Source organism: Brassica napus, chromosome C2, assembly GCF_020379485.1.
Source record: "Brassica napus cultivar Da-Ae chromosome C2, Da-Ae, whole genome shotgun sequence".
Lineage (NCBI taxonomy): Eukaryota > Viridiplantae > Streptophyta > Magnoliopsida > Brassicales > Brassicaceae > Brassica > Brassica napus.
This window is the reverse complement of record NC_063445.1, coordinates 8,061,848-8,133,936: the sequence shown is the minus strand read 5'-3', so window position 1 is coordinate 8,133,936 and position 72,089 is coordinate 8,061,848. Positions and strand designations below refer to the sequence as shown.

Sequence of the window (72,089 nt, the reverse complement as noted above, 5' to 3'; positions counted from 1 at the left end):
TTAAATTAAGCTAGTTTTTAAAACATCCATTAAAACTAATGATGTTTTATGTAATTTTTGAGTTTCCTACCCAAAAACATCACTAAGATGAATTACCATACTCTATTCTAAATATTTGATCAAGTTTTAAAATCAGCGGACATCTTTTCTGATTTATATATGAACCTCCATCACTTCACTGGAGTTATGCTACAAACAAATTATATATATTTACATATCAAATTATGTTTCCATTATTACCAACTATTTTGTTCAATAACAATTTGAAATATATATATATATATTAAACCTATAACCAATTCATAGGTAGTTTTTAATTCCTTGTCTTCTTACTCCCAAAGTATTAAAAAACTATTTAAAGAGATTATTATTGTTAGACATGTGTCTTCCAGTGATATAATAATCAGCCAATGGTTTTTGTATCAAAGATTAACATGAAAACTAATTCGTGGTGGTTTTTTCATTGAGTGTAAATAATACGACAACAACACGTTAAAAGTGGATGATCGTCTTCAACCAAAGTGAAGCTCTGCCGTGAGGGGAACTCCTAAACGGGGGAAATCGTTGCAGCTTCGAATTCATCTATTGGAATGTACACAAACGTTCTGATCAAAAACAAAGGTTCCAGCTCTTTCGCCGATTCCATTGATCGTTTTTTTAAACTTGTCTTACACCCGAATGTGCACCTTATTCAAGAAACAATTGGTTGAGAATAATTTGACAGCTAGCTAATCTGATTCAAGCGAAAAGGGAAAGCAAATTGACATACATCCTAGGTGTTAATGGAGAGTCCAATATCATTATGACTGAGTGGATAGAGATTCTAACATTTTGTATCCATGATTGTTGGCTTGGATCACTTCCAAAAGAAACTCTCATATGCACGCTCTCGCCGACCTTGATGCCAAGTGAAGACATTTACAATGATTCATTCACAAAGAAACTAAAACAACAATACAACAAATCTTATTATTTGGCACTATTCAGTAGCAAAAAGAAGAAGAAATTTCAATCAGGTCATTAGCACCTCGAGACTAAAAACAACACTGAGAAGGATACAAACTCAAGACAGAAATCGAGAATCTTAATAAGATGATAAGCCAAAAAGAGTGTGATAACTATCAGAGAGAGGAAGAGAGATTACGATCTTACAGAGTGAGAGAGCTGTGAAAGATATATTCTTTAGTTTTAGTTGCAGAAACATAGCTCCATAGCCAAATGTTTTTCTTGTGGTACCCAACAGACACAAAATGCAACACCCCACTGTCAAGAAAGTATTGGATTGTTAGAAATATGTTAGTAACTAAGCAGGCCTCATGAACAGCCTATAATATCCTTGAATCATATAGACCCTTTAGAATGTCTACTTACGCATATGGCTTCATCTTTCTTGAGTGTGAAAGTTCTAATACGATGTTCTGGTGTACCTCTGTGATTAATGCAATGTAGCAAATCACATCAAACACAAAGAATCAATAGATCAAAATTAACCAAAAAGCAAAAAGAGCAATGACTTACCAATATCAAAGACACATTCATATCCCTGGATGAAACCCAAAACTTTATCATCATAGTGATGAGTTCAATGAAGATTACATCCTTATTTATAGGAGAAGATTTCTACTGTAACCATGGAGAAGGGGAGGGGTATTGAATGTGTTGTAGTGGGAGCCAATCGTTCCTCTTGGTTTAAGTGATGTAAAGGGGTCCTCAGTTGCATCGACTGAATAATGGCAGAGACATTACGGAACCGATTTGCAACGTATTAAGCACATAACATAATGTTCAAATGATTAATCCCATCGTTACTTATAAATCTCAAAGGAAAAGGAAAGTGTTTGTTTTTCAAATCACCGAAGATACCTTCGAGTCAAGAGGAATCATATCGACACAGATATGCTCGCCGCCTCTCTGCACATTCTTCGCCTCCCAGAATTGAGGAAACAGACTTCGTCGATGGCCTATAGCGACCTGAGTTTAAATCAGTGAGAAGGATAGATGAGATCGCCATTCTGCAGAATTGTTTTTTGGATTGTAAAGAATGAAAGGATGCTGTTCAGGGCATGACGGCTGACCTTTTTATAAATGAGATCCACCGACTGAAGAGAGGAGATGTGCATTGAATGAGGATCATGATATGAATGGGATAAAGGAGTTAAGATGGTAGTTAATGACAACGATTGAATGCATCCATAACGTTTCAATTTCCCTTACCCAACATTAAAACACGTATGGCAAATTGCTCCTGAGATTCTCCGTAAATAGTCTTCTATCATCACCGTCAAAAACTCCATGGAAAGTTTACCAAAGCAGAGGATGAAGAACACTATAAACCCTAGGAATCAAATATGAAAATGTTGAAGTCGGAGAGGATGTCTGTTTATGTTATGGGTTTGATCAGTAAACACAACAAATTTAGAAAGCCTATTTAATTTAATCTGTCAGGCCCAAAATCATAGTCTATCGTAGAGAAGAAAAAACAAAGTACACATATCACGCTACCGATTTGAAAAAGCGTTGCAAAAAGCCCAGCAGATTTCCAATTAAATGAAGTGCAACGTTTTAAATGGCCGGGACACGTGGCGCATTTTAGGAGTTCGAATTAGTGACGTGGAATCTCATGTAGATGGCCTATGAGTGAAGCAAACTGTATTTTATATATAAAGATTCGAGAGTGTTCAGCGGATCAAAATTTAACCGATTAAATCTTCTAGGCTCTATTTACCAATGCTAGAAAGACTCGATTGCTCGTAGTGAGAATTTTATATATATCATCTGGCCATACAAAAGAATATATCTGAAATGGTAAATTTTGAATTCGGAATGCTCAGCACCTTTCTAAATTCTTTGTTAGCAAAAAAAAAAAAAAACTTTCTAAATTCCCCTTACTATTCAATCACGCTCGTGTGATTTATATTATTATTTGTTACAAGAAAGATATGTAAAAGAGAGAGTCTCCCCTATAAATATTACGGCGGATGAACGTATTTTTAATCTAAATTTAACGGCGGGTGTTCCTCTCCTTTCTCTAAGATAAAAAGTGTAGTTTAGATACATTTTATAAGTGTTTTAAAAAAAAGGAAAACATTTTTATAGATAATTTGTCCGATGAGTTCTTCTTATTTATTTTTTTTTGACTAAATGAGTTCATATTAACTCATATACATTATATGTCATGATCAAAATACAGTAAGTTTGATTTCCAACTTGACAATTTATATAATATTTTCCGTTATTAGATAGCTATTAATTAAAATTTTCAATTCATGGCTTAATTATTTTAATTAAGTTTCTCTATATTCTAATTCATAAAACAAATAATTTACAAGTTGAACATTAGCAAAATATCTACAGTAAGTGTTACATTGTCATCTTATTAAATACATTGTACTTTTTTTTTTTGGTAAACTTAAATACATTGTACTCTTACCAATTACGTCTTCGAGTTTACGATCTACAGCGATGTTTACTTTTATTAATTTTGAAGAATGTTTACTTTTATTAATTTTGAGAATTGACCTCACAAAGATGTTAGATAAGAACGCCAGTACATGGAACGATAGAGAGAGAGAGAGGCGAGAGAAAGTAGATCTGGTTCCTGTGAGCGGCCGGCGCGTAGGCGCGCGTGCCGTTGCCGGAACTTCTTGGTTTTCCCTTCCGTTAAAGCAGTCCGTATCCTTGTTGTTCTCTCGTCATCCTCCCCCTGATTCGCTTTGCCCGAGCTCTGATTGACTCTCACCCGGAGACAATAGCTCGAGGAGCGAACCGTCATCAACGGTGGCTGGGCTATTGGAGTGAAGGCGCGGTCGTGTGGAGGTGAAGCGTGGTGAAGTTCTTCTCCGGGAGGTGGAGGCTACTAAAGCTCCGTCGTCGCCGGCTCAAGTCTCCGGGAGGTGGTTGGCTTCTTCAGCAACTTCTCCTCGGTTTTGTCTCCGGGGGGTGAAGGCTTACACAGCCTTGCGTCGCCGGCTCGAGTGGTGAGAAGTGGTGGTCGGGTATAGCGTGTGATGTATGTGTTGCTGTGGGTCGCGGCTCTCGTAAGACGGATGAGATCTCGATGAGATCGAGGATGCTCTCCGCAGAGAGTTCTGAAAGCTGAAGAAAAGTGGTTACGTTGGAGGCTCACCGGTTTCGAGCTCTGGCGTAACGAGGATGTCGGTGGCGGTGCTCAGGCGGTTTCTCGCATAGGTGACGGTCAGGCTGAGGCATCGGTTGACGCGTGGCGTGCTGATGATGAGATTTCAACATGCGTCCCGGCTCCTTGACGAGTCGGCCAAAAGGGGAAGTCTGGGCCGCCGATTTCGAGTTGACTGTTGTGGGCTGCAGGCCTGTTTTCTGTTTGAATGGATGTCCGACTGTTTGTGGGCTTTGGTTTGTAAAATATTGCTGGGCCCGGATCCAGTTCTGTTGGGTTCGGGCTTTTGTTTCTTCGTTATGCAATATTAAAGAAAAAACCTTGACGGAAAAAAAAAAAAAAAAAAAAAGAACGCCAGTACATGAGTAGACTTTTTTTTGGTTCAACGGAAACTTCATTAAATACTAAATAAGAGAGTTTAGCCCATAGGCCGGACCATTACAAGGTTTGGATTTCTGAAAATTAGTTTTGCTAAGGCATCAGCTTGCTCATTCTCAGCCCTAGGAAAAAAACAGAAAGATAGATGGACAAACAAAGAGGAAGACTCATCGATCCTTGAGATACCGTAACTCTCCTTCTCGAACAGCTTGTCGTTGATGGCCCTGATAAGGGTTTGGTTATCGGAGGTCATCTGCAGGTGAGTAATATCCAAGGAGATCACCGCTTGGAGAGCAGCTCTCATCACTAATGCTTCAGCCACTAGGGGGAACTCACATTGTGCTCGATCTGGGAGCTTTGAAAGAGTGTATAGGATCTGATATGACCCATGCAATGCCAGCTTTGTGGGAGTCTTTGTCCCATGTTGCATCGGATTTACATACTGTGATCGGCATTGGGTGGTTTTGATTGCACGCTCCATGAGGTATCAAAACTCCTTCCTTCGACATGTTTCTTGACTTGATTTGATGATCTATTTGAGCTAAATCCAACTCTCTTGCCAATTTACCTTTGATTGTTGTTTCCTCTTGATGTGCCCCAGTCCACGGACCAGTCCAAGGAATCAGACCAGCATGAAGTTCAGGACGTTCTGAACATTTTATCTGAGGTTCATATTTTTCACTATATTGGCCAGACTGACCGTACTGGACCGTCCCACATGCATTCGGAACCATGGCCAGATGACCGATTTTACCATACTGGACTTTGTCTTCCCCCTCCTGTTTTGCATTTTAAGATCAACGGTCAAGCCAGATTCGGATTCGAACGAGTGGATTTCGAGTTGGTTTGTGCCACTTCATTTCTGGCTAGTTTGGACTGTACTGGCCGCGTACTGACCATGTCCGCAGGACATGCTGAAGATTCTTTGAACCTGGACAGTGAAATTTGAAGGGTTCAACTGCAGTCAATGTTATTTTTCGTGCCTTGACCAGATCTGGTCAAGTTTGCATTTTCTATGTCTCTTTTGCCCACATTTTCATTAAGTCTTTTGACTAGAAAACTCTATATAATGTAATCACATTTATGAATAATGATAATCTTGTTTTTCCTTTATCTTTTGAGTGTATTCTCTCTGTTCTTTGTCAAAAACATTTCTAATTTTCTTTGGTGTGGTTAGCTCCAAATAAACGCTTTTTCTTGTTGGACCGGTGCGTCATAACCGGCAACAGATTGAGTTTGCTTCCTTATCGGACCTGTGAGTCATATCAGGCGACAATCAAGCACCCTGATAGTATCATTGGGCCATCCGCAACCTTTTGTGTCACCATTCATTCCATCAGTTCTCCTTCCTCACGGATCGAGTCCATATCTTGCCTTACCGGTCGAGTGTTCGTTCCTTAGGGCGCATCAAGTGGTATCAGAGCCACTCTTCCGGTATCTCTTTTCATTCCATCTTTCTCATCTACCATTTTCTTCCTAAAAAAAAAAAATTCTTCTATCTTTCTTGAATCTGGGCCCCTCTTTACCATCCATATAAAAAAAAATCAAAAGTTTTCGATTGTGGATTGGTGGTGGAAGAGTAAGCCTGCTGGTTGAGGAGAAATCCAGCCTTAGAGGTGGTTAAAGCGGATTCCAAAAGCTAAATCTCTTATCTTCCTCTCTTTACAAAAAAAAAAACCCTTTGTTTGCTTGGATCTACCCATTGGGATTCCTTGATCTGTTCTCTTAGAACATTGAGAAGAAGCTTGTGTGATTACCATAAAATCTGAGAGAAACACTTGAGTGAGTGAGATTAAACACTTGAGAGTGTGAGGTTTTATTTCCTAACTTTTGTGTTGAGATTTTCAGGTTAAGATGTTTGGTCTTCAAAGGAAAAGTGGCAAAGAGAAATCCCCACGACAAACTGTCTCTCAATTTCCATTTAAATATTCTTTGAATAATTTTGATGAGTTTGTTAGTGTGTAGGAACGGCTAGACATAAGGTGCAAGGAAAACGACCAGAGATGTGGCTGCTCCAAAAAGGCGATTACTTCAGTTTGATGTCCAGGAAATCTGTGACAACTTTGAGAAGGGAATGATGAAAGCCCTAAAAGACATCAGCAAGAGCCATAAGAAGAGCACATCTACAAGTGCACTTGTAGCTGAGCCATCCTTTTTCATCAGCAAGAAATCCAAAGGTAAATCTGAAACCCATGTTGAGGAGTTGAAATTTTTTTAAGATTCTTTACCTACCTTTGATGAATATGATGAAGAACCAATTGAAAGCTTGATGATTTGTGAGAAAAACTGTGATTTTCCTTCTCTTGAATCTGAGTTTATGAATGATAATGAACAGACTATTGTAGAACTAACCATTTTGCAATCGGAGCATCCGAGTAGTCTTGTTTTGTCTAAACATGTTTTTGAGGAAGAGCCACTGGACTATCCACATCAAGGACCACGTCTTGACACTAGAAACCCCATGGATGAGGATCTAGGTCCTATCTTTGATGAGAAGGACAAACCTGGTCCAGTCTTTGATGAAGAAGCAACAAGCATCACCTCCATCGTTATGGAGAGCCATCTATGTTTTGATCCCGGCACAACTCCTGCCCCTTTGACTCCTGATCTTCAAGAGCACTGTGAGAAATCTGATTTGATTAGTTCTCTGCCTAATTTGTTTGTAAAGATCAGCTCTCATGATTTGATTCGTTTTGGTCTTGACAAGATGAAAGATTTTTGTGTTTCAAAATCTGTTTTTGAAAACATGATTAATTCTTTTAAATTGTTTAAACCTGAGAAAATTCTTGATCAAAAATGTTTTCAAAAAGGCAATGGCATCAAGTCTGAATTTATTTTGAGTTTTGATCAGTTCTTAAAGCATAGCAAAGGCTTTGATCGTTTTGAAAAATCTCTTGAGCTTGATTTGAAACAAACTGATTTTTGTGCTAGAAAATCTTTTGATTCGTTTGTTTTCAAAGAGAATGGCTTTGATCTGAGTTCTTCTAAACATGCAATGATCACTGATAATTTGATTGCATCCTCTTGTGCCTTGGACGATTTCTTGATTAAAAAGATGCTGGAACAGAAATCACTTGAAACTGAAACTGATTTTTGTGATTCTGTTTTGCAGTCTGATCTCTTGAGTTCTGAAACTGATAAAACATGGCATTTTCTGAGATCAATTCTTGATAATTGTGTTGTTTTGAGTCTTGATGATATTGTGGTTTACAACACTTTCTTTGAAAAACATATTGCGTCTTTGATAGTTGATTCTCAATCTGAACTTAAGCTTTTAGATGTTGAGCAGGATATGCACGACTTGAAAATGAATACTATTGTTGCATATCTTGATAAAATTCTGGCCTGTAATGTCTACTTTGATGTGCATCTTGACAAGCTGAAATGTGTGCTACTTGTTCTTGTAAAAGATATCTTGATTTTTGATTTGAACAAGTATTTGTCTTGCACATTTGATCCTGGTCTTTTAGTGTTTGTTTTGAGTATCCATGAAAGACATGTTCAGCCTCTGAAAAATGAAAGCATTGACTCTGCCCAACAGTGATATCTTGCATATTTACATTGTTTTATCCATTCATCCATGAGCATTTTCATCATATAGATTAGGATTTAGCCATGTCTAGGTTGCATTTTGCATTCATTGTCCTTATTAGGTGTTGGAGTGTGCCATGGAGTGATTTGAGATGTTTGGGAGCATTGTGATCCAAAAGGAGGTGAAAGATGAGCATGGATGGAGCCTTTAGAGAAATCTACTGTTGGTAAGATTTTTTGGAGACACATAAAATTGAGTTAGCTTTCTAATGGAAGTGGTTTCAAGTCATTTGGAGATGTAATGAAGGAGTTATGATCAATTTACTAGAGGCATATCCATCCTGGTCGAGCATCGCAGAGTGACCTCTCAGAGCGACCTACCGAGGTCGCTCCCAGCCAGAGCGACTAGCTCAAGTCACTCCCAGCCAGAGCGACCAGCCAGAGAGACCAGCTCAAGTCACTCGCGTTTTGACGGGTCGAGACACAAAGAAACGCGTCGGGAGTGACCTCCTGGAGCGACTATGCTAGGTCACTCCGCGTGTTTTGCTTGGACGATTTTTATGTTATTTCAGGGGCCTTTTGGTCATTTGTTTTGATGTTTTTACACTTTCTTAACCTAAGTTAAGTACTTTTTTGTAAGATTGGAGGCAGATAATCTCTTTTGGAGAGAAGAATTAGTAAAAAACCTCTTTTGATTCAGATTTCATTGCTTTCATTTTGTGTTCTTGTTGATTTCTTATCTATTTCTCTACATTGTTAATCTGAAATCCAATATGGGTTTAAAAGGAATCATAGAGATTAGTGAGTAATCACCTTTTGAATTCATGGGTCAGGGAGATTAAGGGTAATTAGGTTAGTTCTAGGATGTTTTAGTGTAAATCATTCTTGTTCCTTGCTAGTAGAGTATTCCTAATGCATCTTCTGAGTTGGCCACTCAAAAGTTGATCAATAGGCATTTTCCACCCGAAAGGTGTTTGATGAAATGCCTGAGACAATTCTCTTAGGCTTTTAGTATACTTTGCCAAAGACATTTGTTATTAAATGTGCTAAGATAGCTAATAGACTTGTTAGTAATGATTGCTTTCATATTATTCAACCAAAGACATTTGATGTTTGAGATATGTTAGCAAATGAGCATTTATCTAGACATAGAGCTTGCTTAGAATTGTGTCTAGGCTTAAGGTTGATAGTTTGATTGATCATTTGCCATCCTTAGTTCGATACTTGATCACCCAAGGTCTAATCCCTATGCCTATGAGTTCTCTTTTCCCTTAGTCAAGAAAGTATCATTTTGTTATTGTTTTCTAGTATTAGTAGTAGTTTAAAACCCATCTAAATCATTGGTTGCACTTAGATTAAGTGAGTACTTGCATTCTCAGTGCTTTGATATCCCTCAGAACTGGTTCGACAATCACTATACTACAACATTTGTCTTATGAGCCTTGAAAACTCCTAACATCAAATTGGCAGCCTGAGATTTGGAGTAGCTTTGTTGTCCAAACCGGCTAACTTAGAGATTCCAGCGACAGGGGTTCAGTCCAAAATGGATATCTCAACATTCAGAAGGTCTTTTGTCATGAATTATATTTTCCTGGAAAGCCAACTCACCAAGGATTCACGGAGGCTTGGAATCACTTGAAAATCTTAACGGAGGAAGGAGTTATGAATTTTCCAAACCGGAGGTTCTCCAGCCCGTCTATCCGCGAGTACCAAACTTCTAAAGGAGATTTAGGCCCAAGAAAGAAGCGGCCTGAGCCAAAACCGATCCTCCATTAACCAAAGGATAAGCATGATCATTTCCCAAGGAGAGCAAGCAATGATGGACGCCAAAGGACTTCGAATTACTTGATGAAAACGACTTCAAAACTCTAAGGAAGTTTATGTCCAATCTTTTTATTCACTGAATTTACCTTGAATTTTAATTCTTTTGTATCTGATTTCTTTACTTTTGATATATGTACAATGGATTTGAGGACAAATCCTTTTAAAGAGGGAGAGTATAATGTGCTCCAGTCCACGGACCAGTCCAAGGAATCAGACCAGCATGAAGTTCAAGACGTTCTGAACATTTTATCTGAGGTTCATATTTTTCACCATACTGGCCAGACTGACCGGACAGTGTACTGGACCGTCCCACATGCATCTGGAATGGAGCTTTGGCTGGAACCATGGCCAGATGACCGATTTTACCGTACTAGACTTTGTCTTCCCCGTCCTGTTTTTGCATTTTAAGATCAACGGTCAGCCAGATTCAATTCGAACGAGTGATTTCGATAGTTCGTGCCACTTCATTTCTGGCTAGTTTTGACTGTACTGGCCGCGTACTGACCCTGTCCCAGGGCCCTGCTGAAGATTCATTGACCTGGACGTGAAATTTGAAGGGTTCAACTGCAGTCAATTATTTTTCGTTTTTTGACCATATCTGGTCAAGTTTTCATTTTATATTGTCTCTTTTGTCCCCACATTTTCATTAAGTCTTTTGACTAGAACTCTATATAATGTAATCACATTTATGAAAAATGATAATCTCGTTTTTTTTCCTTTCTCTTGAGTGAAATTCTCTCTGTTCTTGTCAAACATTTATTAGTTTATTTGTGTGGTTAGCTCCAAACAAAAACTCCTTTCTTGTTGGACCGGTGCGTCATACCGACAAAGATTTAGTTTGCCTCCTTGTCGAACCTGAAAGTCATATCAGGCGACAATCAAGCACCCTGATAGTATCATTGGGCCATCCACAACCCTTTGGTCACCTTTTCATTCCATCAGTTATCCTTCCTCACGGATCGAGTTTGCATATCATTGCCTTAACCGATCGAGTGTTCGTTCCCTTAGGGCGCATCACCATGGACCTCTTCTGTGAAGTGTTTTTGTTCAAAGATCAGCGTGTTCCTAGACACTAAATAGACTTAGACAATCCACATGAGTATGGGTTGTAACCTAAAGGAGGAAAGACAGGAATAATCTTCCTGAGGCGACCATGCAGCTCGAGAAACCTTAAAACGACTACGCCTCCCATTTCTTTACCCATTCTCCTCAAGTCACTGAGAAATCAAATTACTAAAGAGCCAGCTTTAAGTCACTTGGATTACTATCCAGAACAAACCTAGAGTCAAATGAGCCCGTGTAGGACTCTTGGTTACTTTGTGTTTTTGTTTTTTTTTTTTTTTTTTTTTTTTTTGTTTTTTTGATTTGTTTTTGTTTTTTTTTTGTGTTTTTTTTTGTCTTTTTTATTTTTTTTTTTTTTTTTTTTTTGGAGTTGAATTGTTTTTTTGTTTTTTTTTTTGTTCTTTGGTTTTTTTTTTTTTTTTTCTTGCTTTTTTTTTTTTTTTTGGTTTTTTGTTTTTTGTTTTTTTTTGGAATTTTTTTGTTTTTTTTGGTTTTTTTGGTGTTTTTTTGTTTGTTTGTTTTTTGTTGTGTTGGGTATTTGGTGGTTCTTGTTTGTTTTTTTTTTTTTTTTCTTTGTTTTTTTTTTTTTGTGTTTTTTTTTTGTTATTGTTTGTTTGATTTTTTTTGATGTTTTGTTGGTTTTTTGTGTGTTTAAAAAACCCCACCTAGACTGTTAGCCAGCTTTTACCCATACCTTTCATTTTTTTTTTTTTTTTTTTTTTGTTTTTTTTTTTTTTGAGTTTTGGTTTGTTTAGGTTTTTTTTTTAGTTTTTTTTGTTTTTTGTTTTTTTTTTCATTTTGTTTTTTTTTTTTTTTGTTTTTTTTTTTGTTTCTTTTTTTTTTTTTTGTTTTTTTTTTTGTTTTTTTTTTGTTTTTTTTTTCTTTCTTTTGTTTTTTGTTTTTTCTTGTTGTTTGCTGTTGTTTGTTTTTTCTTATTTTCATTTTTTGTTTGATTTTTTTGAACTTTTTTCGTTTTTTTTGGTTTTTTTTTTGTTGTGTTTTTTTTTTTTTCCTTTTTTTTTGTTGGTTTTTCGTTTTGTTTTATTTTTTTTGTGTTTTCTTTTTTTTTGAATTTTTTTTTTATTTTTTAATTTTTTGCGTCTGAAGGTTTTTTGTTTCTTTTATTTTTCCCCCCCCAGCCCCCCCCCCCCCCCCACCCCCCCCCCCCCCCCAACCGAACCACCACCCCTTTATGAATTTTCCAACCGTGTTTTTTGCAAGATGTTTTTTTTTTTTTTGGATTCTTTGGAATTTTTCCAAGAAACTTGCATTGATTCCCAACTTAGTTGATTTTGAAGAGCAAGTTTGATGGACTTTTATTGAGTTTTTAAGGAATTTTTGTTCTTTTTTGTTTTGTTTTTTCTTGTGTTTGTTTTGGATTTGTCAATGCTTTGAGGACAAATCCTTTTAAAGAGGGAGAGTATAATGTTCTCCAGTCCACGGACCCCATCCAAGGATCCCCCGATGAAGTTCAAGACGTTCTTTTCATCCCAGGTTCATATTTTTTTTTACCATGCCCCCCCCACTGGCACCGTACACCGTCCCACCCCATCTGGAACAGGCTTGGCTGGAACCATGGCCAGATGACCGATTTTACCTTACTAGACTTGTCTTTCCCCGTCCTGTTTGCATTTTCAGATTCGAATCCAACCCAGATTCCCATAGAGGTTGTTTCCCATTCCCCCTTTTTTTCCCCCTGCTCTTTCCGTTCTACTAGTTTGTACTGACCCCCCCCCTGACCCCCCCCCCCCCCATCTCCCTGACCCTTGGACAGTGACTTTGAAATTTTAAGGGTTTCTTTTTTTTTTTTGTTTTGTTTTTTTTTTTTTTTTTCTTTTTTTGTTTGTATTTGTCTTTTTTTTTTTTTTTCTTTTTTTTTTCTTTTTTTTATTTTTTCTGTTTAGAAAATGATAATGTTTTTTTTTTTTCTTTTGAGTGTATTCTCTTGTTTTTTTTGTCATTTTTTTTTTTTTTCTTTGTTTTGTGTGTTTTTGCTGTGGTTTTCCATGTTTTTTTTTTTTTTTTTCCTGTCTTCATGATTGAGTTTTTTGTTGTTTTTGTTTTTTTTTTTCAGGCGACAATCAAGCACCTTTTTTTTGGGCCATCCACAACCCTTTGTGTCACCATTCATTCCATCAGTTCTCCTTCCTCACGGATCGAGTTCATATCTTGCCTTACCGATCGAGTGTTCGTTCCTTAGGGCGCATCACCTCTGCTGTGAAGTGTTTTTGTTCAAAGATCAGCGTGTTCCTAGACGTCTAAATAGACCGACAGATCCACAGGAGTATGAGGATTGTAACGCCTAAAGGAGGAAGACAGAATACCTTCCTGAAGGCGACCAATGCAGCTGAGAAACTTTAAAACTACGCCTCCCATTTTCTGTACCCATTCTCCAAGTTTCTGAGAAATCAAATTACTAAAACGCCTTCGTTTTAAGTAATTGGATTACTATCCCAGAACTTAGCCTAGATCAAATGAGCCCGTGTAAGGCCTCTTGTTTACTTATGGGTATGAGGTAATCCTCTTCAGATAATTCGTCTGACCTTGCGATGGTCGGACACGAGGTGGTACTTGTGATATTTCGGAATGATTTTTTCTTGGGTTCACCCCCTAGGGTGGACCTTTAGGTTCACCAAAGGTTCACCAACCAATAGAAAGTTATCATTTTAGATCTAGTATCATTTAATTAAGGAAACAAAATAACTTGCCAAATTATATTATGCTTTTAAAATAAAAAATAAAAAATTAAATAAATAAAAATAACAATAGTTCTAAAAAAAGATTATTTAAAAAAAATATTTATTTTTAAGATTTAGAGTTTAGTGTTTAAGATTTATAATTTAGAATTTATCCAAATGTTTAGTGTTTTTCCAAGGGTTTAGGGTTTACCTAAGGGTTTAGGGTTTACCCAAGGGTTTAGGGTTTACCCAAGGGTTTAAGGTTTTACCAAGGGTTTAGGGTTTAGGATTAGAGTTTAGGGTTTTTGACAACATGTTTAGTGTTTTTCCAAGGGTTTAGGGGTTTACCCAAGAATTTAGGGTTTACCCAAGGATTTAGGGTTTATGATTTGAGTTTAGGGTTTAGTATTAGAGTTTAGGGTTTAGTGTTTTGTTGACAACATTTTTTTTTTGAATTCGTTTTTCATATATTATTTTTATTTAGTTTTAAATTTTATTTTGAAAAAATAATATAATTTGCCAAGTTATTTGGTTTCCTTAATTAAAAGATACTAGATTTAAAATGACAATTTTCTATTGGTTAGTGAACCTAAAGGTTCACCCTAGAGGGTGAACCCAAGAATAACTCTTTCGGAATTCATGTTTTCTATGCACATGAACATTTTTTTTTTTGTATATGCTGGAATGTAAAAAGAAAAACATGCCGTTCGAGTAACAATAGATTTATGGTATATTTATTATCATCTTTCCAAACTGTTTTTATAGTTTTTAATTCCTCTATAGTAGTATGTCATAATAACTAGCTACTAGGTTAAGAACCGCGCCTTGCGCGGAATAAACATTATATAGATAAATTATTTTATGTATTATATGTTTTTACATATTATGAAATAATAAATATATATTAATTAATTAAAAATCAGTAACTATTATATATACAATTAAATTGGTGCGGACATATAAATACATTTTATTAATCAAAACAATATTTTTTTTCTATTTGATAGGATATGTAATTAAATTTAAATGATATTAAACATGTTTTTTGATCATTTGTATATTTTATAGCAAAAACGTTAAATTACTGATAAAAAATTTTTCATTGTGGGTTTAATAGTTTTAGTAATTTATAATTTAAAAAAGAAATTAAGTTACCAATGTTCGTTAAAGCTTTTATCACAAAAATTTGTTCAAAGTAAATTTCAAAATTAAAATTATTTATGTATTTTATATGATATATAGCTTAATTTAAAATGATATATATTTATATATATATAATCTTAATAATTAATTAAATTATACTTTTTACTTATATGATTTTTTAATTATTTGTATATTGTCACAACAAAAACTTTAAACCATGGATTACAAAATATGAATGTGAGACTTTTAACAGTTTTATTAATTTATAGTCGTTTAAAAAAAATCAAAATATAACATATACAAAAAAATATAAAATTTTAATATATAGTTAATGTGATTTTCTAATTTATTTTAATAGTTTAAAATTAAACAAATATGATAAAAGATACATTAATTTTTATCAAATATTTATTATTCAAAATCATTAATTGTCATATATATCATAGCCGAATTAGGCAATTCCCTAACTTTTATTTAAGGAAATAATAAAGAACATTAATAATGAATTTAGGATTAATTTAATAAAAAGCTTATTATATAATTAGATGGAGCAGCATATTTCTCTAATGATTCTAAGAATCATCTTAGTGATGACACATGGCTACAAAAAAAAGTTGTAATGTTTCTCAATTAATATATAGAGGATCTGTTAGGAAATATACTATCTTTTTGAAAAGAGATAAATGTTACACTTATATAAACCGTCGGTACTAGTTTTTTTTTTGAAACACAGTCGGTACTTGTTAAAATATAATTTTAATGAATAAGTATTTTAAGGGTTTTTGCAAAATTGACTCAAAACATGAAGTCAACCATAAAACTAACCTATGTTTTTTTTTCTTTTGTCATATTCACCCCACAAGTTCACATTATTTACGCAAATGTCATTAGCTTTTTTTTCTTTTCGAAATGACATCAATACATCAACCACCATGAACAACCAATTTGAAGCTCTTAATGCACCTCAAATCGATTTACACTTCTTCTTTCTCAATTCTTATCAACTAAAAACAACATTTTTTTTCACTTTCTCTCCATATTTATTCAAAAAAATCTCAAGATTTTGATTCTAAATTTTTTATGGTTCATAGAGTTATTGAAGCTTGTGATTCTTAGTGGATCACTTTTGTTTGAAATTCTGAGTGCTTGGAAAAGACTTATGTGTGCTAAACAAGTTATCTCACTGGTTGAAACTATGAAATTGAGATTTTTTTTTTCCAGATCTGTTTGTCCAGACGACTTTCAGGTAAGTCTTCTGGTTGTAGTCGACTTTTCTAGAAGTCGTTTGGTCAATGCAGATGTTAGTTTTGCAATTGACTTTTAATTTATTTTTTCAAGACGACTTACATGTTAGTTAACTTTTTAAGTCGTCTCGGGAAAACATGTTAGTTTTTCATTTGACCGGAATGTGTCAGAAATTTGACTTTTCCTGAACGACTTACAAGTTAGTCGTCCAGTAGAAAATTTAAAAATTAATAATTTTTTTTCTAGATGACTTACACGGAAGTCGTCCGTCCGACGACTTACATGTAAGTCGTACAAGATTTTATTCCGAGATTCTAGTTAAACCTTGCTTTTCTTGGACGACTTATAGGTTATTCGTCTAGGAAAAAAACTCGAGACGACTAACGTGTAAGTCGTCTAGAAAAAAACAATTTTTTGTTCAATAATTCAATTGCAAAACTAAACTGAGACGACTTACAAGTTTGTCGACTAGAAAAAACAAAATATTAATTTTTTAATTTTTTACTGGATGACTAACTTGTAAGTCGTCCAGGAAAAGTCAAATTTCTGACACATTCCAGTCAAATGCAAAACTAACCTGTTTTCCCTAGACGACTTACATGTAAGTCGTCTCGATTTTTTTTTATCAAAAAAAGTTGGACGACTAACCTGTAAGTCGTCTAGATTAAAAATCAATTGCAAAACTAACCAAAATGGACTACTTCGGTAGAAGTCGTCTGTGTCAACGTTTAATAAACTTTCATTTTCTCTAAACCTATAAAGACTTTTTTAATATTTTGTTGTTAATTAATGTATATTAGTCAATGTTAGGGCTAATGAATGAAATTTATAACTTAATTGGTGATATTTATGAGGTTACTAACATTCACGTTAATTAAAGTTTCTAACTGATCCGAGAAGACTTTCGTGGAAGTCTTCTACGCTAGTTTTTAAGTCTTCTACGCTAGTTTTTGAATAACTTGTATATTTAAGAGTGATAAGTAACTTCAAGATATGTAAAACTTATATTTTCAAAATATGGTTTTACTAAATTTGACTAAGTTTTTCAACACAAACTTGTAAAAAATGTGATATGATTTGACTAGTTATTATTGTTTGTTTCCATCTCTTAAGTATTATTGTTATAACACCAATGATGATTATTGTTATGAGTTGGAAAAAGGACTAAAATGCTTCTTAAAATGTTGTATCAATATGAGGCTACCAACATTCTTATTTATTAAGATGAGAAGAAGGTCATTGAAGTTTATTATTGCATATGAGAGATCCAAAGATAAGAAAAAAGACTATTGAAGTATATTATTTCGTTGATTTGTAAATGTGTAAACACATTGTTAGCACATATATTACATCTTGGGAAACATTATTACAGATTTTACAAAAAATTCACAACTAAAAGAGTAGACATGCAAATAAAAAAACAGACCACAAACAAAATTATTATAGATCATTCATCTACAAAGACAAGTTTGGACTCCATTTGATATGGAAGAAGACTTCGTCAGAAGACTTCCTGGAAGTCGTCTGGAAGTCATATGGAAGACTTCCGGGAAGTTGTCTAGCGCATTATATTTTAGACAACTAACAGGTAAGTCGTCCCAGAAGTCTTCCAGATCTGAAAAACCTGCATATCAAATCCAGATTTAAAAAACCTGCATATCAAAAAACGTTCAAATGGCTTAAAAACAGAGAAAATGAGTGGAAGATTAGATAAATTTACCTTTATAGAACACACAAAAATACATATCTAAAATTAATAGATCTACCTTTAAATGTGTGGAATATGAGAACCATCTGATTAAAAACCTACAAAAAAAGATAGATTAGTGAGAAAGACATGAGACAAAACTGAAAAATTCATATAAAGCTTAGTGTTTTCAAGTCAGAGAGATTAGAGTGGGTTTGGAAAGTTTTAGTTTGGGAAAAAAGTAAGAACTTTATACAACAGAAAGTTACCAAATGAAGAAAAATCAGACATACAAACTTACCAAAATGCTCAGATATGTTATGAGAGGGAGAGACATGGGAGAAAACTCCTGGAAGTCGTCTGGAAGACTTCCTGGAAGTCGTCTAGCGCATTATATTTTATACGACTAACAGGTAAGTCGTCCCAAACGTCTTCCAGATCTGAAAAACCTGCATATCCAAATCTAGATCTGAAAAACCTGCATATCCAAAAATGTTCAAATGCTTAAAAAAAGAGAAAATGGGTGGAAGATTAGATAAATCTACTTTTATAGAACACACAAAAATACATATCTAAAATTGATAGATCTACCTTTAAATGAGTGGAAGATGAGAACCATGTGATGAAAAACCTGCAAAAACAAGATAAATTCGTGAGAAAAACATGAGACAAAAGCAATAAATTGATGTAAAGCTTAGTGTTTATAAGTTTAAAGAGATTATAGAGAGGTTGAAGAGTTTTAGAATGATGAACATTACATTTTTGTTGCAGCCATTTGAGAGAAGGGGAGAGAATGTGTAAATTTTTCTTTATATACGGAGACAAAAAATCCAGTTAGGTTAAATATTTTTGATTCAGACGACTTCATAGACGACTTACTTGTAAGTCACCCGGAAGACTTTAATATTTTTAGCGGGAAACTAAAATAGAAGACTTCCTAGAGGACTTACAAGTAAGTCGTCTGGTTTAAATTATTTAAGCGGGAAAATAATTTTCTTAAAAATATTAGACGGGAATATTTGGACTACTTACATGTAAGTCGTCTGGTTTAAATTATTCACCAGACGACTTACAAGTTAGTCGTCTAGACCCTAAACATAATCCCTAAATTTAATTAACTAACTAAACACTTCATAAAATCAAATTAAATTTCAAAAGTGTTTACTATACACAAAAATAAACACTTATAGGTAAAAATTTAATTTTTCAAAAAAAACATTCAAGCTTTCCAAAATCTAACCCTAAGAATACATACAATACTACAGCATATGTTGTCAAACCATAAAACCAAAGAATATCATGATTAAATACTTTCACTCATCTATGCTGAAAACTATTCAATTTTATTATATCTTAATTTACATTACTTAAAACTGTTTATAATTACATGATTTTAATTTTTCATTTGTCAAAATATTTTCTTAAAAATTTATAAATTATTTTTAAGATCAACTACACTAGACGACTTACTTGTAAGTTGTCCAGATGACTTACTTGTAAGTTGTCCAGACGACTTCCAGCATCTCAGACGACTCAGGCGACTTACTGGGGCTATATTTGTAAAAGTGGCTTATGTTTTTTTGTTTGGTCATAAGGGGCTGACTGTAATTTTACAAGTCTTTTAGGATAGTTTTGCATTTGATTCAAATTTTTGGTATACTTTTGCAATCAAAATCAAGCTTTAAGTCATATTTGGTAAATCCTACAGTATTTTCAAGTATTCTGGGGTAGAATTCTATATTAATTCATATATAAATATATGTGTGTTCAATATATACTCACTTTGGTAACCTCCTAATTAATAAGGTGAATAAAGAAAATGATAACCGCCTAATTAAAGTGTTTTAAGTAGCAAAATGCAAAACAAAAAAAAAAGCTGAGATTTGTTATAAATCAATTAGTGGATGTCCATAACCGGCTCATACATCTAGAGAGAGAGTCGGCTTGGAGAAAAAGAAACCATCTTTCCTTTTCTTTTTAATTGTTATCTTTCCATTATTATGTATTTGTAGTTTTCCTAATCCTAGTGGGTTTAGGTTTTGGATACTTTCCTTTTTACTTATCTTGTAATCCCCTATATAAGGGAACACTTATTCATTAATGATAGATAGAAACATTCAGTTCTCAAACCTTCGTTTTACAACACGTTATCAGCACGATAGCCTCTAACACCCTGAGCCTAAAACCAAAATCACTAAAACCCTAAAATCCCTAAACGAAGAGGAATCTGCCCCGGAACTTCAAAGAGGTCATTCTCCCAAACCGTACGGACCCAGAAAACGATCAAGATATCAAATCGAAGCTCTTGCCGAGACGAATCAGTCAGTGCAAACCGTTTGTCGATCTGACCACTGACGCGCCCTCACGCACCGATACAGTGCGCCCCGATTTGCTTTGGAACCCTAATCTGTTCTTGCAAGCGTTCCAGCTCGTGTTCATCCGATCAGCCCCAACCCTAAGGCGTTCCTGATACTAGACGAACTCAGCCTCAGCTCCATCTGTTCTCAGCTTGCATCCCGGACAGCTACAACTCGTGTTCCCGATCAGACGCGTTCCGTTCCAGCTCACGTTCCAGCTTTTTCCAGCTCGCGTCCGATCGTCCAGCTCGAGGTTCTCTTGGTGGTCTGGTTCTACAATCTTCAAAACCCTAAAGGTAATTCAAAATCTGAAAACCTGAATCGAATCTGGTTGTTTTGTAAAGATTGAAACCCTAAAATATAATCTCTAAAAAGATGAAAGCCATAGGATAATATATCAATACCCTATGAGTAAATCGAAGCTCTATAAGTTCGATCCAAACCCTAAAATCGAGATTTGATCCATTGATCAATTAAAATCAGAACCTTGAAGGTTTTTGAATCTCAAAATTAAACTCCATTGATCTAAGATCAAATCGAATTCCCAAAACCCTAATTTGAAAAATCGATTTTAATTGTTTGGAATTTGAAACTTTATTTGATTGATTGATCACCTAGAACTATGATTATGATTGTTTAAACTTGAATCTTGAAATCTGAATTGATTGGCATGTTTAAACTAAAACCCTAATGATCTAGTTTAGATTGTTTAAAATTGAAATCTGAAAGTATAGGATTAGGTTAAACTATTCTAGACATAATCATATTTGTGGCTGTGTGGCCTTGTTGTATTCATACCTAAACCTAATCACATTGATTGATTGCAATTGCACTTAGAATCTCATGTTAGAATGGTATTGAAATTGAAATTGAAATCAAGTATGATTGTTCTTTGCTTGGCCGATTAGCTTGCTTGTGTTGAGTACATTGTATAAACTAATAGAATGCATCTATGCTAGGATTGCAATTACACAACAAACTATATGCATTGATCTTGAATTGAATCATTAGCCGTGCGGCTTGTTTTCCTGTTTTGGCCGTGTGGCTTCCTCATGGTCTTGTGGCTTCTTCTTGGCCGTGAGGCATAAACCTTAGCCATAAGGCTTGCTTGCTTGATTGATTTTATTGATTGTGAGTTAAGTCAGCTAGATTGATTGCATATTGAATCTGAAACCATAAATCTCAAATTTGAATCCCTAAGGGCCTTGAAACCTTAAATCGCATGATATTGATCCAAATTGAGTTTAGGTTTGATTCTTGTTATTTTGACTGATCTAATTGATGTCTTGAAAGCTAAGGTGCTAGATTATTTTGATTATCATAAAATCTGAAACCCTAGCCACATTTTGTATTGCTAAGTTGATAAAACCCTAATTGGATCAACATAGATTGTTTGCATCATAGCTTCACCGTGTGGCCTTTATTGCACCTTACTATCATAGCCGTGTGGCTTGCATACATCATATCACCTTGATCACATATAGAATCTGAAAGCTAGGATCGTATGCATCATATATCTATCTAGCCGTGTGGCCTCTTTGCTTGCATCATGACTGTATGGTCGTGTGGCCTTGATTGTATTGCATTAAACCCGCATAGTCGTGTGGCTTACTTACTGATGCATTGATCATTACTTGATTGCTTGCTTGGCCGCATCATACATCACCTAGGCCGTGTGACCTCATTGCATATCACCCCTATAGCCGTGTGGCTTGTTTATTAGAAATGCATTAACTCGATTGTTTACTTGGTCACACGATTTATTTTCTTATAAAGATTGAGTGATATATGATTACATATGTCGAAAATCAGCAATCTAGATTATGCTGCCCGAAATCTTTTTGGAGATAATTACTTACAATGGGCATTAGACACAGAGATTGTCCTGAAATCAAAGGACCTCGGTGAATGTATCATCGAGGACAATAATGCAAGTGAAAGTAATAGATACAGGGCAATAATGATTACTCGCCAACCCCATTACCTGAAGCCAATGAGGCTGCAGAGGAAAAGAAAAAAAATCTAAAGAAAGCAGCCACGTCCATCAGGATAAACCATACGGCTGTAACCGTGATGGATGGAAAGGACGTGGGCATAGCCAAACTACCTTATACGACCATGGACATATGAATCACTATAACCGTGGTTGTGGACCCAGTTTTGGCCATGGTTAAGGGAGAGGAGGCCGTGGCATTTCTAAGCCACCACACTCGACCAAGTCAGTGTGCCATAAGATATGTAATGGGGAATCATTAGGCTAACACATCTGATTGTCTAAAAAGAATAATGTTGATTTCGATTTCTGTGTTTGCTTTGCTTTATGTTTGTGATTTTCTTGAATTAAGAACTTATATTATAAGATGAATGAATGATTTTAGATATGACTAAGAAAACGCCAATATATAAGGCAATGTTGCGGGTATAGTCAGTCAGATAAGGGCCTGCGACCAGTATAGAATTGCCTAAAGGGCTACAGCTAGACTTAGTACATTGGCGCCTAAAGAGGCTAAGTACATTGGTGCCTAAAAAGAGCACGCATAAAAGACCTAATGCTCTATATCCACCCATAGAAGCCCATTGAGTTTATAAGATATATGATAATGGTTTCCATATAGAAACAATGGTCAAAGGAAACAAAGAGCGATCGAAACTATACCTGCATTCTCTACTGATCTAGACTATGCAAAGATCAGTATGATAAAGGCAAAAGCCATGGTAACCAGATTGGTATACCCCACGAAAATTATACACTATATGACATGATCGGATTAGCCATCATGGTCTAAACTTGATGCAAAGATTGATATTGAATAGGCACACAGAGTTATCCCATAAGATCTCACGTTGTGTAACATGTACACAAGGGAAAATCATGAGGCTTTATTGTCCTAAGCATCACGAAATTATAGTATGTTCATGAGGGGGAGAGAGGATAAACCCGTGATCCATGATCACACATGATCAATACTACAAATTCGTGTACTACTATGGTCTATGACCATGCTATAAACGGCTCGGCCGCAAAGGCCATTACCTACAAAGGTTCGGCCGTATAAGCCATTATCTAAAAGGCTCAGACTCTAAAGTCTATAAAGCTTAGGCACATCACGAGTTTTACATGTATATAAGGTTAATATACATCAGGCCATATAAGTGAGCATAGATATTCCCATATCAGATTGAATACGGGTCATGAGACAGACATATACCATCTTAAGAGACTATTGAATAAACCACCACATACATATGTGCCGTCTAAGATGGAACCTCAGAAGAGGATTGAGAATATATGTTGGATAAAAGTATGTCTTTCTCCCACGAGTTTTAAGAGACCTTGAGCCAAATATGTGTGATCAGATTGAGGCCAGGTGCACGGATTGCATGACTAATGAATCCGACTATCCAACATTAGAAAGAGAAAGTTATAAGCTGGTAAAGATTAAAAGAATGATAAGAGAAATAGAATGGTATCAACCATCATTGTCTTGGCAAGATCCTCGGACTAAAAGTATGATTTAAGACGTCCAAAGAAAGATTATACAAAGCTAGCTAATCTAGATGCCAGACACTGACCCGAAAAGAAAAGAAAAGAAAAGAATGACTAAGTCATAAGCTGGTAAAGATTAAAAGAATGATAAGAGAAATAAAATGGTATCAACCATCATTGTCTTGGCAAGATCCTCAGACTAAAAGTCTGATTTAAGACGTCCAAAGAAAGATTATACAAAGCTAGCTAATCTAGATGCCAGACACTGACCCAAAAAGAAGAGAAAAGAATGACTAACTCATAACCAGCTTAGCACCAAACGAAATCTGATGTCCTAGAGACACAGTCAAGTTGCTACAGAGTCTATACAAGATAGACCAAAGTGTACCATAAGACAAGGAACCTCGGAAAGAAAAGGTGCATAGAATACAGATCCGAGGTCAAAATAGAAACCATACCAGACATTGAGAAAAGGCTGCGCAGCTAAACATCTAAGGTACCAAACCATGTAGCTTGGGACGCCAAGCTACTAGGTAACAAAGGTCCTGGATAATGAAATCTCAAATCGATTATATCATGTCTGGAACACAATGGAACCACACATATATATAAGTGTCGACACACGAGAGTTATATTTGTATAAGGATACATAAAGTAGTAGCACTTGAGTTTAAAGATATAAACGAGGATCATGAACCCACGAAAGAGTACTCATAAAGATTAAAGATTAGATTGAAAAGATAAACGTGGGGTTTAAAGTATCTAAAGAAGAGATAGGCGTATTGGCCATACACATATACAGAAACGCCATCTGATAAACAAGTGAAATAGATGGGTCTTGTGAGGGAAAAGAAACCGTGAGATATGGTACATGATCACGTGGTCTAAAGGTGTTCATGTTTCCTACTAACAGCATTCGATCATAGCTTGTTACACAAGGATACTCACATAGACCAAAGGAACATATTATAAGGAGATAAACTCCTATGTGGTGGATGCTGCTACATATTTTCGAAATTGACAAAGGTCTGGTCATAAGAAAGAAATTAGATACAAAGATGTAGTAAGCAGCATATGGATCACTGGATAAAGAACAACATTGTTCCTAAGCTGTTCATGGATAAAGAACAACATTGTTCCTAAGTTGTTCATGGACTGAAACAAAGCAGCTGCATATATTATATAAATGAATTGTATAAGGACAATCCAAATCCAGTCCATACATATACTTATAAAAGAGATTTGATTCCTTGTGTTTACTTTATACTAAACCAGCCTAAAAAGAGGTTAATTGGTTGATACCGATTATTTATTAAATCTGTCTGGCTAGAGGTGTCCGGCCCTTCTTCTTTGATCATGGCTAGTGGAAAAGAAAGATCAGCCATCATGATTGCCGTCCATAAGCTCGTGTAGTCGAGGTCCATGACCTAATAGATCTTCCGGTGCGTGGTATGATCCATGGCAACAAAGGTCGTGGGACACCATCAAGGTATGGATAAAAGACTGCAATAGCATTACCAAATGCCAGAGAGATTACTGATCGAGATCCATGAGTGTGTTCGGCCGAAGAGCCATAGCTTGATAAGATTATAAAACTCATTACAGCAATAATCATTGATCACATCTTGATCTAGAACACTCATGAGACAAGTTATAAACATGTATAGAAGAAGTCTATAACTCAATATGGATCGATCAGATTAGTGCATAGTCGATGATAATAAAGAAAGATCTATGGACAGAGACATTTGTACACATCCGTGTAGTAGATACACCGAAACATCGGTTTACGACCTGAGACTATAAGTTCATAAGTACCATGCTCAGTATATATTGTCCACAGTGTGTTTAGTCTGTCTGGCCTAATTAAGAGTAGTCGACAGCCAAAGGTCCACTTCTTGACCATGCACACACGATGTCAGAAGACATGAGAAGAGACCGGAAAGGTCAAAGTAATCCAATTGCGGTTCAGTAATGAACTTGGCCGATTTGTTTGCTCCCTACCTACACGTTCAGGAAAGATCACGCATCAGATGCGTAGACTGAAGAAACCTCCACTGAGGTCCACATCAGGGGAAGTAGTACGTGTTGTACTCTTTTTCCTTCATCATGTTTTTGTCCTACTGGGTTTTTCATGATAAGGTTTTAATGAGGCAACATTAAGCGTATTACAATCCCTGAATGGTTATGGCATCCAAGGGGGTGTTATAAATCAATTAGTGGATGTCCATAACCGGCCCATCCACCTAGAGAGAGTCGGCCACGATTTAGAGAGAGAGAGAGAGAGAGAGAGAAAGGTGGCTTGGAGAAAAGGAAACCATCTTTCCTTTTCCTTGTAATTGTTATCTTTCCATTATTATGTATTAGTAGTTTTCCTAATCCTCCTGGGTTTAAGTTTTGGATACTTTCTTTTTTACTTATCTTGTAATCCCCTATATAAGGGAACGCTTATTCATTAATGATAGATAGAAACATTTAGTTCTCAAACCTTCGTTTTACAACATGATTTACTAAAGTTGGTAGTAAGTTTCATTTTGTGGAAGCTAAGATTTGAGTTTTACCTTTTTCACTTTCGCGCCAACTGTATTTTCACAAAAACGTGTCAATTTCTGATATTATAAAGCAAAATGACTTCTTATTGCAATGAACGCAAGAAAAAAAGATATATGAACGCGACTAGTAAACCAATAACATGTTGAAACTTGGCTTATGTTCATACAATTGATTCCAGTCGTGAAATGTGGGTTTTTGAAAGCTGCATCTAATACCTTCCTCGTTAGGGTAATTAATCTATGACGACCCCACTGGGCAGTGTGCACCAATAGAGTTAACCTGGTATTGGAAGATAAGGACGTTGGAGGATAAGGACATATATTTAGATATACTTAACTAATGTGATAAGGATGTAATTATTAGAATATACCCTAAAGTCGGTTAAGGTCGTTGTAATATATATACTCTTGTAACGTGATGAATACAAGCAACCTTTTCCAATTATATTGTCATATTAACATGGTATCAGAGCGGAGATCTGCTTAAATTGTTCATCAAATTCTAAGAACGTTGAGCAAGTTTTCGTGTTAACAATGAGTGATCAAACCGAAGCAAAGCAATTAGCTGTAAAGCAAGGTGAGACGATGGTGGCATCGCCTTATGCTTAGTATTCTTCAGACAATCAAGGCGCGATGATAACATCTGTTCAGTTGAAGGGAGATAATTACAATGAGTGGGAAATGGAGATGATGAATGCTCTAAGAGCTAAGAAGAAGATAGGTTTCTCGATGGAACTTTGTCTAAACCGAGTGGTGATAGTCCAGATTTGGAGTCATGGTTGAGTGTAAACTCGATGATTGTGGGTTGGATCAGATCTTCTATAGAACCGAGGGTCAGGTCGACGGTAACTTTCATTACGGAAGCAAACAAGTTGTGGGAAAACTTGAAAAAGAGGTTTGAAGTTGGTAATAAGGTTCGTATTCACCAACTAATGGAGCAGTTGTCGTCTTGTCGACAAAACGGACAAGCGGTAATAGACTATTACGGTTGTCTGGCTATGATGTGAGAGGATCTGCAGACTTACAAACCATCACCAGCATGTAGCTGCTCGGTGGCTGCGATGTATGAGAAAGAACGTGAGGATGAAAGAGTACATCAGTTTATTATGGGACTGGATGACTCGAGATTTGGTAATGTAGTGACAGCCATAATTTTTTGACATTTCTATTTTTGAGGGAAAACTTATTTTGGTGTGACTGAGATTTGGTAATTGATTATGACTTACATTTTAAGGATGTCAAACAGCTGCTCTGTTTTGGCGTGACTGAGATTTGGTAAGTAGGTGTATCAATTCCTAAAAGGAGTGATACACGAAATAGTTCCATGTTAGAACCTGTAGCAAACTTCCATTTATAAATAAATAGTAAAATCGACTTATATGCTACACTTACCAAGTTGCAATCTCCGTATATTTCTTGGTGTCTGGGGTGATAGCATGCTGATTTGCTGATATAACGAATTTGTATTACATGGAACAATCCGGTTTTCAATACCTTCAAACAGTCTGTAATATACTGATCGCAATGGAATGTCTCGATTTGTGAAGGAATTAGAGCAAAACTGAATTGCATTGCTGATAGTTTTCTTATCCTTTATGGTCTCTGGAGTGATATTGCTACCAGTTCGATCTCCATTTTTATGATATGTTTTTCGCTTCTTCATAATTCAACTTCCTAATACTGTATTCCGAAAAGCTGAAATGTATTTGATGAATAAGGAGGAGGAAGGAGTCGGCTAAAGACGTTTATGTTTTGGTGAAAAAATTGTAATTTGAATTTTTATTAACCTAAGAATTAGGACTATAGTTATTTTGAATAATATAAATATAGGAAGTAAATATATCAGCTAATATTCTGGAATCCAAATTTATATAATTGATATATCTTTCATAGAAATAATTATATAAACACGTCTAGCGTTGCTGTAGAGCTAAGAGTTAATTGCTTTTTAATTTTTAGATTCAAACATTTGTTGTGGTAAATCAAATGTTTGAATCTAAAAATTAAAAAGCAATTAACTCTTAGCTCTACAGCAACGCTAGACGTGTTTATATAATTATTTCTATGAAAGATATATCAATTATATAAATCTGGATTCCAGAATATTAGCTGATATATTTACTTCCTATATTTATATTATTCAAAATAACTATAGTCCTAATTCTTAGGTTAATAAAAATCCAAATTACAATTTTTTCACCAAAACATAAACGTCTTTAGCCGACTCCTTCCTCCTCCCTATTCATCAAATACATCTCAGCTTTTCTGAATACAGTATTAGGAAGTCTAATTATGAAGAAGCGAAAAACAGATCATCAAAATGGAGATCGAACTGATACCAATATCACTCCAGAGACCATAAAGGATAAGAAAACTATCAGCAATACAATTCAATTTTGCTCTAATTCCTTCACAAATCGAGACATTCCATTGCGATCAGTATATTACAGACTGTTTGAGGGTATTGAAAACCGGATTGTTCCATGTAATACAAATTCGTTATATCAGCAAATCAGACTGTTTGAGGGTATTGAAAAACCGGATTGTTCCATGTAATACAAATTCGTTATATCAGCAAATCAGCATGCTATCACCCCAGACACCAAGAAATATACGGAGATTGCAACTTGGTAAGTGTAGCATATAAGTTGATTTTACTATTTATTTATAAATAGAAGTTTGATACAGGTTCTAACATGCAACTATTTCGTGTATCACTCCTTTTAGGAATTGATACACCTACTTACCAAATCTCAGTCACGCCAAAACAGAGCAGCCGTTTGACATCCTTAAAATGTAAGTCATAATCAAAAGAATTTTAATACTAGATTGTTTGAGAAAACTATAGATTATCTGTTCTAGAGTTCTTGAATCATATATGAAAATAAAACTTCTTAATGGAACATTTTTGTTGCTCAAGTGACAAAAAAAAATAGGTGTTTGGCCGTGGAAGAATGAAATCATATTAGTAGTTTAACTACATTGTTTCGCTTCAGAAAGAAAGAATCAGCAAAAAGTTGTGACTTTATTGCATTGCTTGATGGAACGTTTGTTGGTTATGTTCTTATGTCTATATTTATGGACAGATCAGACTTGGCTGTTCGACCAATCGCTGACGAGGTATAACTTTCTGGTGAAACATATATAAAAACTTTTGAAAGCGTTTCATTAATCATAATAAACCCGACTTTCATATAATTTTCAAAATTAAAAAATTATTTGTTTTATATTTACAAAACTTAAGCATAATACATATTTCCTATTTTAAAATAGATTTTGTATGAAATGTAGTTAGGGTGTGTGTGTGTACTCCCAATAATATTTATTATCATAGTACTGATTACTCGTTTACTTGAAAAAAAAATTAAAACAAAAAGTTATATCTAAAATACTAATATATACTATTAGTATTATATACACTCACCGTATATAGTCCACGGCTGATATATGTAAATATAGAAACTAATACATTATATTATAGACTACCCGTATGATCTATTTTTATAGAGAAATCAATATATTAAACCAGTACTGTATTAAACATATCTCATTAGCTACGTAAATATTTAAATAAGATTATGCAAATGTTTTAGGCTTTAGCAATCCAAATATATGAACCTATGCTTTTCTATTTAGCTATTAAATATATAGACAATATGAACCGTTGTTTAACTTGGAAAAAAAAGAAAAGATAACTAATGATGTGTGAACAAAAAAAGTAATAATAACTGATGATGATATATAGTTTTAGATTGCTATGGAATGTTTAATGTAGAAATGAAAGTTTATATTAGTTGACATATATACTTGGCTATAATTAAGTAGAAATGAATGGTTGGTATTTTTGTTTTTCTGAGAAAGAATTACATTCTAAGACAGTTTTGAGTTATTTATAACAAAATATGACAGTTTCAGTTACTAAGGTACTTTTTCCTAACTTCATCACATTTCGTTTAGTTTTTCAAGTTAAAACAGAATTATATACTAATCAGTAGGACCTACTATCATCTCTCTCTTATCTTCTTCATTTTGAACACTTTTTTTTTTAATGATTGACTTTTATCTTCTTCTTTTTTTATCGTTTTGAAGTTTTCATCATTCTCTTTTTCAATTCTTTTTCAACAGATCATCGTGAGGTCCTTGGACGTCATGATACGCAGGAGTCGGGCAGCGTTATCAAGAATTTGGCATTCAGCCGTGGAGATTTAGAACAAAATGTTAAACAAATCAGAAACAAAAAAAAACAGTTTTTTTCAAACTTTTGAATGTAAAACCATGAATTATGATTGAAAATCTATCAGATCTGGACAAAATACATAAAAAAAGTGGAGAAATTCGTAAAGAATCGTGAAAAATAGGTGAGAGAGGCGGAGATTAGGGTTTCTGGTCGACAGTGACCAAGAAAGAAGACGAAGTTATTTTCGTAATTTTCCATCATTGATGAAAAAATCAAAATAAAAAGTTCGTGTGTACATTACTTTCAAACTGTACATGTATACACCTAATTTTATGTTATACATCAAAGGGATTGTGTACACAATTATCTCTTTTTGTAGGTTTTCTATCTCAATAACTAAGCATTTACGACTTCATGAACTCGCGATAACTTTAACACAATGTACATGTGATTTTTTTCCCTTCTTCCTATGTACACGCAGGGTCAAACATCTTTGGAATCTGACTGAACCCAAATATCATCCTTCGCATTTTGTTTAAGAGCTTCTGATTAGTGTGTGTGTTTTCATAGTAGCTTCATGGTAGGTCTTAGCTTGATTAATTTCTGGTTGTTTTACAAACGTACACTATCATATTTAGCGTACACATGTACACCTCTTTATTTAAAAGATGTCTGACCTTGCGTATACAAATCTGACTGAACCCAAATATTTTGGTATAGAGGTGCTTGTATGGTTATGGTACACACCCTTTTGTACATGTGGATATGTAAAGCGATGTACACATATATAGCACTAAAACATTATACATGTGGAAATTTTAAATGAGATTTGTACTTTTACTATCCTATAATCTTCTCATCTCCGCAACAACCAAATTAAAATAAATAACATCTCATCTATATAAGATTTGAGTAATATATGACATGATTCAAAATGTGTACCGTTTTTTGGCTTAAAGAGGTAAAATTATTCTTCTTTGAAGTGTAATTGTAGCCACATGTATACACTCTTACGCTTCTTAACGCTTCATTCACCCAACTCCGTTCTCAACGGCTACCACAGCGGATTCATGTCGGCGAAGAATCTTCACAGCAGAGAATGAACAGTTGAGAATTAAGCTTGGTTGTGGCTGTTAATCGAAAGAAGGAGGGGACACATAAGAGATGCAAAACCAAAATATTTGCTTGATCTAGATTGCATATTTAAAAGTCTCGGGGTAAATTCGTTAAGAAACTTGAACATATTAGAAGTTTGAGACAAATTGGACAGGTTATTTTGTGTACACTTTTTGACGAGTACACATGTACATAAAAAATGAACCAATATATGTGAACAAGTTGTACACATATAGGTGGATTGGTGGTTGCTTACTAAAACAATACCAAAATACATAATAAATAGATCAAGTCAAACTGAAAATGGTGTACATGACAATAGGTGCACACATGATTTTGTGTTTTACTCATATTAGCTTTGATTTTAGTTCATTTAATTTATTTTCCACTGCATTTAAGAATTAAAACATGAGTTTAAGATTTTAAAGAGAATACACGATTTTACGATACATTTCTTTAGTAATATACAATGTACACATGTAAAGATAAAGATGTACACATGTTGTCTTTGTACACATGTAATCATGTGCACATGTAAAGATGTACACATGTTGTCTTTGTACACATGTAAAGATGTACGCGTGTTGTAAACATGTACCCATGTACATATAAAATCATGTTGTACATTTTTTGCAATTTTATTTAAAGAGTGGCATTTTAGTAAATATATCTTCGTATTTCCCAGATTTTTTAGGGTTTTCTGCAACAATTATTGCGGCCGCCATTGATTTCTTTCATTTATTTTTCATTCTTTTGCGTTTTAAGTGTAGATTACACTTCAAGATTGCTGCTTTATCACTTCTAAACTGATTTCCAACTTTAGATTTTGAAATTTTTGTGAGATTTGGCCATTGTTGCTCGAGCTTCATCATGTAACTGAAGCGACGACCACCGAAGCCGAGTCCGAGCATCACGACCACCACACGCTGCTGTCAGCGTGCAACAGAGATGAGTTGCAGAGAGAACGACGTGGAGGAGGAAGGATGATTTTGTGGCGAAAGAAAAGACAAACCGCGACGGCTTGCGCTCGAATTCGTCGGCGATGACGGAGGAGGATCAGGAAGTACGGTGAAGACATGATGCACCAAGGATTGAGATACTAAAGATTGAAATGGGAAGAAGAAGCTTTTTAGTTTTAAATTTTTGTTTGTCTTTCCAAAGAAAAAAAAATTAACTTAAGAACATGGTAGGATCACTTTAGTTAAATAAAAGACTTTAGTTATAATGGTTTGGTTTCTAGTCACAATAAACTGCCTCAGTAGCTGAAACTGCATTATTGTGTAAACAAAACTTGGAAACTGACATGCAGTGTAAATGACTCTTTTTCTAATTATATTTAGTGAATTGTTTTAAAATTAAATGTTAATGGCACAGTTGTAAATAACAAGGGGATTTCAAAAAAGTACTTCAGTTTTAATAGTATAGATATATTTTATAAATAATGAATAATATTGTAAAATGTAAAAATAGATAGATAGTTATGATTGTATATTGATTAAATATGTCAATATAGTAAACATAAAACGTTCATATGTTCTTACTTTACAGATGGTCCTGTCAATATAGACTCAAGATTTTTACCAAAAAAAAATATGGATTCAAGTTTGTAAGAGCATCTTTATCCCCACCTCTTAAGTGGATTCTTAGGAGGTGGGTCCCATAATTTTGTTAAAACCCACGTCTTCCTCCTCTTCTTCGAGAGGTGAGTTTGGTGGAGTTATTGTACTGTTCGCGGTCTCTGCTGACATGTACCGGTCCGCGATTGATTAGTTTTTAATTTTTTTTTTTTAAAATAAAATAAAATAATAAGTACCTCAAATGGGGGTTTAGGGATAAAATGATCTAAGATATAAGTCATAAGTCATAAGTCATAAGTCATGCGTGATTATTTTTTTGTCCAAATGTTAGTACGAATGCTCATTCATACTTTTCAAAAGAATTGTAAATTCGCTCCTTGTAAAAGTCATTGACATACCCAAGGAATAAACGGAATTTCCCAACTGCTTCTTTATAACAAACTCTATCCTTGTTTGAAAAATGTACTACACAGCTTAAGGAAATTTCAATGGGTTAAATTTTGGTGTAATTTATTACAATTAATTTAATGGAAATTTTATTTAATGTGTTATGTGAAAATGCATATGAAAATTTTTAGTGACACATAATCTACTTTTTTTTTGTTAGAAGCATTATGATAATGATACTAACACGTCAGTTATTTTTGTGAAAAACATTATGGCGACGACACATCAATGTTTCTCAAATAATTTAAAGGAGATGTTATAAATAAATAAGAGATGTAATATTATTTTTTATTTGTTCTTTAATCTATATAAAACTCTAAATCTTAATGTGTTATGTGTTAATGTGTTATGAAAATTTTATTTTAATCTAAATTTTATTTAATGTGTTATGTGAAAATGCATATGAAAATTTTTAGTGACACATAATCTACTTTTTTTTGTTAGAAGCATTATGATAATGACACTAACACGTCAGTTATTTTTGTGAAAAACAGTACGGCGACGTCACATCAATGTTTCTCAAATAATTTAAAGGAGATGTTATAAATAAATAAGGGATGTAATATTATTTTTTATTTGTTTTTTAATCTATATAAAAATCTAAATCTTACTAGTATTGAAACAAAGAGCATAAAAGGATATGTTGACTTGATATAAATCTATAATATTATTTAAGAAGTAATTTTTCTGATTTGTCATATTCTCCATGATTTTAGTTTATTTTGCTTACTTTCATGTTTTTAATTAATTTTAGCTAAATCATTAGTTTGAATTATCTATCTATATAATTATTTATAAATTATTAAGCAAGTAGGAGTAAGGGTTAATTCAAAGACACACCTGAAATTAAGAAGTGAGTTTGCTGATTTGTCATATTCTCCGTGATTTTATGTTATTTTTTTTATTTTTCATATTCTCAATAATTTTAATTAATCGTTTCTTATTTGTCATATTTTTAATTAATATTAGCAAAATTATTAGTTTGAATTATCTATATTATTATTTATAAATTATTAAGCAACTAGAGTAAGGGTTAATTCAAAGACAAACCTAAAAAAGAACAGGCCAATTAATTAAATTTTTTTTTTTGATATATGTTGGTTGATTCTTATTTTTGGTATTAATTTTGGATTAATATTAAAAATCTATACTATTATTTGAGAAGTCATTTTTGCAAAAGTTAGAATGGTTAATATTATTGAATAATTTGTTTATTCATTTTATAATACATATAAATTAATTAGTTATAATAAAAATTGTCAAAAGAAAAAAGGACATGCGTAGTAATTGTTTGTTTTGTTAGAAATTTTTGGTTTGATACTACGTAATGATGTTTTGAATTTCCTAATGATAATGGTTATCTACTTTCTTTCATAAAAATAAAATCTATAAAATATTAAGAAATATGTGTATATATTTATCGAGTAGGCAAAGAAATATTATCATTTATCTCATTTTTCTTCTTTTATAATTTTTTCTAAGTTACCAAAATTTTTAACTTAATTGTTTATTTTCTTTTTTTTTATTCTTCGTTTTGTGTTTCAAATTTGTTTTAGTAGTTTCACGAATGTTACAGGTTTAAAGAAGTAATTTATATAGGTAATGAGGGTTAAAAAAGAATGTCTATTTTTTTTTTTACTTTGTATATTTGATATGTGATTCTTATCGTTATATAAATTTTAGTGGTGGTTATTAAGACAAAGATGAACAAAAAAAGTAGGAGAAAATAAAAAAGATTAAGAATATAAAGAAAAATTATCATAATGTTTTCAAATTTATGACACATATACCGATAAGTATTTATAAATTAATTAAGTCCGTATGTGCGGACAAAACATCTAGTTATTAAATAAATAAGGAATGTAATATTATGTTTCACAACATAGTATGAAGTCTGTTGACTTGCTATAAATTATTAAAAATAATAAGTGATGTTTATTCTTGATTTTGAATAAATACATTTAGTTATGATTTTACAAAATTACTTTCGTATACTTTTTATATATATACAAAAGTTTGTTTATACGCTTCCAACTATGCATACTTTCTAAATTTTTAAAAGATCTAATTTTCACTTCCATACGGTTTCATTTTTTTGTGTACCCGTTTATGTGTATCCGCTTTCGATTTTATGTATGCTTACACCATCTTAGTGACGACCTAACTAAATTTAATTTTAGAAAAATTCCTATCACTCATTAAATGCCATTAATTCATCTAATTGCCATAAAGTCTCAAGTCAACAAAATGACTTTGATTATTCAAGTCTCAGACCACTCAGTGCATGCATATACCCATATTCTTATCACAAAGTGTTTGATGTGTAAAAATGAGTGGTCTGAGACTCAAATACTCGAAGTGTTTCAAATCCAAAGTAGTTGAATGGAGACTTTCTGTTTTTTACTTAAGCGTATGTTGCAGGAGCCAGAAGTAAAAATAAACAAACTGTGGAGAGAGCAGAAGCCTGAATGACTAGTGAAGCTATGTCGATTGTTGTGGATGTCACTAGCGTATCAAATAAGGTAGCTCAAGATGAAAATCTGAATGGGAGTTCGAGTACGAGCACTGATCAAGATGAAAACATCTATGAGAAAATTAAGAAGGCGGCTCAAGACGGGGATATAGAGAGACTCTACGAAATGATAGCAGAAGATCCGAACATTCTAGATCACTTTGATAGAGTGCCTTTTTGCGAGACGCCACTACACATTGCAGCTGAAAAAGGAAAAACACATTTTGCCATGGAATTAATGACCCTGAAGCCGTCCCTTGCTTCAAAGCTAAACGTGTCAGGTTTCTGCCCGATTCATTTAGCTCTACAAAACAACCATAGCCGAATGGTGAGAGGTTTTGTAGCACTCGACAGCAGCTTAGTCAGCATCAAGGGAAGAGGAAGGGTTACTCCTTTGCATCACGTTGCTCGAATGGGTGATGCAGAGTTGTTGAGTGAGTTCTTGTTTGCTTATCCTTCTTCCATTGAAGATCTAACGATTAAGTGTGAGACGGCTGTGCACGTTGCCGTGAAGAACCACCAGTTGATGGCATTTAAGGTTCTATTGGGATGGCTCAAGAGAGTATACAAGGAAGAAATCTTAGAGTGGAAAGATGAAGATGGTAACACCGTCTTCCATATTGCTGCATCTATATATAATACTGAGGTAAAAATGTTTCTCTTTACGGCCCGGGGGATTACGGGCTTCGGTCCGAACCTCCTAGTATTAAAAAATGTTTTTCTTTTTCACCAAAATTCTTGTTCATACATCATTGTTGTGACGGAACTAGAAATTTTGTGAGGCTTTGCTTTAGTTCTTATAAAAGTCTCTGTGTTTCTGTGACCTAAGTATTTTTTTTTAATCTCAAATTCTTACCAATTTAGGAATATTTATCCTAGAGTTATATACGCTTGAGGTGTACTCGAGTTTTGCAGATGATAAAGTTGCTGTGTAAAACTGCTAAATTAAAAGCCAAGAACTTGGATGGCAAAACTGCTATGGACATACTACAAACTTACCAATCTCCTTGCTTTCCTAAAGGAAGAAGACTTCTCCACAGTGTTAAAGAAAGACTACTTTCTGGTTCCACAACGACTCTTGCAGAATACTTGAGAAAAAATCTAACGTTTATGGAGAAACGAAACAAATTCTTGGGGATGAGCAACTTAAGCTCAATTCGAGAGAGGTCTCTAAAGAATAGCAAACGAAACGATGCAATACTTGTTGTTGCTGTACTGATAGTAACAGCTACTTACCAGGTTGGTCTCAGTCCTCCTGGCGGAGTTTGGCAGGAAAGTTCATCAAATCCTACCACCGCTAAGAATGTTCACCACGCTGGACAGATGACCATGTCTTTTAACATGGCCTTATTTTTTCTTGCCTTCAACGGATTTGCTTTCCTATCATCTCTCTATGTGATCATACTCCTCATAATTGGACTCCCAATGTGGAAGTTGATTTATGGGTCAGTGGCGGTTTTAAGTGTCGCTATGTTAGCATCATACGCTACTATATTCCCAACTCGATACAGCCAATTGGAAGGGATATCAGCGATCACCTTTATCATGGCCTTTCGATTGATGATAGCAACCATGTTGTGTGCTACTTTCGTGGCATTCACTATTGATAAATGTCGCAGGCACCGAGTGGACTTCCCAGCAAGCTGCTTCTGCTCATAGGATATTTTCTTTTACTATTGTTTTTTTTTATTGTTTATTGTGCTTCTTTCTATATTTGGTGGTTTTTAGGTTCTTTCACTATTGATTATTGGTATTATATGAAATCAATTATCTTCAAGTACAATTACGTTTACACTGCGCCATCATCTGATCAGATTTACGTCGTTTTTGTCGGTGTTTGAATGGGTCTTTGCATGTAAAGAGGTGGCCAGTCCTAGGTAAAGCCCGATGAAATATTATGTTCAGGATTCCAATTTTTTTGAAAAAACAATTAAATTTGTAAAAAAAACTTTCAAATTTAAAAAAATATTTACTGAAATTTTTGCTAAGTCGTCTTCTGGCCCCAAAATCTCTGGACCAGCCTTGAAATAGATAATCAAAAGGTTGTAAGAAATACTAAGCCATATATATTAGTATATTACATATATCCTCTGTTTCTCAAAAAAAAAACCAGCCAATATCTAGAATCTGCAACTTCCATGCAAAACAAAGAAACATTCTGAATTCAATAATCTCATTTCATACTTACTACTTCTGCTCTGATAACTAACTGAGTTTTTATCCATACTACCTGTTTTCCTTTTTTATTGTTTGGGGTAAGGAACAAGAACAATTTTATTGGATGTAAAAAGATGAGAGAAGAGGGGTTTAGTTGTCACCATAGATCCACTGATTGGTGTAAGAAACAAGTTCTTGAGCTTAAACCACAAATTGATCTAATCCGTTGCAGTCTCTAGTCCGATTCACTTCCATAGATTATCTTCCTGTAATCTTACATTTCACTAACCAAATCAAATTGATCTTGATAATAAAATCTAGTTTTTAATACAAATCTACGAAATTAAAACGCAAATATTTTCGATGCAAAGACACCCAGTTTTTCTCGAAGTCATTTTGGTGGTTTGTTTGGCTTCAGGTTTAAACTATTGTTAATTAGACCACATCTCAGATGGTCCCTTATTTTGAAAGAAAATATAAAAAATGAAGGAAAAACTTCTCCAATGTTACACTATTTTGAAAGAAAAAATGATGCACAATTGGAGAGCTTTTCCTCATTTTTTTATATTTTTTCTAATTTTGTGTTAAGCTTTTTAATTTATAAATTAGTCTTTAAGTTTTTGTATAATTTTGTTTTATATTTAGAAAAACTCAATATTTGTTTTATACTTTAAAAATTTTATTAATACTTTCATAACATAATTATAATTTTATGTATACCCTTGTATCTTTTTTAGAAACTAAATTTATGTACATAGTGAAGATTTAGTTAAAATAAAATCATATTGTAAGTTTTACAAAATAATAACCATTATTTTAAATTAATAATAAATAGTAATAACATAATAAATTTATTCTTTTTGTAGAGAAAAATAAGAAAAATTATTAGAACAATATATAAACTCGTTTTTACCTCATTTTGAGAGAGAAAATGAAGATAACTCCTTGACTATCAGAGTGAGTAAGTGTTATCTACGAGATCAAAATGACACTTCAGATTTTGTAAAATGTGAATGCACTTTTGTACTCTAAAACATTATTTTGGAGAACACTAACTTTTTTTTTATCAAAATGTTAGAAGATAATACTAAAGTTGGTGATTATCTTTTTTGCATTAATTTAATATTTGTTTGTAAAATATCTGATTTTGACCGGCAACTTACACTCCTATAAATAGGACTTTGTAACTAGACCCGGGACGGATCCGGATATCCAGGAAATTTAGGGTACCCGGATCCAGATAACCGGGAAATTTAGGGTATCCAAAACCGGATCCGTAGATTTAATATCTGAATCCGGATCCGTAGATTTAATATCTGAATCCGGATTCGTGGTTTCCGAATATCCATCTCGATGTTCTATTATCCGCGGATATCCGGATCAGGATCCGTAAAAATAATTAAAAATAATTTTTTTTCAAAAAAAAATAGTAATTTTTTTAATAGAATTAAATATTTATACAAGATTTATAAATATATTTATATATGTCTATAATATTGTAAAAACTAAAATATAAAATTAATTCATGTATAAGTATTAATATATCAAATATAAATATTAATAAAATTTAAAAATTTAATGTATTTCAAAATATGGATCCAGATCCGGATATCCGGATCTAAAAATTAAGATATCCGGATCCGGATTCGGGTTGCACGGATCCAAGATTTTACTATCCGGATTCAGATCCAGACATTTCGGATATCCTATTTTCTGAGCGGATCCGGAATAGATTTCGGATCGAATCCGGATTTCGGATAATAAGTCTCAGGCCTACTGTAACAAGGAAGTTGTAATAATAATGATCAGTTTTCAGCTTTTCTCTCTCACTTGTTTCCACCATCTCTCTTCCCTCACTATACAAAAATATAATAATAATCACACATAAAACACTTTTTTCTCTCACGTACAACTCCCTCTCTCTCCACCCATTTCCCTTATTTATATAACTCACTTATTATAAATATATACCAACTTCACCTCGTATAATACATCATGTTATCGGCACGAGCTTTTATATACTAGTGAGATTTATCAATTCGAAAGTTTTTAATTGAAACTTTGTAAACGAGTAAGTGACTGTTTTGTGTGTTTGGATTGTTTCAAGCGGAGTGCCCGAAGTATCCCAGATTCTGCATAACTCTCCAGAAAAGCGAATACTCTTTCATTGAAATATTCCATAGCCCACAACAAGTGTGGAATATTTAACATGTCATGCTCCTTTGGTTTATATCGTGAAAATGAAAATCATTCTGATGCAGGCGGGAAGTGAGGGAAAGGTCCAGGATCCCCATATCACCCGGTATTCTGTGAAAGTCGTACCTGCAAGTTGGAGGAGCATCACACGTTTTCCTTTCTATTACCTTTTGTGCCTTGTTGTTGAAACAATGCACGTATTAATCTATTGCAGAGTCTAAACATCGCTTTGTTTCTTCTTATTTGGACAGTACAATTATGATATGAGCCCCTATGGGTTCAGAGAATTCTTCAAGCGCCAGGGTGTTCGTACTTCGGATCCTAAATGAAGCAGCTTTACAATTGTACCGGTCTCATTCTGAGTAAACCAGTTTATTCAGATCACATTCTTGGTATCCTGATACGTGTTGTCATTGGATGAGGTGGTAAAGGGCATGGGGTGACATGGTGAAAGCATGATTTAGAAGGGCTTGAGTAAGAGTAAAGCACAGTCGTTTAAGTAGTATGAATAATATCTCTTAGTGCCTTTCACGGCGGTGCTAAAGATAGAGATGAGGAAGAGAAGCAAATCACAGCCATACTTTTTTTTAACACGTTTCAGGTTTGTTATTGAACAAGTGATGATGAAGCAAAGCTCTCGTCTTTATATTAACAAACGTTACAAACCTTAACACTAAAATGGCATTTACTGTTTCAGAACATAATAAACGTTCCAAACTCATTGTGCTAAACCACTAACAGCTCAAATTACATCAAAACATAAACCGGTACAACCTAACCGAACCATGGCTGAAATCACAATTAACCAAAAAGTCTCTGCTTCTTAAGTACTTTCTTATACTACTAAAAGCTTAAGAAGCAGAGTGACTTGTCCCATCAAAAGTAGTTGACTTGAGACTTTGTGATAAGAATGTGGTTACATGCATGCCACACATTGAATAAAACAATGTCATGCATAGATAAGTGTCACCCATAAACTAAATTATATACCATTTTATTGGATCGTGCATGTTCCTATTCGGTTCGATGACCATCTATACCTTGGTTTGGTTTCTCGTTGATTTAGGCTTGAAGCTTCCGGTTTTTCAAGGATTACGGTGTTGATTTCTATGAGATGAAAGCTTTGGCTTTTAGGTCTTGCTGATTTTGGTTTAGGTGGTATAGTTCTAATTTTAGCATCTTCGCTCGGGTAGTGTTTGTTTTTTTTTTTTAAATCAAGTCTCTTGTGTGGTTCTGTGCATTTGTGGTCTGATCTCTGTGATGTTGCCATTTGCTGCATAACTAGACTGCATTAGGCCCTGCAGGGCCAGCCTGGGACCTACGGGTGACCTTAACCAACATGGAAACCTTAATCTATATGGGAGAATCAGTAAGGGTTCACATGTGAGGAGTTAGGATCGGTGTCCTGCAGGACTGTGAGCTTAGGTCTGCGGGACGGGTTGTCATAATGATTCTGTAGTGATCTTGGACTGGAAGAATTGAGCGTGGCTGGAGCTTCAATTTTCTTCTCTATTGTGGTTGGAAGTCACTGGTTTAATTGTTATGCTAGCATCGGAGATTGGCTTTTTTTGGGCTAGTCTAGTTTTAAATAGTGAATTGGTGTTTCTTAACCTTTGTTGAGACTTGAGAGAGTTGGTTTGTAATTAGTTCTTATTGTCCTTTGTAGTTGTTGTCTCTTCCTTCCGGCTTTGTCTCTCTTGGTGTAGAACTATTGTTTCTGGGGATTGTTTGTCCGCCTGCTTATGGCTTAGAACATGATTAATGGGGATTCTTAGGAGTGGGGTTCTTAGCGTAATTTAAGAACCAGTTTTCTTAACATTTTTTTTGTTAAAGTTAAAAACCGGTTCTTAAATTAAGTTAAGAACTCATCTTTAAAAACTCCCATTAATCATGGTCTTAGACCTTTGGTTTGGTCTCGTGTGTTTACTGTCATGTTTGTGGTTTTTTGCTTCTTCTTAATTAGAAATTTAGAAAAACAAAACATCAGATGTTTTAAAAAAAGAAGAATATGTATATATTAAAATTAATAAAATACATTATTTTTGTGCACAATACTTTTTATAAGAAATGTTGAATATATAATGCGTTTGTGAAATATTAAGAGTAAGTAAATTTATTAGTTGGATAATAGTTAAAAATAATAATTTGTTAGAAATTTTCACAACATATAAATTATGTTGACTTGATAATTATTAAAGCAAACACGTAATATATGCTTACACCATCTTACGTCAGAGTGACAACCTAACTAAATTTAATTTTAGAAAAATTTCTATCAGTAGTTATTAGTAGGCCTGGAACTTTTATTCGAGATCCGGATTCGATCCGGATCCGATCCGAAAATTCGGATATCCGGAGAGGCCGAATCCGGATCCGAATAGTAAAATGTTGGATCCGTCAAAGCCGAATCCGGATCTGGATATCTTGATTTCTTAGTCCGGATATCCGGATCCGTAAATTTTATTAATAACTATTTCAAAAATAATAATATCTATATATAAAAACTAATTTTATTTAATATATTTTCATTTTTATAATAGTATATATATATATATATTATGTAAATTTTGTAATATTATACATAGAAATAATTAAAAACATTATATATATTTTTATTTTTAAATTATTGTTAATATTTTATATATATATTAATATTAATATTATTTTTGTTTATTTTAAGGATCCAAATCCGGATCTGGATATCCGCCGGATATTATAACTTTTAGAAGGATATCCGACACCCGGATATCCGCGAACCCCGGATCCGGATAAAGATAGTAAAATTATGGATCCGTCGGATAAAAATCCGAATATCTTAAAATTGCCCGGATACCCGATCCGTCCCAGGCCTAGTTATTAGAGCACTTCTTGGTGGAATCCACCATAAAACAAGAAAACAGAGTGATAAAAACGTCTGATTAGGCGTCGCTGCTTGAACTGTTTCGCGGACCCCACTGACATGTGGCGTTCCAGATTTAGTTCATTTTTAATTTTTTTTTTTTAAACAGAGAAAAAACCAGAAAGAAAAGAAAAAAAATTAAACACCCCCAAGTAGGGTGCTAGGGTTAATGGTGGTCTTAGTTCCATTAATCCACCCAACTGCCAGAAAGAGATGGTATGAACTTTACTTGACCTTTGAATAACAGTCTTTTCATGTGAAAAATAACCTTTGGGTAGAACTCACCACAAAAGCTAGTTTATGGATGACCCTTATCTTTGCATGACATTGTTTTATTCAATGTGTGGCATGCATATAACCCCACCTTTTTATCACAAAGTGTTGACTGGAGACTTTTTGTTTTTTACTTGAGCGTATGTTGCAGGAACTAAAAGTATAACAAAACAAACTGTGGAGGAAGCAGAAGCCTGAATGACTAGTGAAGCTATGTCGATTGTTGTGGATGTCACTAGCGTATCAGATGTGGTAGCTCAAGATGAAAATCTGAATGGGAGTTCGAGTACGAGCACTGATCAAGATGAAAACATCTATCAGAAAATTAAGAAGGCGGCTCAAGATGGGGATATAGAGAGACTCTACGAAATGATAGCAGAAGATCCAAATTAAACATTCTAGATCACTTTGATAGAGTGCCTTTTTGCGAGACGCCACTACACATTGCAGCTCAAAAAGGAAAAACTCATTTTGCCATGGAACTAATGACCCTGAAGCCGTCGCTTGCTTCAAAGCTAAACTTGTCAGGTTTCAGCCTGATGCATTTAGCTCTACAAAACAACCATAGCCGAATGGTGAGAGGATTTTTAGCACTCGACAGCAGCTTAGTAAGCATCAAGAGAAGAGGAAGGGTTATACCTTTGCATCACGTTGCTCGAATGGGTGATGCAGAGTTGTTGAGTGAGTTCTTGTTTGCTTATCCTTCTTCCATTGAAGATCTAACGATTAAGTGTGAGACAGCTGTGCACGTTGCCGTGAAGAACCACCAGTTGATGGCATTTAAGGTTCTATTGGGATGGCTCAAGAGAGTAAACAAGGAGGAAATCTTGGACTGGAAAGATGAAGATGGTAACACCGTCTTCCATATTGCTGCTTCTATAAATCATACCGAGGTAAGAAAATGTTTCTCTTTTTCACCAAAATTCTTGATCATACATCATTGTTGTGATGGAACTAGAAATTATGTTTTGTTCTAGTACTTGCTTGGAGCTGCTTTGAACTAACTAATGAACTGATTGGTAGAGGCTGTAGCTTTGGATTTTTTACTTTAAGTTTTAAGCTGTAGATTTTGTGGCTTTAGTTTTAAATTTTATTGTTGTAGGGTTATTTCAAAGTTTTAAAAGCACTAAACCTAAAGCTGTAGAAAATTGATTTCTAGAGCCATTATATTTCATTTTAAAGATTTTGGACTTTAACTTTAGTTTTTATTAATAAAGCTTGATTACTTTGATTTTATTACTTTAGAGAGAATTATGGCAGTGTAGAGTAAAGCCTTAGGGAGTGATTGGTGTAGAGCACTCACAGCCAACACCAATCACTCCCTAAGGCTTTACTTTGTTTGATTTAGTTGTTATAAAAGCTTATGTGTGTCTGTGACCTAAGTATATATATTTGTTTATGTATACTGATTCTCCTTTTCGGGTCGTTTAATAGTATTATTAGATTCTAATATGCGCATTTATATACATTTATATTCATGTTTTATATTCTTAAATTAACACTTCATGATATAAAGGTATTTTATAAATCTTGATGTAAAATTTCGTTGTTTTTGAGTAAATAAGAGCATTTAAATGAGTTACTTTTAAATTAAGAATTCATGATTCAATAGTATTTTATAAAAAAATTAAAGCTTTAGAATAAATTAGATTAAGTTATGTTTGGTTAGATATTATGGTATAATTGTAGTATACCCGTATAATTAAGATATGGTGGAAATGATTTTTTTTTTTTTATTGTTCAGATTTGAATTGAAACAACTGAATACTGTGTTTTTTATTATTAAAATATGTTCAGTAAACAATTTAGTGTTAAGTAGATGTAAGAAATATATATATATTTTTTTTATTTTGTAATATTATTTGTGCACGAAACATAAGAACGTTTTGTTCAATAGTATCTTGTCACATTATTATTCGGGAGTTTTTTTTAACTTTGGGAAGATATCAAGGAATCATTTAATTTATGTTTTTGTTAAGATTGTTAACTTAATGTTAAGAAAATGTTTGAGATAAATATTGTATAACCAAATTATAAGGGATGTTAACTTTAATTAATTTTTAATGAATCGTAAACAGGTCCAAAACTTAAATGACAACTTTTTATATAGATAAAAAGTAAAATTCTAAATTAATAAAAAATAAATTTTTAAGTATATATTTATGTATTATATTCTTATCAATTTAGGATTATTTATCCTAGTATACTCGAGTTTTGCAGATGATAAAGTTGCTGCGTAAAACCGTTAAATTAAAAGCTAAGAACTTGGATGGCAAAACTGCGATGGACATACTACAAACTCACCAATCTCCTTGCTTTCCTAGAGGAAGAAGACTTCTCCACAGTGTTAAAGAAAGACTACTTTCTGGTTCCACAATGACTCTTGCAGAATACTTGAGAAAAAATCTAACGTTTATGGAGAAACGAAATAAATTCTTGGGGATGAGCAACTTGAGCTCAATTCGAGAGAAGTCTCTAAAGACTAGCAAACGAAACGATGCAATACTTGTTGTTGCTGTACTAATAGTAACAGCTACTTACCAGGTTGGTCTCAGTCCTCCCGACGGAGTTTGGCAAGAAAATTCCTCAAATCCTACCACCGTTCACAATGTTCACCACGCTGGACAGATGACTATGCCTTTTAACAATGCCTTATATTTTCTTGCCTTCAACGGGTTTGCTTTCCTATCATCTCTCTATGTGATCATACTCCTCATAATTGGACTCCCAATGTGGAAGTTGATTTATGGTTCAGTGGCGGTTTTAAGTGTCGCTATGGTAGCATCATACGCTACTATATGCCCGACTCGAGACGGCCAATTGGAAGGGATATCGGCGGTCATCTCCATCTTGGCCTTCCGATTGATGATAGTAACAATGTTGTGTGCTACTTTCGTGGCGTTGACTATTGATAAATGTCGTCGGCGCCTAGTGGACTTCCCCACGAGCTGTTTCTGCTCATAGAATAAAACAAGTCGTAAGAAATACTAAGCCATATCTATATATCTATATATATATATATATAAAGTAGACTTTTCTTTCTTCTTATGACATGTGGGAGGGGTTTGTTAACATGTGTCCTCTTTTTTTGTCTTTTTACATTTTAGATCATTCTTTTTTTAGACTATTGTAATTTGGTTCCTTATTTTCTAATTATGCACTATCTAATCCTTCTCGCACTAACTATCATCATTTGAAGTTTGATAATCTATTTTATTTTTCAAAAAATTGCAAAACGAATAAAGAAATAAGTAAAAAAAATATAAATGTATTTTAATATTTAATTTATTCACTGCTAAACATAACATAAACTTTCGCTATTTTATTATTTTTTACTATTTTATATTATTTCATTTACAACTATATATTTATCTTAATATTAACCCAACTAAAGCAAAACACATAATCTAAACATAAAACCTCCATAATCATAGAGAAAAAAAATACCAAAGTAACACTAACTCAATAAAGGTCCAGAGCTCAAAGGAGATCAAGAACGAAAATTAACTTACCCCACATTATCATTGAGTGTCTTGGCCAGAACAATCAAAAGCCAGAAAAATGTAGAAAGATAATCTTGAGATAAAGCAATCACTTGAACACAAAGGAGCGTGATCAAAGACCAATGCAAAGAACCAAGAAAGCGGGTTAGAGAAAAAATAATCAACAGAAGGCTAAAATCACCACGAAGCAGGAAGAGACATACATAATGAACGATAAGGACAACGACCAGCTAAAAGGTAAGAATCACCTCACAAACTAAACAAGCACAAACAAGACGTCTATGCAAGTGAAGAACCACAAAACTCTGGATAGAAGAGACCAAAGCTCCAAGAGACTAATACCACACACTTATACTAAGGGAAGCAAGGGAAGAAGAGAACAACCTGAGTGAGGGAGAACGGAAGCCAACCCCCGAGAAACCAGAGCCCAGACTTGAGACCAGAAACAATCTTCAAAATCTACAGAGCATATTCGGAGAAGAGCACTATCCAAATCTGGAGTGGCAAACATGGCGAAATGGAGAGTCACAGAGACGCAAGCAGCCATGAAAGTTGCAACGAGATGAGGGAACATAGATGGAAGGGTAGACAAAACAAAATCATTCAATCGCGGAGCCGTCCTCAAGCTTTAGAAGTCAGATCACCAAAAACCATATCTTGAAAACTAAGACGAGAAGGGACTATCGATGGTAAGCCAACGACGAGGAAAACAACTTCAAAGACGACTAAACTCTGACCCAACCCAAAGAGATTCAGTTCCTAACATGAGCCGAAATCTAAGGAAAAAGAGGAGAAAAAGGTGAGGAAAAACAAGAGCACATATATGAGTCTTTTTCGGTGATGGCGAGAATCACAACATAACGGAAAGGTAAACGAAATGCATAGATGGTGACGGCTCAATGTAAAAATATAGGGAGAGAACACAAAACATCTTTAAAAAGTAATGTTCAAATAATTAGAAAAAATATTAATTTTTACCCTGAAACTATTAGCCTTAAATTCAACAAATGCCTAAATGTAAAATTATTGAAATTCAATATGCATTACATCACAAACTCACTCCACCACTAATACGGTACTATTATACCCACACCAACACACTATTAAAAAAACAAAACACATAATATGTTAGCATATCACCTATTACTAAATAACATAATAAAAATACCAAATAATGTTCTTAGCAAATAAAGACGATCACATTATTAGCTAGCTATATCATCCGAAAAATAATAATTAACAACAATAAAACAATATTCCGCGCGAAGCGCGGACATGCCCCTAGTATTACATATATCTTCTGTTTCTAAAACTAAAAACGGAGAATTTAATGTTTACCAATTTTATGGTACTATTATTTATCTTTATTACCACTAAAGGAACATTTCAATTATATGTTTTCCATTAAGTGGCAAAAGATTCTTAATCATTGTTCTATATATATATATATATATATATATATATATATATATATATATATTACAAATAATTATTTAAATTATTTTTTATGTTTTCAGATTATACTTTTTAAAATTCAAACTTTTTTATAAACAAAATTTTTATTTTTTTTAAAACAAAATTATGTTTGAAACTATTTTTAATTTTTTTTATATAGTTTTAGTATTTATTTATATATTTATTAGAATCCTAAATTTTACATTCCAAAAAACTTATCACAACTCTCAATTTTAAATCCTAAGTCTAGATTAGTTAATCTTATCGATATAAATGTTTTTTATCATTTATTAAAATGATGGTAAAAGTGGTTACTGTAAACATGAAAAGTGATACTATGAATGTGGTATTTGTGATAACTTTTCAAAAAAAAAAGTAACTCAAATTAATATCTAGAATCTTTAACTTCCATGCAAAACAAACAAACATTCTCAGAATTCAATAATCTCATCTCATACTTATTACTTCTGCTGTGATAACTGAGTTCACCAGGAAAATAAAAACCCGGAATGAGTTTGTATGCGTAACACCTATTCTTTTTTTATTGTTTGGGGGTATGGGTGAACGGAAGTACGGCGGTACGGGTCACGTGCCCCAAACTGATTTTTATTTTTTCTTTGATAGTTTAACTTAATTTATCAAATATCATTAGTTCAGTAAGAAAAATGTAAAAGTGCCCCCATCAAAAAAATGTTTTTCGTGTTTATAATATGGTGTCCCCGACTAAAAATCATTTTAGATCCGCCACTGTTTCGAGGTAAAGAACAAGAACAATTTTATTGGATGTAAAAAGACGAGAGAAGAGGGTTTAGTTGTCGCCGTAGATCCATTTATTGGTGTAAGAAACAAGTTCTTGAGGCTTAAACCACTGATTGATCTAATCCGTTGCAGTCTCTGGTCCGATTCACTTCCATAGATTATCTTCTTGTAATTTCACATTTCAGTAATCAAATCAAATCGATCTTGGTAATGTTTAAATACAAATCTACAAAATGAAAACAAAAACAAAAACATTTTCGATGCAAAGACAAACACCTAGTTTTTCTCGCAGACATTTTGGTTGTTTGTTTAGCTTCAGGTTTAAACTATTGTTGATTAGGTTGTCAAAATGAGTAAGTGTTATCTACAAGATCAAAGTGACACTTCAGGTTTTGTAAAATGTGCATGCACTTTGGTACTCTACAATATTATTTTGGAGAACACTTATTCTACCCGCTCATCCCTTATATATTAAAAGAGAGACATTTTTAGAAAACAATCTTATTTTTGTATATTATTAACAAATTTTTCATTATACTTAGGTGTCAGCTCTACGATCTTTTTCAGAACTCCAATTTAACTATCCTTTATTTACTAGATTAATTATAAAGAATGCCATTGGACATCTTTATATACAATAACTAGGGTCGGTCCGCGCTGCGCGCGGGATATGATTTCTGTGAGATGTTCAGATTTTGAAACAGAAATGTATAAATATATTATTTTATTCTTTATTTTATTTTTAAGATTTTAATAATTTTATTAAATTTAGGCGGTTTCTTTGAAAATTTGACGTGGAGATAATATTCTAATTCGTCAACTTATAAGATAATTTTATCGTATTTTTACTAATTTTGAAACTATCATTTATATAGATATGATCAATACTTTTAGTATTTATAATAATTCTTGCATATCTATTTTTGTCAAAATGAGTATTTTTCAGATGATTGTCGGCCGTTATTTCACGGTTAATTGAGACAGCCTCAACTGGGAAAGTAAGTTTTCTCCACAATGGCGACAATGAACAAAGGGAGTTGGCTGTCTACATGGTTTTTAACACCTGAAGTTTATCAGTTTAAACTGAGACAGCCAATACTAATTATGTAATTTGCAGAAGTTAGATGTTGATAAAAACATGTTCAGTGTTCAATCTAACCAAAAGATGCCTAGCATACGCAGCTCTAATGTTAGTTAGTTGTCATCTTCCACTTGAAGCCCACGAAAACAACTTCATCAGTTTTATCTGCCACACCAAGCCCATAGATGCATCCATATGGATCAGTTTTATCTATCAAATTTTTAGCTCAAACCAAAATTTGTTTACTAACGAAACATCAAATTTTTTTCATACATGTCACACTATTATACTGTATCAAAAAGGATTAAGAAGACAATAATAATTAACAAACAAACCCGTTCACTCCTAAATCCCACCATTGATTGTGAAGAATGACATCCCATGAATATGTATACAAAATTTCAATGCTATCAGCATCTATTTATATTGACAAACAATCTTAATAAAAATGTTGTTACAGAACAATATTTTCTGTTTCTGCAGATACATATGATTATGGACCAGCTTTGAAGCTGATATATGAATTTTTTATAACTTATACTTATAATTTGGTTGATCCAATGGACTCCCTGCAATGGGATCTTTCCATGTGTGATTTTAACGTGATCCAGTTTCTTTATGTGGCTGGAAACCACCTTAAATGTAGCTTATACACACACATAATTTAAAAGATAAAACTGCAGATTTCTGAATCAGTGAAACATAAAAATTTCCATCAAGTTTCGAATAAATTTATGGATAGATTTACATTTGATTTGAACACAGTGTCTTTCTATGGATTCTTTGCAGCTTGATCTTTCCAATATTATCCGAGATCTTGATACTCCTGGTTTGTTCAAAAATCGCTTTCTAAAACTCGTCCTTAACCAGCTTTTTCTCTCTGACCCATCTAGCCATTGCTTTGGTCTATTGTTTGTTATTTGAGATTGTTACTGGAAGATATATGTGCTACTAATATCGTTTAATTTATGTTCTTTGTAATATTATTATTTCAGCAAATTCAGTCAGCGGTTTGAGTTTGTATAAAAAGATAACCAAGTGAAGATTCGTTTGCTATAAAAAGATACTGGAAACATTGAAAGTAAAAAAAAAGAGATAATAAGAAAAGAAATTCCGAAATTGAAAACGAATACGTAAACGGATCTATAAATTGCGACGGGTGCTATGGTGGGGTTATCATCTTCAAGAACATTTCCATTTGCTTGTAGTTAAAACATTCAGTGCACCTGTCCTCCAGTTCTTGGAGCATGCAGATTCTTGGTGGCATTATAAGAATCATGTTGGTTCCATAAGAATCTCTCTTCAAGATTGGGACATCCCGCAACGAACGTTTGAGTTTTCTCCAACACTTGTCGACTGCTAATTAAGTGTTGGTACCTAAATCATATTTGTTCTTGGCCGAGAACTTGAGATGTTCAAGCCCTTTTTTAGGCTGGTCCAATGCAAACTATTGCTTCACTCCCTCTATAAAGTGTGCATCAGCACTGCCAGAGTCGAGTCAAGCTTCCATCTCTAGCTTGTAGCAATGGAGCGTAAGGAAAGGATTTCTTGTTAGTAGGCGAAGCTTTGCATTTTTGCACACAGTACTATATGTTTTTTTCTCAAAAAACAGCGAGAAGCGTAGACACAGGAGGTAACATCTGAGATAGAAAATTCAGCAGTATGTCTGGCCTTCTTCACGTAGGGGTTGTGGCTTCTTGGCTTGACGGTAAGACGTGGAGAAGTTCTTCGCTGAGCCGACATTATTTTGGGTGCTTTTGTTTTCCGTAAGTTGATGATTAATGTGGAAGAGAAGACTCTTTATATAGAAGGTTGAGGTCGAGGAGTTTAGTTTCACTGTAGACATGGCCTTTCAGATGCTTAGCTAGTGTTAGTGTTATTATGTACTGAAGTGGTTTAATGACTCTTTTAAAATTCTCATAAGTGTGGTCGGTTACGTTATAATTTTTTTTTGTCAGTACGTTATAATTATTGTGATAAATGTATTTGCAGTTATGAAGCTTTTCTATTGAGCTCAAACGTTCTATTAACATTAACATTTTTAGTATATTTGTGTGGTAAAGGTCCTAAAAGATGTGAAAGTTATGTTTTTGATGGAACGGTTTGTGCTTAACTCTATGGTTTAGTAATACCTTCAATGGTTTAACTCAATGGTTTTGTACGTATCTACTAAATGTTTTTACAATATTGTCTGCGTTTAATTTAACATGCACAATAAAGATGCAAGTTATAACCCATTATTTATGACGGTTTCAATTTATGAGGTTATAAATGTGCTCATCTGCTTTACTTTTATCATGATAATTTTAATTATAAATGAATATTTAACATTTTTGTATATTATTATTTCAATTATTTTGGGTTTTTTTCTAAATTTTGGTTTGGTAATAAATATATATGTAAATAATTAATCTAGAAAGCTAAGGTATTAATTTAGGAATATATTTATCATAATATTTTTTAATTGAATTATATATTAAACATTTCAGTATAGTTCTACTTTAATGTTTCTGGGAATATATGTATACAGATATTTATATACATTTAATTTAGAATATTTATGTAATTTAAGATTTTTTGTGCCGCAATTAATTATTGTGCACTTAAGCTTCTTTTGAAGCATACACAAATAACTGTTTCAATTTATGAGGTTATAAATGTGTTCATCTGCTTTATTTTTATCATGATAATTTTAATTATGAATGAATATTTTACATTTCTGTATATTATTATTTCAATTATTATGGGTTTTTTCTAAATTTTGGTTTGGTAATAAATATATGTAAATAATTAATCTAGAAAGCTAGGGTATTAATTTAGGAATATATTTATCATAATATTTTTTAATTGAATTATATATTAAACATTTCAGTATAGTTCTACTTTAATGTTTCTGGGAATATATGTATACAGATATTTATATACATTTAATTTAGAATATTTATGTAATTTAAGATTTTTTGTGCCGCAATTAATTATTGTGCACTTAAGCTTCTTTTGAAGCATACACAAATAACTGTTTCAATTTATGAGGTTATATATGTGCTCATCTGCTTTACTTTTATCATGATAATTTTAATTATAAATGAATATTTAACATTTCTGTATATTATTATTTCAATTATTTTGGGTTTTTTTCTAAATTTTGGTTTGGTAATAAATATATATGTATATAATTAATCTAGAAAGCTAAGGTATTAATTTAGGAATATATTTATCATAATATTTTTAATTGAATTATATATTAAACATTTCAGTATAGTTCTACTTTAATGTTTCTGGGAATATATGTATACAGATATTTATATACATTTAATTTAGAATATTTATGTAATTTAAGATTTTTTGTGCCGCAATTAATTATTATGCACTTAAGCTTCTTTTGAAGCATACACAAATATGTACGCTAATTTTTTTTTTCTCGTATTTAATGTTTACTATGAAAATGTATTGAGTTATAGCTTTATTTTTCAATTGAATGTGATATATGTATTTTATAGATAAATTGAACCTTTGGAACATAATAGTTGTGTTGTGTAAGAGACCTCGTAGATTATACGTGATATTTAAACAAATTTGTAAGTGAATCTAGTTGATAGTTTCGTCATATTAGCAAACAGAATTTTAAATAAAATCGGGTGTTGATTTTTTTAAAAATATAATTTTTAACCCACCGGGGAACATATAAAAAGTATTATGCGATTGGACATCTAACGTACTCGATACGATGTATTCCTATTAATAACATTACTGATTCACGTAAAATGGGCTAACTTTCTTGAAAGACAAACTGGAGCCAAACAAACATGCACGTCCTAAGAGCAAGTCCATTGGTTAGAGATCCTTATGGACTCTAATGAATAAACTAATAGTTAATTTTGTGATTTGAAAAGTTTAGAAGCCTTGTTAGTCTAATAAATTTTTTCATTGTCTAATTAATTAATTACTTAAAAGGTTTTTACTTCTTAATCTGATGGGTTTTCTCTTCTTCTTTTTCTTTTTGACGTTGCAGATTGCAGTCACAATCTCCTCAATGTCTATTGTTGTATCATCGACATGAGTTTTCAACAGATTGTACAACATTTTCAGCAATACAAGACATACCGAGAGCGCAGATCAACTTGAGATCAAAATGATCAGCTAGTTCGTCGTGATCACTTATTTCAGCTCGATGAATGGCTAGCTTCTTTAAGCTGATGAACAAATCCTGCAAACACGAATTTTGGCAATAATAACATTTGTTGAATGGCTTTCCTTGTCTAAAAATAAGTATATATAGTTACCAGTTCAGGTACAGAGAGAGAGCAAAGCCAAGAGATATCTTGCGTTCTATTGTTCTTCAAGACTTCGCTGAGTTCCTCCATCTTTTAATTCTTCCTAGGAGAAGGGCATAAAGACTCAATAAAGAACACATCAACAATCCCAAACCCAGATATAATACTAAATCAATGGCTGAACCAATAAAAACCAAACATTTAGCTAACATGGACTAGTCGTTAAAGAGGCTCACCTCAATGGAATTAAACAGGCTTCAAATGAGAAAGCAGCTGGCGATTTAGTGGCCAAAGCTCAAGCTGATCTTCATCTACTTCAGCTTCTTACTTTTGCTGAAAGTGATACGTCAATCACGTTTCTGGCGAAGCGGAGCAAAAGGATTTTCCTCTTCTTCAGAATCAACATTGTGATCGTTTTCTTCTTCTTCACGTCGTCGGCGGAGGGCTGACGTTGTGTGCTGAGCGGTGGCTCGAGCTTGGAGATCGTTAACGAATTGCTGTTTTTAAAATAATGGCACCGGGAGACTCCAAGACTCCTTGAACTTGATTTTACCAATGCTAAGTTCTTCAGACGTCGGATGCTGCGTAGGCTGGTGCTGTACCAATCTCTGTTTCACCAACATCGATCATTTCACATTAACATCTATAAAACTCAGATCATCATCTAGGTAATGGAACAAAATAAGCTTTGGTATCACAGTAACATCCACAAGAACAATCATATACAGAATTGGAGAAGCCTCAACGCCGAAATAAAAACACTATAACGAATCTGAACTAAGATCAAAGTCAGCATCGATTCCGAAATTAGATACTTCTCAACATATTCAATCAAAGACGAATCAAATCTATTCGAGCACAAAGAGGATCGATTCGATAGCGAAAACAGAAGCTTGATCGAATCAATTAGATAGAAATTAGAAGAGATCGAGAGATCGAACCTCGTCCTTGAGCATGTGAAGCAAAGTGGTTTTGCTGGCGTTATCGAGCCCGAGGAGAAGATAGAGATAGAACTTGCATCCTCCCTTCGACGAACATCGACGAATCTCCACGGTGATTTGGAGAGATTTCTCAAAACCATACAACATCAACATCGACGAAGAGAAAGAGAGAGAAGCCAATAGCAAAGAGACATGTATGGGGTGTTTACCAGTTCTAGAAGTGTCATATTAGACACCGGTTCTTTGGTTTTTCCTTATTTTTCATTTTTTTTTTATTTTTTTTAGAACCTCTCTTATTAGAGCCTCCGTCTAACTACGTCAAAACACTTAAACGTGGATAGGTGTCGTGCTTAGAAAACACGATTTAGTGACGTGGCATCACCAAGAGGGAGAAACATTTTCATATATATATATAGATAGATATAGATAGATAACATAAATAGTTGGTGCATATACATTTTCAGATTTTAATGTTACGAGACTTATCTTATACGTATTAAAGAATATATAAGATAGATACTTATAGCGTTATTGGACTAATGTTACATATAACAAGGAATATATCTTATGCGGATGATATATTTTATAGTTCCACATCTTACCGTATACGTATTATATATATATAATGATTTGAGTAATTTTTTTTGCCATTTTCTTTGTTGTTCACCGTACCATCAAACTTTTTTTATTGGTGCTTTTTATTAATGTAATCAAATAACTCTCTATGATTTTTTATACATGTTTAAAATAGTAACTTATTCTATAGCATGTTTAAAATAGTAACTTATTCTATAGTTTTACAACATACGATATACATATGTACTAAAATGATACTAAATATTGTGGAAATTAAATTTCTTATTTTGAATAAAATCTATATTATTAAAAGAGAAGTACCCATTTGAAAATGTTCTTACTTCATTAATTAAACTCCCTATTTTTTTGCTTGTCTTTTTCAGTTGCATTTATGAAACATCCTAAAACAAATAAAACTACCTAATTTATTACTTATCTTTTCAGTTAAATTAATGAAATATGCTTAAATAAATTTAAACTTCCTATTTTATTGTTTGTCTTTTCCAGTTACCTTAATGAAATATCATTAAATAAATTTGGACATAATGTCATTTAATCAACCAAGAAAACTCATGAGTTATCCTTACGTGCATAATTTTAATAATAGAGATTTTAAAAAACGTGCATCATTAAAATGTTACCTAAAACATGCAGCACAAATATATAACATGCATCAATAAAATTAGAATTTGACTCATACAATTGTACGGATATTATTTTCAGTTGATTAAATTTAAAAATAATTATTTATTCAAAAAATATTTAAGAATGGCTATGCTTTTAAAAATTATATTTATATTATCAAAAGAGAAGTACCCATTTGAAAATGTTCTTACTTCGTTAATTAAATTCCCTATTTTTTTGCTTGTCTTTTTCAGTTGCATTTATGAAATATCCTAAAACGAATTAAACTACCTAATTTATTACTTATCTTTTCAGTTAAATTAATGAAATATACTTAAATGAATTTAAATTTCCTATTTTTATTGTTTGTCTTTTTCAGTTACCTTAATAAAATATCCTTAAATAAATTTGGACATAATTTCATTTAATCAACCAAGAAAACTCGTGAGTTATCCTTACGTGCATAATTTTAATAATAGAAATTTAAAAAAACGTGCATCATTAAAATGTTACCTAAAACATGCAGCACTAATATATAACATGCATCAATAAAAATAGAATTTGACTCATACAATTATACGGATATTATTTTCAGTTGATTAAATTTAAAAATAATTATTTATTCAAAAAATATTTAAGAATGGCTATGCTTTTAAAAATTATATGGTATTATTTTCTCATAACTCATTTGTCATTTGTTAAATTGTTAGAAAAAAAATTTTAGCATAATATAACTCAGTTGTCATTTGCTAAATTTATGGTTTTTATTTATATTTTTTATTAATTAATTATAATATTTTCATTTTATATTTGAAAGATAAATGAATTTTCTTTCAAACAATATTTTTGTAAATGTATTTTCTTAAAAAAATAATCAATTTAAATTGTTATTATCATTGAATATAATTATTTTTGACATAATTTGAGTTTTCATTTACATCAAAACTTATCATATTTTAGGATAATTTTAATTTAAAATGTAATTTTCGTATTTTTCAAACAAATTCTAAAAATATTTTTAAATATTTTGTTATAATTTTTTACAAAATATTGAGTTGCATTTCAAATAAAAAGGTCAAGATATTAAAAATATTCTAATTAAAATATGTAAAATTTAATATAGTTTTAAGAAAATGGTCAAAATAAAAAAAAATACACATAAAAAAAATCATGATTTTTGTTAACTGGGCGGATCATTATTTATATGATATCGCACACGAAATTTGTTTTCCTGTTTTTACAATTATCTAATTAACTCTATATACTCATTTTTTATATTTTTATACGATATCACATATTCGCAAAAAAAAATATTTACTTAATGAATATAATATAAACTAATATTACAAATACATCATTTAATAAAATAAATAATTAAAAACTAAAAATTCATATCTGCGCTGGCGCGCAGGTCAGAATCTAATTCTTGTTTAAACTGTGTATCTTTGAATATGGCCTCGGTATAACATGCATACCTACAAGATGTCATTTGTTTATCATTATACAAAGACTAAATATGGCAAGCCTTTTGGCAACAAAAGGAAGTTATGGCAAATGATTAAAAGCTATATTTTGTGGTGTTTAAAGAAAATCTCTGACATAAATCTGGCAAATCTTACATTTATTTCACAAATATATTTATGCATCAATCTATTGTGGAAGAGTGTGAGAAAGTTAACAAAAATGATTCGGTAGATTGATGTTAGGCATATTCTGATTTTTTTTATAAAGCATATTCTGATTTGTCCTACATAAAAAATCTATATTTACCTATTAATGTCACTAATTATCGGCTTGCTTGATAATTTGTCACTAATTATCAGCTTATAAGTTTGTGCTTCAACCCATTATTCCCTTCAACCAAAAAATTGCTACGGTTATCACCAACAAATAAAAACACACTAGATTTCATGTAATAAATATCATGTAACAAAATAAATGTCATATACCATTATATAATGTTATTATTTTCTAGAGCAATTTCATCCCGTGCAAGGCACAAGTAATTATCTAGTGATATACTATTGTGGCATTACTCTATGTTGACTCATGCATAAGCCTTATTCTCTCGCTTTCATACATGTATCTCATTTAATAGTTAACAACTATATTCTCTTTTTATATATTTGTACCATCTTGTACAACTCAGTCTAAGTAAATATACAATTTTTTTCTGCTAAGATACAGTTGAAATAAGTCTTACGAATGAACATATATATGTCACTTTATGTTATCGGTTTTACAGATTGGCAGTCCAACTAAAACCGGGTTAACTTGGTTAAGGAGAGTCGACATTGTTGGTTTGTTAAGCCAATCGATTTTAGGTTATTTTATAAATGTATTTTAATTTTAATAGAATAAATATAGGAGAACCCGCAATAATCATGCTTCTGTCTCTTTGAAACTCAGTCGCCCAGGTAAGGGACCTTCTTTGATTCCCCGCTTGAATCACTTACGTTCATACGTGTTATATTATCAATTCTCGAAGCACACCGATTGATTGTTGATAATCACTACTAATCTTCTCAGTGCTCTAAACAACGCTAACGATGTCAACACGACCTGAGCTGCAAGCGCCGCCGGAGATATTCTATAACGATTCAGAGGCTCTCAAGTCTCTCAAGTACACTTCTTCTTCACGTATCGTCGAAATTCAGGTCCCATTTTTTCTTAAAATTGTTTTCCCCAAGAGACATCCCTCTTTTGTCTCCATAATTCAGTAGTGCATGTATGCATGGTTTATATATAGGCGAAGTTGTCAGAGAGAGCTTTGGAGCTTCTTGCTTTGCCCGACGATGATGTTCCTCGCTTCTTGCTTTACATTGGTAAATTTTATTCTTTTCTCATCTACTTATGATGATTGAATTCACATATTTCTACATGTTTTTTGATTGAAAGTTTGCATCTTTCTAGTTCTAGATAGTCAATAGGCGTAGACGCGTAGTCCTATCCTAAGATAATCAACTGTTTTAATCTTTTTAGTATCGGAGAGTGGCTAATAATCTCTACCGTGGTTCAGGTTGTGGATCTGGCCTGAGCGGGGAAACAATCTCTGAGTATGGGCACCAATGGATTGGTCTTGACATCTCATCCTCTATGGTTAGTAAGTTAGACTATTAGTTTGCTAACTCTCCGTTCTCTATGAAGGAAGGATTCTTCTGCTATTCATTCCTTTAGATCTCTAAGCCACTTTTAATAAACAATGTAGACGTTGCTGTGGAACGAGAAGTTGAGGGAGATCTCTTACTTGGTGACATGGGGCAGGTTTGTATCTCAGTCTCTCTCTAGGATATTGCTTTTTGGTAATAGTTATATCTTGACGTATTATTGTTATCTCTCAGGGCTTGGGTCTTCGTGCAGGAGTTATAGACGGAGCCATCAGTATATCTGCTGTTCAGGTCTCTTTGTTAATTGCTGCTGTATACATATATTGGAGTCTTTATTTAACCTTTTTTGGTTTTTGTTTGTGAAAAGGTTTGGGTATCAAGTAGGAACAGGCCAAGGAAGATGCAGAGAACGAACAAGAACGGGAAACGAAGGGAATGGGTCTTGAGGAAGAAGGAACAAAGTAGAAGAAAAGGAAACGATGTTCCTGCTGATTCCAAGTACACCGCTAGAAAACGCAAGTCGCGTTTCTGATTTTTCTGATAACTCTTCAAACGCTAATATTATTTCATTAAGCTTTTGGTCGTTAAAAAAATTAAAATCTGAAGTACTGAACATCCCTACTGTGTTTTTATTTTCTAGCACTTCAAAATATTCTAATATTATTAACACATTTAGGTGTTATTGGTTTGTGTTTTATAAAGAGTTTTAAAGACTTGAGAGTTACAGTGAGTCTAGTGTTATTTAATTAAGACTTTCTAAAACTTTGTTAAACTCTGGTGTTATTGGTTTATAAATTTGTAACAAGTATTTAAAAGTTTTTAAAAGTCTAGAGTTATTGAATTCATTATTTAATAAAATCAGTAAAAGTCTTGTGTTATTCAACAAAAATGAAAGTAAATGACTTTTCCATTGTTTTTAAATATGTTGTTATTAGTTTATGATTCTACATACTTTTCGTTATAAAATCTACTAAGAAAGTATCGCAAGTTAATCATATTGTCAAAGTTTTTTTAAAAATTGGATGAGATATAATTAAATAATAGGTCAGCATCGTTTCTTCTGAAATCATCCCAAGTGAATCATTTTTCTTCGTGGTCCTCCACTACCAAGTCTGGTCTCACACCATATAAAAACAATTTACCATATCAAGAGTTCGTTATTGTTGCTTTCATGATCGGAAACCTGCAAGAATATCTCTCAATCCTTTGTGTGTTTTCTCTGTTATTACAACAACTACAATCTGTCACAGGACACAGTCCATCACTTTTGCAAAATCTCCGGTCGTTACTGAACCAAAGGTTGTTCTCTTCGTTACGTCGGCATCAATGGTGGTCTTGCGGACATAGAACGTGACACACAAACTCAATGCAAATACAAATGATAACAATTAACAATGCAAACAAATACACGAAGAGTGAGCATAAATACAAATGATAATACAAACACAAAAGATTTCAAGACTGATAAACACAACATTAACAACGTTGTTAACGTTAGATGAATACCAAGTCAGTTAATGTTAAACAAAATACTATCACAAAGAAGATAATCTCTTGATAATCAATATAGATCGGGGGAAATCCAAAAACATAACCTGATACCAAATTTGAAGCGAGTATGATTATCTAAATTAGGAATCTCTTTCATGGTTTCCCATATGCTGTTTTTTTTTCTATCAGCTTCCTTCTCTTCAGCTTCTCGTTTTAGCTTTTCTGCTCTTTTCTCAGCTTCTCTTTGTTGTATTTCTTCTCTTTGTTGTATGACACTAAGAATTTTGTTGCTAACTATGATCATAGAATCATCTTGATCATTTTTCAGCTTATCTGCATTGGTATCAGCTTCCCTTCTTGACATCTTCCTTGGATGAAGCTTTTCTGCACGATCCTTTGAACATGTACATGGAAAAGCTGACATACCACATTCCGTTGATGGTTGTTGAGATGATAATTCAAAGACTTCATCGCTGCTTTGATGAAGGTTTATGTTTTCTCTCGTTTGACTAATATCTTCAACTCTAAAGGTGCGAGCATCAGTACTATCACCCATTCCAATCGCAAAACCACCGGTTGCTACGCCATTTCCAAATATGATTTGTAGATCTTCATATTTTTCAACCGAATCATACCGTAGATGCTTGTGCGTAGGATGTTTCTGCAGATTAATAAACACAGTTTAGTTATAAGATATTTTTGAAAACTAAAGTTATGATGTTTAAATTTATATAGACAAATACAAACCTTTAAATACTCGTCCCACACCTCGTCTGTAGCAGTATACTTTTTCGTGTCAGGATCCCATCCAAATCCAGAATTGCAGCGTTGAAGATCCAAATGGTTTTGGTATTTTTTCTCTCAAATATTTAATCCTACTTAGGTAATGCTTGTGTTCTTTTTGGCATCCAATTTTTTCATTGAGAACAGGCAAAAAATTTTGTTCCATCGTGAACTTGTTTATTAAACCATTAGCATCACGCCAATTTCGATGAATTGCATCAACAAGTAAATCGATCAGAAGTTTTGTTTCCTCTGGTCCCCATTGACTATACCCACCTTTTTCTTTATTCTTTTGTGAATCCTCCATTAGCTAGTTATATAATAATAATATCACAAGATCAACATACGAAACTAGAAAAGAACCATAAATGAAATATGAATGAAGAACTAATGCATATAATCATAGAATTATAATTTAGCAAAAAAAAAATCATCGAATTATACATGACATAAATGTACCTAGAGCTGCAAATTTTGGAGAAGCTTCTGAATTGTTGCGTCTTCACATAGATATAATTTATAGAAAACGAATAGCCAATTCAACAAATAATGGATAATTACGAATACGTTGCAACACAATATTGTAACACGATAATATCTTTATTATGCAATACTTCAAGATAAACTCTACAAAAGTTTATAATTATCTCCTCCCTAAAATCTACACTAATCTATAAAACTCTTGGTAGAATTCTAAGTAAATCTAAATTCTGTTAAAATTTGGTAAATTGTTTTTATAATAATAATCATCAAAACTCTTCTATACTCATAAACCAATAACAGCCCCTTATATTTTATAATACATATTTTATACATACCAAATAATCTAATAGGAGCTATATGTAAACTACAATTACAAAATGTAATTGATACATCACCAGTGAAAGTAATTATTATTCTTATTTTACATATATATATAAATATATTTAAATATATGAATCTATTTTGAATAAAGTAATAACTTCATAAATTAATAAAATATTATAGTTTTAACATTATTAATTTATAGTGTTTTTAGTATATCTTGATAAGCTTGGTAGATGATAATGACAAACCTAAGATCAGAAATATTTTTGCAATATCTCAACAACAAAAAAATCTCAACAAAAAGATTAAAGTGATCTTCTAGTGAAAGAATCTAAATAATATAACGTGCGACTGTTTTTCTTTAAGGCGAGGAGATGGCGGCGAGAACAAGACCGGCGGCAGTAAAACCAGAATTCGAGGTTGCAGCATGTGACCAGAAGGATAACAGTGCTTTGCTCACAAAACAACACAAATCTTCGTTTTCTGCCTCGTCAAGGCAAAGCATACAAGAAGACAGAGCATTGCGTAATCTGTCTGGACGACGTTGATTCCGACCTAATGTTCAACGTCGAAAGATGCGGTCATCGGTTTTGCATTAACTATGTGAAACAACACATAGAGGTGAAGCTGGTTGATGGCAAGATACCTAACTGTCATCAACACGGATGCGTCTTCCATCTCTCTATCGACAGATGCGGCGATCTTTTGACGTTCAACGAAAGATCGGTGTGGCTGCAGAGGATTAAAGAGAACTCGATTCCTTTGGCGGAGAGAGTCTATTGCCCTTATGAGAGTTGCTCTCACTTAATGTCCATGACCGAGCTTTCTCGTAGGGGATCGTACTCTGGATTCGGGAGATGCTTTAAATGCCATGGGGATATCTGTTTCCACTGCAGAGTTCCATGGCATTTTAATTTATCGTGCAACGATTACAAGAGGCTGTTTCCTAGTAAGTATCGAGAAGATGGTGTTGATGATGCAAAGCTGAAATCTTTGGCGAGTCTTAATGGGTGGCGGCAATGTCCCAAGTGCTACCACATGGTTGGACGCTCTTACGGATGCAACCGCATAACTTGCAGGTAATATATAGTTTTGTTGTTTCAATAGAATGTATGTATAAGGATTATGTTTTGGTGTATAAATGTTTGCGTTTCGTAACGAATTTTGATGCGTTTTAGGTGCGGGAATGCGTTTTGCTACAAGTGTGGCTACCTATGGAGGAGACTGCAACCAAGAGTTCATTTTTGATTACTCTTGTACTATTACTTTTCGTCTTTTTATCCCACCTCCTTTAATAAGACTATCTCGGTCTTAAATTGTTATTAGTCGGATCCCTCCTCTCTCCATTGAATAATAAATATCCTTTGAGATGTGTGTGAACTTAAACGAGAGTTTATTACTACTCTACTCTTGTGCTTTTGCTGGGCTTGGGAGATTACTAAGGGATGTTTGTAGTTTGTAACTGATAAAATAAAAAAGTTGAAACGATCGCTATGCTCTCTCTAACGCTTCCATGTAAATGCCGAATAAAATCAGACCATAGTAGACTAGATAAGTTTGCATCATATGGGTTGAAACAAGAAACAAAACATATATTTCTGACATTGTAGTCTTTCTTGCATAAAGGTTCAATCGAAAAAACACAATTCAGATAAGAGAAACAAATAAACCTCAAAAAGTAACACCTTCGAAAGAGCATTAACCAAAGAGATCAAATCCAAAGTCGCCTTCCTCCTCTTCAGATTCTTCCTTTTTCTTTTCTTCCTCCTTTGTGGCTGCGGCGGCCTCACCTCCACCACCGCCTCCAGCTGCTGCACCTCCACCGGCAGCAAATCCTCCTCCAGAACCACCACCAATGATCACCTGCTCCATTATCATTTTCTACCATTAGATCAAAGCAATACGGGATCCAATAATTAAACTTTTTAATTATTTTCACTAAATAGACAAGTGTGTTCTTGTTTGGTCTTAGTATATAATGTAAACTTACAAGATCAGATTAACAACATGTTTCATAACTAAAAGAGTCGTGACTGATGATTCTATCATAAACTACTTAGACCAAACATACAGCGATTTCATCTATTCAGTGATCCTAGAAAAACGAAACAGATCTAGCTATCGATGAGAGAGAGGAAGGACTTGAGAAACCTGGAAGACGGCGGAGGTAGGGGAGACGAGAGAGAAGGAAGACTGAACGCCACCGGAGGAATCGGCGGAGAGAGCAGTCTGAACAACCTTGCGCTGGAGATCGTAGGTGGAAGAAGCGGAGGCTTCGAGGTCTCCCTCGTGTTGCTTAGCGCTCCATTCCCCGCCTTTGCTTTTGCAAACGAATGTGAATACTCCCATCTTCTTCTTCGGCAAGATTTCTAAGCTGTCAAAGACTAGTGCGACGAGATGGGAGCTTAGTGCATTTATATATGAATGATTATTTCGTGAAACCTAGTAAACCCTAGATCAACTAATACTCTACTGGGCTTGATTCAAAGCCCATCAAAAGCTCTACATTTCTCAACTGATCTCCACGTTTGCGTTCTGTAATAACGAGTTTTACAGTTTTCTGTAAATTTACGAGAAATCGGCCAAAAAAACACTGAAATTTGTGGGAATTGCCAAAAGAAACCTGTACTCGAACCTGACCAATAAAACTCCGATTTTTTGTTGACTTTTTTAGTTAATTCACAAACTTACGGTTGACTAACCAAATTAACACACCGTTAACCGATAGTTAAGACAGTGTTGACTCACCGTTAATTACTGCCGTTTAGTGAAACTACGTCGTTTCATTCAGTTGTTTTGTTAAACACAAAATCTCAAGACGACGTCGTTTTGCTGAATTAAAATTGTTGTTGCCTGGACTCGAACCCGTGCACTCGTGGTCGTAAGGGGGTATTGCCACTGAGCTAGTGGACTTTTCGGAAGGTTAACACACATGTTTATTTTTATTGATCAAAAGACGTGTTTGATTGCAATCAAACAAAATGAAACCCGTGTTTGAACGTAACCCTAATTTCTCAAATCGATTTGGGGATTTCTCTTGTAGAGATGGTAAAGACGAAGTTCACAAGGAATGGAAAGGAGAGATGAGACGAATCCTCACAACCCGAACTCATCATGCGATACATGAAGAAGGAGAGATGAGAATCGAGATTCTTAAGGACGAGATCGAAGAGAATCGCGAACTGGATTTATGATTTCGCCCATTTAGGGTTTATACCAATCGGAGGAGAAAACCGTCGTTTCTTTTTGATTCATTTAACTCGGATTCAAAGAGAATAAAAGAAACTGTGTTCGTATATCCATTGCAAAGTCCACTAGCTCAGTGGCAAAAACCCCTACCATTAAACCCGAGTGCACGAGTTCGAGTCGATGGAACCCCATCTTTTTAATAAAAAAGTTAATGTAAAACGCGTCATTTCATTAATTTGTCTTTAACTCGGATTCGAAAAATAAAAGATATTGTGTTCGTATAGCCATTGCAAAGTCCACTAGCTCAGTGGCAAAAACCCCTACCATTAAACCCGAGTACACGAGTTCGAGCCGTAGGAAACACATATTTTTAATAACACAGCTATATAAACGACGTCGTTTGTCTTTAATCAGACAAAGTGATGAAACGACGTCGTATACTTTAACACCCAAAATTAACGTCCGCTTAATTAACAGTTAACTCGGTTAACGGTGTGTTTATCTGGTCAGTCAATCGTAAGTTTCTTAATAAACCCGAAAAGTCAACAAAAGTTCAGGATTTTATTGGCTAGCCCATATGTCCAGGTTTCTTTTGGCAATTCCCGCAAAGTTCAGTGTTTTTTTGGCCGATTTCCCGTAAATTTATAGTTTGTTTGAGAATTACGTCTGTTTAGTTGTATTCAAGAGAATATAAATTCGATACAATATATAGTTTAAAAAATGAGAAACTTATTACCATAGTTTTTTTTTTAATTTTTGTTACAAAAATAAATTTCAATGAACAAAATGATAAAAAAAAGTTGTATTAAAAAATAAAAATATATTTATACCCTAAGATTAACTAATCTAGAATTAAGATTTAGAGTTAAATGGTAAAGTTTTGAATATAGTGTTTTAAATTAAAAAATAAATAATAAATAAATATTAAAATTTTCAAAATAAAAAAAAAAACTATTTTGATCATTTTTTTATTAATGATTATTTTTGTGTGACAAAAACTAAAAAAAAAGAGCTATCTTGACTTCAAAAAATTAACAAGATTTTCCAGGATTTATTTTTAATTTTTTACAGTTTGGATTTGAAACAATGAAAATGCAGAAGCAAAATAGAAGAAAGAAAAAAAAAAAGAGAGGGTCAGAGCTTAATAGCAGAGTGAATGGCGACAACACCACCAACAAGGTTCTCGTACTCCACCTTCTCAAATCCTGCCTCTCCTATCATTGACGCAAATCTCTCCTGCATTCATTTTCATTAAATCTACCAGCCAACTACAAACGTGTTTTAATCTTAAAAACGTCTTATAGACAGCAAACATTAACCATATTTCCAAGAAAGATAAATGAAAAGTTAAAAAATTATGAACCTGAGGAGGAAACCGACGAACACTCTCAACCAAGTACTGGTAAGATTCTCGGTCACCGGCAATTAGTTCCCCTAAGTTTGGAATAACCTGGAACGAATACAAATCGTATCTGCAACACATGAACAAAAACAAGACTTCCACAACATGCCTTCATCACCAAAACTCACAGATCTTTGAAGACCGGAATGTCTACATGGCTAAGCTCAAGGCACAAGAACTCTCCCTCCTCGTTTTAGCACCCTGACACAGTGTGAAAAGTGTTAATAAGATTATACATAAACACCGAGACAGGATACTACCACATTCCCTGATTCCCACACTCTAAAATCAAGTTGATGTGAACATTTGTACCTATAAGCCTGTGCGAGAGCCTTTTCGATGTGTGTGACATTCCTTATTCCAAATGCAATAGTGTACCCATCCATTGAATTGTCATCGAAACTCAAAGCCTCTGCATCTCCTTCGACCCATAAGAGTGACTTGTTATCTCTCAGACCTATTCAAGACAGTAAAAGGAAGCCTGAGCTCACATATACAAAGTAAAATGAAAAAGGAATAATGTGATGCTCTCAAACAAACATCTGAAGGTTTCACCTCTCTCAGCAGCTCGTTGTTTCCCAACGTTTAACATGTTTGGATTAATGTCACACACGTAGATCTGAGTTTCTTCAAGTGAAGCCTTATGCAATGGTCTTCTGTTGACACTGTTTAGAGCATCAAAGATCCTAAAGGCAACATCACCTGCATATTAAAAACTAATATCTTAAACAATATATATATGACACGAGAATAGAACATTTTCAACTATGGTATCCACTAACCCGTTCCACCGGCCACATCAAGATGCTTCATCCCAGCAAATGGACTCAGCTTCCCAACGAGTCTGGGACCAACAAAAGTCTCAAAATTTAAACAAGAGCAAATCATAAAACACTTGTAATGTAAAAGTATCACCACAGACAGAGTCCAAACCTTTCCTTCCATAGCCTGTGCAAGCCACCGCTCATGACATCATTCATAATATCATAACTGGAAGCAACATTGGTGAAAACGTTACCAACCAATTTGCTTTTCTCTTCTTCCTTTACTTGTTGAAACCCTGAAAACTAAAAAAAACATTGAAGGTTAAACTCGCATTGTAAATAAAAAATGTGAATAGAAATGCATTCCGTTTAGAATGAAACACATGAAGAGAGGAATGATGAGTTTTATGAGAGTGATTACCAAAACTTGTGGCATGAGAGTGAAGCGAAGCAAGAGAGGAAGGGTAACTCAAAACTCTGCTCGCAAGACTCCTGCTGCTGCTTAATAATAATCCAAGTGCCATAGCTTCTATATAAATTAAGGTCGTATAGTTCAAATTGTGTACCTGCAACCAAGTCCAACAAATTAAACTGGTGAGAGACCACTTCACCTATCAAATCTTAAAACAGAGATGGAAAATTAGTTCTGAAGCTGAACCGAGAACATAGATGCTTTCACCGACGCACCGGGAAGAAGACGGGACGTTAATCTAGACTCGAGAACTAACGACGAATCAAGAGCAATGGAAACCTAATTTAAGAAATATCTCCAAGTTACGTCGAATCGGTGCCGGTGCCGGTGCCGGTACCGGAGCAAAGTTTGACGGAGAGAGAAGGGAGAGTTTTCTCTGGAATCTCAACGGAATACAGATTGGGCTATTTGTATTCAATATGGGCCTATTAAGATTTGGTCACGGCCCATATGAGTTTAGTTACTGAATCGATAATTAATATGACTCAATGGGATTGATGAGACGCGGCGAAGGAATAATAACGTTTGTTACCGTTTACGCCGCCGCGTAAATTCGCCGTTCCTCAACGGTCATGGCGGAAATTGATAGGCGATTTTCCAGAATTGTATGGATCCGCGATGGGGGAAGAAAAAGAGGAAGACGAAATCGAAGGGAGATGAGAGGATAGAGAGAGAGAGCAAGAGAAAAACTGACCTGCCGCAAGTTATGGCGCTGCAAAAAACATTGTCAGAGCATCTCTAACCCCGTTCTGCAAAATAGAGCGAAAAATAGAGTGATGAACAAAAAAAAAAATGAATACTATTGATTTTTTTTATTGTTCATCACTCTATTTTATGGTAAGTTATGGAGTAGGTTGGAGATGCTTTCAGTGCATTCACATTTTTATCTAATTTTGTTTTTCCATCATAAGTTAACCATTCTTTTAATTTAGCTTATGGAGAGAGACTATTAATTATTTTTCTCCAAAACTTTAAAGTCTCTTTTGCCAGTCAAGGTAATTAATGTTGAAGCTTAATCAACATTAATTAAAAGATTACCAAATGTCATTTTGTACTATTTGCCAAAGTCTCTCTCTCTCTCTCTCCATTGTTTATTATGTGTACAAAACCTGAAATAGCGGCAAATCTCTCACCACAAAGTTCGTCGTTTTATGATTTTCTCGGATCATCATCACATTTTCGTTTCCTCCCTTTTTGCCATATTTTTCTTCTTTCTTTCTTCTTTCTTTTAGAACGACTCTTGACAAAAATCTGTAAAAAAAGGTATTATCTTTGTTCTTTGTGATAACGACAACACACAACAAACTCATCTATAATCCTACCATGATGCACATCACCCTTCAATTCATGCATGCAGTTTATTATCGTCCACCACCTCGTTTTTTTTTTTGGGGGGGGGGGGGGGGGGGGTTTAATGCATGTGGGTTCTATCTCCTCTCGAACCCAATCATTTTGAACGAATCTGTTATTAGTCTACTTGGTCGTAAAGAATTATCTTAGGGATTTGGCTTCGTCTTGTTGTTGCTCGCTGCCCAATATCCTCTGTTATTGCAGGTCTTTAATTGTTGGTGCCTCATTAATAATGCTTGTTTCAGTGATTCTAACGCCTACATAGTGTACACGATTCTTTTCTTTTCTTTTTGCTTGTTGCACGCATTGAGACGTCGACCTCTTTGTTTCCTTCCGAGTCTGAGATAAAGTGTCAATTCATACTCGTTATTTACCCTTTGCAGGTTTAAGGTTTGTTTAAAAAACAGAATGACGTTTTCGATGAGAGATTTAGATGAGGCTCTCCAAGGATGTGGCCAAAAATCGTAACCTTCTCTCACTCTTTATTTTACTCCTTGCGGTATTGCTTTTTGATCATTTGCATATTTTATATCTCTTGGTGGTTGCATATATAATTTACAGCGGGATTGAAATATGGCGCATCGAGAACTTCAAACCTGTCACTGTTCCTAAAGAGTCTCGTGGTAAATTTTTCACCGGGGATTCCTATATTGTCTTAAAGGTCGGTTGTCTTTCGTAGTTTACATCACTCCTTGCTGATCAATACTTCTTGATAGTGTCTAAAACCTTCTTATCTAACTATCTCATTCCAGACCGCAGCGTCAAGAAGCGGTTCCCTGCATCACGATATTCACTACTGGCTCGGGAAAGACTCCAGTCAGGTAACATTTTCCCTTTCTTTTTTTTTTTTCTTCATATTAGTCAGTGGATAAGAATAACGGTGGTGTGTTGGTTAAAACAGGATGAAGCTGGTGCTGTAGCTATTATGACAGTTGAGTTAGATTCAGCGTTAGGTGGGCGTGCTGTTCAGTACCGAGAAGTACAGGGCCACGAGACTGAGAAGTTCCTTTCTTACTTCAAACCTTGCATTATACCTCAGGAAGGTGGAGTTGCTTCAGGGTTCAACCACGTAAAGCCCGAGAAGCATCAGACGCGTCTGTATATCTGCAAAGGCAAACATGTCGTCCGTGTAAAAGAGGCAAGTCAGTTAACAGTGTCCTGAAACTTATCTTTAAACTCAGCTGGTCCTTTATGTTTCATCTTGGTTTGCATTCTTTTATTTTCTCATTTACAGGTTCCGTTTGCTCGATCAACTCTCAACCACGACGATGTTTTCATTCTTGACACAGAGTCTAAGATTTTTCAATTCAGTGGTTCCAACTCGAGTATTCAAGAAAGAGCAAAAGCTCTTGAGGTTGTTCAGTACATCAAAGACACTTACCATGATGGAAAGTGCGATATAGCAGCTGTGGGTAAGTGAAGTAAGCTGTCAAAAAACCATGGAGACTAAGGTTGTTGACTTTAATGTGCTTTGCTTACTTGTAGAGGATGGGAGGTTAATGGCTGATGCTGAAGCTGGAGAGTTTTGGGGTTTGTTTGGTGGGTTTGCTCCGCTTCCTAAGAAATCAGCACTCCGTGATCACCAAACCGCTGAATCTGATGGGCTCAAACTCTCCAGGTAGACCACCTTTCATCTCAACAGAAGTTGCCTTGTTATTGACCATTACTGGAACATATAATTACGTTCTGACGTGAGATGTGTTTGGTCTTTCAAGTGTTGAGAAGGGACAGACAAAACCCATAGAAGCTGAGTCCTTGCAGAAAGAGCTTCTAGACACTAACAAATGTTACATTCTCGATTGTGGTCTCGAATTGTTCGTTTGGAAGGGAAGACAAACTTCAATCGACCAAAGGAAGAGCGCAAGTAAAGCTGCAGAAGTAAATTTTCTTTTCATACACCAAACGAATAGTCTTTGGTTTGATGAGTTTTGCTAAACGTCACTCTTCATATTTTGTCAGGAGCTTTTCCGTTCGTCTGTACGTCCAAAATCAAACCTGGTCAGTGTGATGGAAGGGTTTGAAACAGTGATGTTCCGATCTAAGTTTGATTCATGGCCCGCTACAAGTGCCGTAGCTGA

The 72,089-nt window shown here is 33.8% G+C and overlaps 3 protein-coding genes and 4 pseudogenes across 3 annotated transcripts; 4 read left to right on the top strand and 3 right to left on the bottom strand.

Annotated features, from left to right (window-relative positions):
• Positions 1-35,071: 35,071 nt before the first annotated feature.
• Positions 35,072-39,047, top strand: LOC106345525 (ankyrin repeat-containing protein BDA1). The gene is made up of 2 exons (XM_013784724.3): positions 35,072-36,554; positions 36,824-39,047. Exons 1-2 carry the CDS (start codon positions 35,865-35,867, stop codon positions 37,565-37,567), a joined length of 1,434 nt encoding a protein of 477 aa, XP_013640178.1. The 5' UTR covers positions 35,072-35,864; the 3' UTR covers positions 37,568-39,047.
• Positions 39,048-43,333: 4,286 nt separating this feature from the next.
• Positions 43,334-47,246, top strand: LOC106345526 (annotated as a pseudogene).
• A 4,016-nt stretch (positions 47,247-51,262) lies between these two features.
• Positions 51,263-55,762, bottom strand: LOC106345527 (annotated as a pseudogene).
• A 7,630-nt stretch (positions 55,763-63,392) lies between these two features.
• On the top strand, positions 63,393-64,082 carry LOC106454191 (E3 ubiquitin-protein ligase RSL1-like). The gene is made up of 2 exons (XM_022702908.2): positions 63,393-63,913; positions 64,013-64,082. Exons 1-2 carry the CDS (start codon positions 63,393-63,395, stop codon positions 64,080-64,082), a joined length of 591 nt encoding a protein of 196 aa, XP_022558629.1.
• A 323-nt stretch (positions 64,083-64,405) lies between these two features.
• On the bottom strand, positions 64,406-65,264 carry LOC106452555 (60S acidic ribosomal protein P3-2). Its single transcript, XM_013894705.3, has 2 exons — positions 64,986-65,264; positions 64,406-64,697 (listed from the first exon to the last, which is right to left on the bottom strand). Exons 1-2 carry the CDS (start codon positions 65,181-65,183, stop codon positions 64,533-64,535), a joined length of 363 nt encoding a protein of 120 aa, XP_013750159.1. The 5' UTR covers positions 65,184-65,264; the 3' UTR covers positions 64,406-64,532.
• A 1,758-nt stretch (positions 65,265-67,022) lies between these two features.
• Positions 67,023-69,546, bottom strand: LOC106345528 (annotated as a pseudogene).
• A 211-nt stretch (positions 69,547-69,757) lies between these two features.
• LOC106345529 overlaps positions 69,758-72,089 on the top strand; it is a 5,344-nt pseudogene continuing 3,012 nt past the window's right edge.

Excerpts from the sequence above, each read along its gene's own strand:
- LOC106454191 (XM_022702908.2), top strand. The coding sequence starts at position 63,393 with ATGTTCAACGTCGAAAGATGCGGTCATCGGTTTTGCATTAACTATGTG. Across the intron at positions 63,914-64,012 it reads TGCAACCGCATAACTTGCAG|GTGCGGGAATGCGTTTTGCT; the intron begins GTAATATATAGT and ends GATGCGTTTTAG.
- LOC106452555 (XM_013894705.3), bottom strand. The coding sequence starts at position 65,183 with ATGGGAGTATTCACATTCGTTTGCAAAAGCAAAGGCGGGGAATGGAGC. Across the intron at positions 64,698-64,985 it reads CTACCTCCGCCGTCTTCCAG|GTGATCATTGGTGGTGGTTC; the intron begins GTTTCTCAAGTC and ends ATAATGGAGCAG.
- LOC106345525 (XM_013784724.3), top strand. The coding sequence starts at position 35,865 with ATGACTAGTGAAGCTATGTCGATTGTTGTGGATGTCACTAGCGTATCA. Across the intron at positions 36,555-36,823 it reads CATCTATATATAATACTGAG|ATGATAAAGTTGCTGTGTAA; the intron begins GTAAAAATGTTT and ends CGAGTTTTGCAG.